The following is a 72,089-nucleotide window of genomic DNA, read 5'->3' as shown; positions in this document are numbered from 1 at the left end:
ACCCCTACCCCACTTGCCATAGGAAAGCTGCTTCCCCCAGCTTCAGTCTGTTGTTATCCTGTCCCTGTTTTACAACCCCGGAGCAGCCCTGCCTGGTAGCTTTCTTCCATCTTGAGACATAAATAACAAAGATTTCTGCCTTTCTTCTATCAGAGTATTATTGTATTGTGTCTCACTGCCGAAAGAATCTTTAAATCTTATAGAACAAGGCGTGAAAGTACAGTATATTTCTGATTATGAAATCATTAAGGAAAAATTATATGCCCTATAGAAAATTCTAATAACCTAGGGGCAAAAATACAGAACTACCTAGAACCTTAGAGTGAAGCATAGTGGAAAGGGCTGGAGACTTGGTAAAATGAGAGTTGCAGTGGTAAGGAGAAATCTTGAGTTGTATTTTATGTATCCCACATTTAAGCTATGTACTGGACATCCTACTAGAGATGTCAAATAAGCAGTTGGATTTTTAAATTTGGCACTCAAACCTATAAATTTGGGAGTCATCAGTAAATAACTGAATGTTAAGGAGCTGAGATTACTTAAAGGTGCCATGTGGAAAAATGAATGGTGGACATTGGGACATGCCAACATTGAAAAGTAGAGGAGGAAGATCTAAGGAGACAAACTCACAGGAAGAGCCCAGGGATGTCAGGGACAGCTGGAGCCAGGTGAAGAATGCATTTAAAGAATGAGAGAGAGGGGTACCTGCATGGCTCAGTCAGTTAAGCATCCTACTTTGGCTCAGGTCATGATCTCAGTTTGTGAGTTCGAGACCCAGCTCAGGCTCTGTGCTGACAGCTTGGAACCTGGAGCCTGCTTTGGATTCTTTGTCTCCCTCTCTCTTTTCCTCCCCTGCTCGTATTCTCTGTCTCTCTCTGTCTCTAAAATAAATAACGATTTAAAAAAATTAAAAAAAAAAAAGAATGAGAGAGATTAATTCAATCCAGTGCTACAGAGAGTTGAGTATGGTGACTAGCAAGAATTAGGCCTTGCATTTGGAAATCTAGAGATCTTTAGCGACTTTGGCAGTAGTTTTGTAGTTTCAGTATGGTGTGAACAAAATCCAATTAGAAGAATTTCTAGAGAGAATGGAAAGTGAAAGACAGTAAACATAATGCTTTCAAAGGGAGAACAGTGAAATCAGGCAGCAGCTGGTTGGAGCCGTAGGATCTAGACAGATGTTTTGTTTAAAGATGAGACATAGTCCCTCTTATTCTGATTTAAATTATCCTAGGTGAGGGAAAACGTTGGGTCAGTGGGGAGGAGGAAAAGAGGGGAAGGAAAGAAAGAGGGTTTTTTAAGTAAAAACGCATTTGAAGAGGAAACAAAGAATGTTGTTGTATACAGATGTGTACTATCCTGTGAATGGTACATAAATGGAGAGATTAATTAGAAGCAGAAACAGTTAATTCTTGGGAAGTCTGGGTGGCTCAGCTGACTGAGTGTCCGATCCTTGATTTCAGTTCAAGTCATGATCCTAGGGTGTGATATTGAGCCACTCATCGGGCTCCCCACTGAGGGTGGAACCTCCTTAAGATTCTCTCTCTCTCTCTCTCTCTCTCTCTCTCTCTCTCTCTCTCTGTCTCTCTCTCTCTCATTCACTCACTCTGCCCCCTCCCCTGTTCATAGGTGTACTCTCTCTCTCTCTCTCTCTCTGAAATGAAATGAAATGAAATGAAATGAAATAGGAAAGGAAAGACAAAGACAAAGACGCAGTTCGTTCTCAAAACCTGTGAAAAGACTATCTGGGTCCAGGTGCAAACAAGTAGGTTTGGTAGAAGAAGGTTAATAACATTTTTTTCTGATTGTTTCATTTTCTTAAATAAAATAAGGATTTCCATTTGCTGAGAGAGAGGCTATGAAGAGGATATTGATGGTTTGAACAGGAGGAGAAGGTCTGAGGGTGGAAAAGTTTACTGACCCGAGAAATAATGCCTGAAGGGCACTGTTGAGGACCAACGGGAGGTCTGATAAACACTAAGGATGAGATAGATAAATAGAACTGCATTTTTCCCTCAGCCACAGGCACCTGTTGGTGGTTCTGCACAGGCTGGATGCGTCAGAGTTGGGTTTGGCCAGGTCAGCACAGTAGTGATTCTGGAAGAGGAGCAGTGAGAGCATTCCTCCATATCCTGTTCTCAGGAACTTTGATCCTTGTATTGATCCTCCCTTCCCTGACTTCTACAAACTCTACCTTATCTGAGTTAGAAAAACTACCAAAATTGTCCATGAAAGGTAGGGAGTAATAGCAAACTCTGACAGGCAAAGCCAGAACCCTTTAAAGCAGGCAGAGTGAGGAGAAAAGTCTTCTGTGATCTATATACCTTAGTCATTGCCCTGGTTTCTTCTTCGTGTTTAAGCTCTGTGATTTCTAGTACACTTTACCAGTGTAGAGATGCCATTAAAATGCTACAGTAGAGGCATGTATGTTAGGTGTTACTGGTAAATATAACTAATCGCCAAGTAGAAGACCACTGTTTCCTAACTTATGGTTTGACACTGTACAGAGTACCTGCCCACTCCATGGTTTCAGAACCCAGAAAGATAGAATGAAATCAGCTCTATTAATCAAGCAGAAGGAGTTGAATGTAAACCATAGATTTGACCATAAAGATGCATATTCATAGGCAAAAAAGTGTTCTGTTGTTGTTGGTGAGTTAGGGTTCACTGTAAAATATGGGCTAGAGGGCCTGTGTACAGACACTCAATGTGCTCAACGTTAACTTTCTAAAATATACATTTACCTCCTATTTGCTGTCAAGTTCAATTTACCATTAGGAGCCTACTGGATAGTCTTAATTATTACTTTCTCAACCTCTAAAACTGGGAAGGATTTTAATAATTACTACTACAGGGCGCTTGGGGAGGTTTTAATAACTGAAAAGATGATTTTTTGAACATAATTTTGCAATGTACTTTATTAGTTTTTTTTCTTTTTTGAAATTTTGCAGCACAAGTTACCAAGAAGAAGTAACAGATTGTATTTAGGTACAAGAAAAGTGAGGAGTGAGGAACCAAAAAACTAGTCAGAACCATTTGTAATAATCAAGCCAGGAATTTAAGAAACCTGGCTCTATATTCAAATAACTAGATCACCTCTTTTATGTGAATTAGCCTATCTTCTCTATGATAGAAAATCTCCTCTGAAAATCTTTATTAATATAGAAAAGTGGACTATTTGGCTATGTCGTGTTTCTATCCATAGATTAACTTGGAGTAATTTGGCCAACCTCATGGCCTGGCAAGGAAGTTTGCACCCTTTTCCATCTCCTGCCAGCATTGTCTAAGAAAACTGAGCTTCCCAGAGAAAGGAGGACAGCTTCTCCTCAACAAGTAGCATAGTAATGTTTTCTTCATTCATAATCTTCCAACACCCCAAAGTAACCAACAAACACAAACGGTGCATCACAGCGCGATGAGATTTAAACGTTGAAAGACTAGTTGCCAGAGAATGCAAGTCAAAATTAAATAATATCAAAATAGAATACTTTTGTAGCAAGAGGGAAAGATGTGTTGAGATATTCTGATTTAGGTTAATTTAAATTGTTCTTGAGAGGAGAAAGGAAAATAAGAACTGTCCAAATCCATTTTTGTGGTCATAAACACAGTATGACAAATGTTCTACCTTCAAGAAAACATCTTGTGCTGAACATTCCACAGAAATAGAAATGAGCCTGCGTGTCTGTGTTTGCACTGAGCTACTGCATTGTGTATCCACAGACAGTATCATACTGGGTTTTGATTGATGCTTCCATTAAAATGGCTTGTGCTGTCATTTTGTATTCCCATTCTTACCTAGATAAACAATTGATTTCTTTTAATGTAGAAAAGCAGAGGGAATGTAGTACATAAATGATATAATCTTTTTTAAACTAAAATATGTATTTTATAGATGTGCTGATACTGTTGTAAAGATCTCCCTAATTTACTAGGCATGGGGAAGGAGAGAAGGAAACAAAGCCTAATAGCGATTGAGTCCTATATAGTAGTCACTGTGTTTTACAAACACATTAAGCAATCTCTTTATTCAGAGCCTTTCCCTGCCTGTGCTTTCTGTTTGGAAACCTCTTTCCCTAGGATTATGCATGGTTCTGTCTTTCCCTTCCCCCCAAGCCTTCCTTAAAACCTCATCCCTTCACACAGGCTGGATCTGATCATCCTGTCGAACATAGATGCCACTTCAATGGTTCTCCATTCCTTGTACTATTCGTCATAGCCGATCATCATTTTGCATATAGCATATTTATTTGCTTCTTTTATTGTCTGTTCCTTTCTGGCTCCCCCTACCCCATTATACTACAAATCCCAGAGGAGTGGGGATCTTGTCGATGTTATTGCCTGCTATTTCTCCAGTGCCTAGAACAGAGCCTGACCCATATTTATTGAATGCATGAATAAATTCTTCATTCTCTTCTATGTCTCAGTAAGTCAAAGATCCTTGCTTGGAGGTTTTCGTAAGCCTTCTGATTAGTCGATTAAATGCTTTGTTGGACTGTGACTTGGGAATGTCTCTCTTATAAAGATGTTCATTCATTCCTTCTTTAATCAATCCATACTCATTTGTGATGCCTATTGGGCATTCAAGCCGAGATATTGACAAGGCAGTAGAATTAAAGGCTGAAGTTCTGGAGAGAGGTCCAGACTGAAAGTAAATATTTGGAAGTCATCCACATTTCAGTGGTATTTAAAATCAAGATCCTGCATGAGATAGTGCAATTGCAGATAGAAAAAAGGGGCCTGAAACTGAGGCCTGAACATTCCAACAGTTAGAGGCTAGGAGGTGAGAAAGAACCAGCAGAAACTGAGCAGCAGTTTCAGAGAGATGAGAGAAAAACCAGGTGAGGATAGTGTATCACGTGTGTGTGTGTTGGGAGAGTGGAGGCGTATCTGAATTCAATGCGGATAGTTCAAGGAACATAGGAACAGGAAATTACCCATTGACTTCTCAATGGAGGACACTTTTGACTCTCATAGGAGCAGTTTGGATGCAGCCATGTGGGCATGTGCGAGAGAGTTGGAAGAGGCAAAGATTATAAATGAATCTTTTGAGTACTTTTTTGTATAAAAGGAAGAAGATAGCAAAAGCTGGAAGGAGAAGAGAAGGTTTTGGCGTTGTTTTAAAGACAAGAGAAATAAGTCTCCTTCCCACAGCCAACGGCAGAAAAGATTTGCCTACTTTGGTTTTATACAATTATGGTACCTGTATAAGTGAAGCATTAATCTATGTACTTTAAATGCCAGAATTCACGTGGTAAGTATTGCTTAACAGGAAGCACACTAACACCTCATGAGGCAATGCATTGTCTTCTACAAGGCAGTACTGGTTTTCCAACATACAGAGAAAGGAGCTTAATAACATTGATGAGAAAGCAATTTATTTGACCTGCTTTATTTTATTGAAATAGAATGAAAATAAGTATATTGAGCCAGATACCTCTTGAGCACTAAGACCTCTCTGTTTTTGTTATAGCTTTTAACTTTGTAACTGTTGTATAACAGAAGTGGATTGCTCCCTGGCACTTGGAATACAGATAATGTCGCTTTGTAAAATATTGGCTGAAGTCTCCAAACACCAAGGTTGGTGGAATTTTTAATGCTAGCCAGTTTTCAAGGCTCCCTCCTTACTTCTTTTATTACATAAAAAAAAAAAAAAAAACAAAAACAAAAACAAAAACAAAAAACCTGGGACCTATATTGCCTTTTTAATATATCCTAAGAAATAGGTCAGGCCCCACTTGCCCGTGTTGGCATCTGTGTTTGTTGCATTTGGCCAACCAATGCCAGCAGCAAAACTGGAATTTTTGTTTCCCCTGGGCCAAGTGTGAATACAAGAGGCTCCTGGCCAAGGCTGCAGAGTACTGAGCTCGTCGTTCGGTACTCACTGGCCACCAAACACATCTCCTTCCAGAATTCACGCTCCTTTAAGCGAACTATGTTTGGGTAGGTACAACTGTCTGTGACACTTGGAAAAACCGTATCCTCTTTCCCAGTTATGAAGGCTCCAATGCCACCCTCTCTGAGTCCTCCCTGCCTCCCCCTCACCCCATCACCAAACTTCCTCTGCCTTTGGCAAGTCCAACTTCGTCCCTGAAATCTAAGTTCTTCATATACAAAAACCTGTTCAGAGGTTTTCTTTAGGGCAAACCGTGTACCTTGAAATTTCTCTTTTCTACCAAAAAATGCGTTAAAAGACTTATCTGTGCCCCTGGAATGTACAGACTTTCAGGATGAAGTGTCCTGGGAAAGGGCAATGCAGTGGAGGTAGGGCTTCCTCAAATGAATCACCCTGCTGCACTAGCATTGTTAAATGTACCTGTAGGATAAAGATGAGGCAGAAAGTGAAAAACTATTGTACCCTTTCCACTTAATTTCCCTTTTTTAAAGCTCTGAACTCTGGGAGGTTGTTCTTCTAACCCACTGCTAGAGCTGGATGTGACTTGCACTGTGCAGAGTCATACTCATGGACCAGCGGGTAGTTACGCTCTCGGAAGCCATGAAGTGGCAGGACGTTAAGGTGATCTGGTGTTACACGTGGTGCAGCGGAATACATCTTCCACTTCAACTCAATGCCACACCTATTCGAAGACCAACTTTGTTCTACGCGACATGAAAGATAACCATTATTCGTTCCATTATTTGTACTTGTCAGTGAGTCACACAGATAAGAAAAGTAAATGAGGTATCATTAAGAAAAGGCTGAGTATGGTAAATACCCTAAGAGAGGCAGAATGTGCTTCTGCACAGGGAGGCAATAAAAGCAGCCTTAGAAGAAGGAGTAAAGGCAGTATTTGACATCAGTCTTGAAGAAGTGAATTTCAAACTCTGGGCTTTGACTCTGGTGGTAGAAAAATAAATTTATGGAATACATGCAGCATTTTAAAGAATCAAATCAAGTTGAAGACAGAATGTCAGAGGGTGCCATTAGTAAGAAGGTTAAATATTCTTCCTCAAATTCTCATTTCAAAGTACGTGTAAATAATGTGCCTCAACAATGATGTAAAAATATATTCCTTGGACTTGGTCTTGGCTAAAAAAAGTGTAAGAAATGTTTATTAATGTTGCATGGAATATAATCAGGTAAAAACAAGAGAGTCTGTTTCAAACAGGGGCACTATCATTACCTAACCATAGATAGAAAAAAGCTGTAGGCCCTGCTGTAGAGGTGATGAGCTGTCTCATCTATTACAACCATTGAGTAACAAATACTTGTGAGAGATAATAATAATAATGGAGGTGACTTAAGAAAATAAAAGTAAGAAAAAAAAAAAAATTAAAAAAAATTAAAAAAAAAAAAAAGAAAATAAAAGTAAGTGTTTTCTCCCTATCTCAAATCTTTTTGTCCCGTGGTCTCACAGTCTTTAATAGTTGGTACCTCCCACTCCATTGCTCAAGCCCAAAAAAGCTAGAAACCATCTTTGGGCTGTCGCTTTCATTCCTCCCCATGCAAATCCATCAAGTGCTGTTTTCACCTTCAAAAATATCTGAAAACTATCCACCTGTCCTCATTGCTGCTACCACTGGGGTCCAAGCTGCCATTATCTTTTGCCATGACTATGTCGATGGTGTCTTAGTTGGCATCTCTCTCCTCACTTTTGTGTCTTCACCTCTGCCCTCAACTTACTCTTCATCCAGAATGATCTTTCTAAAGCTCTGCTGACCAATATGGTAGCAAATAGCTACAGGTACTGATTTAAATTTAAATGAATTAAAATAGAATTGGGGTGCCTGGGTGACTCAGTCGGTTAAGCAGCCGACTTCAGCTCAGGTCACGATCTCGCGGTCCATGAGTTCGAGCCCCGCATTGGGCTCTGGGCTGATGGCTCAGAGCCTGGAGCCTGCTTCCGATTCTGTGTCTCCCTCTCTCTCTGCCCCTCCCCCGTTCATGCTCTGTTCTCTCTCTGTCTCAAAAATAAAATAAAACATTAAAAAAAAATAAAAAAAAAATTAAACAGAATTTAAAGTCACATAACTTAGTCTCACTGGCCACATTTCAGGTGCTCAATAGCTACGTATTTCATCTGATATGGCAACTCTACTGGGCAATGCAGAGAACATTCCCATCCCTCCAGGTGGTGTTATTGGACAGTGCTGTTCCAAAGCATGAGCCAGGTCATGCCATCGCCCTGCTCAAAAATTCCAGTGATCTCTCATTACAGCTAGAGTAAAATCCCAAATTCAGACCATAGACTGCCGGTCCTACACCATATCATTCTTGTGTATCTCACTAAATTAACCATGTACCGTTCTCATTCCTCAGTGGCTCGCTTCCTTTCTCTTGCTTGTTCAAATCAAGGCCTCAACTGAGGCCTTTGCATTTGTTGTTTTCTTTGACTAAAATATTCTCTCTCTACTGCCCTTCCTTCCTACAGCTGGTCTATTTAAATCTCTTAAGTATAACTTCAGGTTCCCTCCTCAGAGAGGACTGTCCTAGTTATTTTATGTAGCATCAGCTTGTTTATACCATTCATCATAGTTACCGTAATTGGATTTATGTAACTTATTAGTATGTTTATTGACCATAGTGTTTACCCATCGTCTTTCTTCCCCCTCTGGAAGACAAACCTGTTTCCTGCCTTGCTCACTACAGTATCTCAAATACCTAGTACATTCTCAAAAAATATTTGATGAATGAATGAACCCCACAAAAAGAGTTAAACCTATAGAAATGGTGGGGAAAGAGTCTTAAAAGCAAAATAGACAATAGCCGATGTAGAGATGTTGAATATTTATAGGAAGTGGCATAATCAGATGCTTTTGGAAGAATACTCTTCTAGCTCTTCATGTTCAGTTCGGAAAGTTGAAATAGAGAAAGACTTAAAATTGTACTGCATTAGGGAAAGCTGGGGAAAGAGTACATGGGACTCTATCCCGTTTTGCAACTTCCCATGAGTCTATAACCACTTCAAAAATAAAAAGCTAAAAAGAAATTGTAGCATTTCTCAGTTGATGCAATAATGACCAAAATTACAAAAATAACGCATTGGAGTTTTAGTTGGAAAAATAATTAAGGGAAAAAAGTGTCTAATATGACTCAATTTAGTATGTTTTGCTTTATACATTTGCATTAATGTGAGCTTTCTGTTTACAGACTTCATTAGTATGCTCAAGTTGAATGCTTTGAATTTCAGTACCCAACAATCCACAGAAACATACAATAGGCCATTCTATGACTTAATCAGGAGAGTCTCCTATAGATAGGAGTTATAGTTGATGGCTTGGTGCCCATGTCACACTCTCTGTGCCCACCTCAAATTCCACCCACAGTTGTCACTATGCACTGATAGCATTTGACCTCAAGAGGGCTGTGTGCCTTTCCACCCTCTCTGAAGCTGCAGGGAAATTGCAAGAGATTCATGTGCCCAGGAGAAGTTGTCAAAGAATATGAGACAAGTACAAAGTCAATTAATGTCCCAGCCTTCTGTCCTTCAGAAGGATAATTCTGGGAGGTTAGCTCTATATTTCTCGGGAGTTCTCCATGGAATCAGCAACCCCCTTCCCCACTCACAGAAGGAGCCCACATAATTCCTTGTTTTACTCTTCCTTTTCCCTCCGTTCTACTTCCTTGGAGTCCCTAACTCCTAAATAAATTACCCTTACCCAAATCCTGGCCTCTGTTTAGGAGGAACTCACACAAGGTCGGGGTCTGAAGTGACCCTAAAAAGTAGAACGTCAGGATGGGATACTGGAAATGGAGCATTCCTCTAGTCAGATGGCAGCAACGAAGGCAGCGCTGGTGAACTGTGAAGTGACATTGGCCTTTGGCATGCTGAGAGCCATGATTCTTTCACCTCACATGGATCTGGATGAAGTACAAGTGGAAGGGACAGCATTGGATTATTCAGTAGCTGTAGTGCAAGAACAAGATAGGAGCAATTGAAATGATAAGGACTGTGTATTATTGGCAAGTTTTTCTTATTTGTCTTGGAATCAGTCATTAAGGAAAACAAGAAAAGATAGGCTCAGATGAGTAAACTATCATGTCAGGGCTTTCTGTTGTTGCTACAACTGTTGTATGGCAGCATTTAAAGAAACTCTCACTTTCACAGCAGTAGATTGTGCCATGTTAGATATCCAGCCCAGGTTTTAATTAAAAGATTAGCAGGAACACAAAGAACACTGAATGTGCAGCTTGACAGACCTCCTCTACTAAACTCAGTGCTTTGCCAGAGAAGAGGTAAGATCCTGAGGCCTGGTATAAGTTTATTTGTGTGGCTGTGCCAGAATACCATGAAGCCTTGTATTCTCTACCCCCACTGGGCTAGCAGAAGCAATCTGCTTTCCCCTACAATTGAGAAGACCAGCCTCCCTGTGTCTGGACACCTTGCAAGAATCTTACCTATAGCATGTGCCTTACAAAACAGTGCATGTCCCTTTCCAGATCTGTTCCACCTTCTCTCATTATAAGCAGGCCAATAGCTGGAGTCATGTCTCATTGTAGGCTAAAAGGGGGAACACTGTTCCTAATCTGGGACTATTTCACCAAAAGAGTTGGGGCCTGGCCAATATGTACCAGTGGGAAACAGGGGAACAGTGTAGGAAGTGGATCTAAGGGTTGTTAGACTGGAAAGGAGGTGGAGTATCAGGTTAGAAGAGAATTTATTGATGTGGAAGACTTTGAACATCTTGGTAACTCAAGATTTTGCCTCCCAGATTGACTGTACCCATTAAGAAAAATCTTTAAGGTTTCTTAGTTTGGACTCTCTCACCCTCTTGCCTGGCTAGGGATTCATATCCCCAAATATCCCATAACTTCTTTCTCTTTCCAGTTGTGTTTGTGTTTAAAACATATTTCTGGAATGCCTAGAAAAAAATCTGACCACTTCAAGAAATGCCTCATCAAGAATCTATGGCATCACCAATCACCTGCATTTCCTTATGGTAACTTTGCTAATAAAGTAGTTTTTTGCCATGGAAAAAGAAAGTGATCATTTTTACTTTAGTATTTTATTTTACTTCCATTAAATTTTAAGATCTGTTTTAACCGTAAAATTCAATAAGGTAAGTATAAGATGATAAATTGTATTTACATATATCAGCAATGATGCCTTTGGCCCTCTCAAATAGGCCCTGAAAATAAGGGAATGTACTGCCTCCAGAACAAAAGGTCTAAAACTGGGGTGACTCCAGGTGAGTTATAATCATTAAGGATGATGTCACCATTACCAGAGAGGTTATTTCCCCTCTCTGCTTTACTATCTTTGGTGTTTGGCCTTTGCTCTCCGGTTGGCTCCTTTCCTTTTGTAAGAGGCCTGCAGGAGTTCTAGATGTTAGATCTAGATCACTAACTACAACACCACGAAACACATGTCCCTAATGCCTCTTTAAGAGCTAGAAAACAGGGGCGCCTGGGTGGCGCAGTCGGTTAAGCGTCCGACTTCAGCCAGGTCACGATCTCGCGGTCTGTGAGTTCGAGCCCCGCGTCAGGCTCTGGGCTGATGGCTCGGAGCCTGGAGCCTGTTTCCGATTCTGTGTCTGCCTCTCTCTCTGCCCCTCCCCCGTTCATGCTCTGTCTCTCTCTGTCCCAAAAATAAATAAAAAACGTTGGAAAAAAAAAAAAAAAAAAAAGAGCTAGAAAACAGATCTTAGAATCCCCTCCAGATGGCTCATCGGCCTCATCTGGGTCACTTGCCCAAACCTGAATGATCAAAGTCATGAACATAACACCACCATGATTACTTAGTCTAATTGAGATTCACCCAAGCCGTGGATGAGGTCATTTCCTTGATCATGTGGTAAATGAGCAAAGTCAAGGTTTTATTAGCAAGGGAGATAAGGGAAGTGAAAGTAGGCCATATAATCCGTTCTATCTGTCCTACACAATTTTCAGTGAGGATCCTGAGGGCAAGGCCATGAATGCATTATCCACGCAGCCTACAGCACAGTCTGCTAGGCCTGAGTGAGGTGCCCTTAGCAATGTGATCTAGTGATTGTTGTCCATTGTTCTGACTGGGCCACAGAAACAGAGTGAATTGGCACTTTATGTCTGCTGATAAAGTGTCACAGAATGACCAGAGCTTATGTAACTTAAACTCAATGTTAATATCTAAACTCACAGTCTTTGAAGGCAACCAAGAACACTACCCAAAGCAGATAATAAATAACATCGGAACAAGCAGCCTCATTTTGTGCTGTTGGCCATAGCAAACGCATTTGATATATGACTTGCACTTGCAACCTTCACCATCAGTCCCACATGATCTAAAAGAATGAGAGATAGAGGCGCCTGGGCGACTCAGTCAGTTAAGCGTCTGACTTCAGCTCACGTCATGATCTCGTGGTCGGGTATGTGAGTTCCAGGCCCCCTTAGGCTCTGTGCTGACAGCTCAGAGCCTGGAGCCTGCTTCATATTCTGTGTCTCCCTCTCTCTCTGCCCCTCCCCAACTAGCATTCTGTCTCTGTCTCTCAAAAAATAAAATAAAAACATTAAAAATGAATAAATGAATGAATGAATGAATGAATTAGAGAGAGGTTCTGCATAGCTGGTTTTCCATAGGCTTGCATCCAAGCCAAATACCTAATACAAACTGAAGCCTTGTAGAGGTGACTACATATGTGTGGGTTTTGGTGTATCTTTCTTTATGCTTGCAAAAGAGATCTGTGAAACTATGTTTTATCCGTCCAAATATGTTCTCAGTGAATTGTTGGTTTAACTGTCTATGGCAAAACTATGAGGAAAAGTAGTGAATTAAGAAAAGCCAAGTTAAAGTAAATAATCCCTTCTTAATTCCTCTGGTGTGCAAATTTAGATTCATGTCCTTTGAAGTTTTTGTTTTGTTTTGTTTTGTATTCAGCTATACTGAATTTATCCTGGACAGCTTCAAGTGTCTATCTCCATGACTGCTCTAAAATTTTTAACAATGTTAGGATAATTTCACATGTTAAAACACCTATTATCAGAAATAGTACTCAAAGTTAAATTCTATAAAACAAAAACATACAAAAACATTCCAAAATTCAATTTAAAAATTTGAAATAAAAAAGTGGTCAAGCCATTTTGGTGAGTTTGCATTTGTTGCTTTGCAACAAAGCATATTCTTGTGAAAAATTAGTACACTTTTTGTCACTTTTCCTACTCGTAAAGCAAAACTATCAAATTGCATACGTAAGGAGGTTAGCCAAAAGTGAAAACGCATTTACATACTCTTCCTTCTCAATTTATTTGAGTCACTGAGTTCAGCCAGTTGGGAAGACATTTCTGTTTAGTATAAAGAATCATATTCCCACAGATTATACCAACCCTAAACCGGCCTTTGATATAAGAATTAGTTTGCAGTTAGTTGCTTTTGTCAACAGTTTCAAGCCAGAATTAAAGAACTGTAAATTAGTTAAGATTTATCAATGACCTCCAGAGCTCCATCTGAATAGTGGACCCCACTCCATCCTGCAATTACCTCATGAAGGTAACTATCAGCCCATGCAACCATGACAGAAAAAAATATGGTAACTGTAAAGGAAGTCAGGAAATAACGTTGTGAGAAAATTACCATGTTTAATTCTTGGTTACATTTCTTTGACGCTGGGGAAGAATTTAAAATATGAGACTTTCTATTCTGCTTTTAAAAAAAAAAAAAAATATATATATATATATATATATATATATATATATATATGTTATTCGCATATGCTTGCATCTAAGAACACCCAAAAGATAACTGTTTGTCAGACCTAATCTGACCTCATGGAAGTGTAGGGCTGAAAGCTAATTGGCAATCTGATTCAAAGTCCTTTATTTTACAGAAGATGGACTCACTAGGCGGTTAGGAACAGAGCCGGAGGCACTTCTCGTTTTTCTCAGTCAGTCCAAGACTTCATTAAGCCCAGTATTCTGGGCAGTCTCGAAAGTGATGTTTCCTAAAACTAAACCGAAGTACAGCTTCCTAAACTATATTCTATAAGGTATAGTTAACCTGCAAATAAGAGCTTCAAAGAGAAGTAAATGGGCATTAATTTTGGTATCCTAGAACTCCGGTTCAGGGAACACAGATTGAGGTAGAAACCCAAAGAGTGTCCCACTTGTAGGGTGAAAGCATAAGAGGAAAAGTAAAGGGGCAATTCCATGAGTTGAAGAAAAGAAAAAGTTTTCTATGGTGTTAACAAGCTATGCTATTCTGGGTTTTGCATTGATTGATTACTGATTGTGACTGCACAAAGTCCACAACTGTTCTTATGATCAGGGTGTCCGTTCTCCTTCTGACTTCTCCAGCAATTGTTTAAAACCATTGCTGTTTTTCCAGGTCCAAAGGCTCTGGCCAGGTTCAGACAAAGGCGAGTAAGGCAGTTTGTCTGCAGTGGTTGCTGAGGCTCTATTTTAAAATGGCTCCTGTGGTGTTACTTATCCACAATATTAACAAGTGTTTCACAAGAAAGGGATCATAGACAAATAATTATCTCTGGGAGGGGCTAGGTCAAAGTTAACCCACTTTCCTGTCTCTGGTAATTTACAGAGCCTTTAATGTGCTCCTATAGACTCCTATAGTCTCTTATATGGAGACCTGTAGGCATTAGATTGACGTTGACATAGAGGCATTACATGTAGGCTTTAGGCTGAAATGTGTTACGAACTTAATTGACCTCCTTGGTTCTTGTTTTATCTTGTTATTGTTTATGGTTGTTTAGTGTTTTGGGGGATTGTTTGTTTATTTACTTTTTGATCAAAACACCTAGAAGAAAAATAGTATTCCATGGAACCGAAAATGTTACTTCTATCACTTAGAACTTGATGTGCTCTACATTACAGAAAAAAACACAAAATATAAAAGGCTTAAACAAAATAAAATTTTACTTTTCTCTCAGGCAAAGGGAATCTGGAGTATTTAGGCAAAATTTTGCAGGTTCCAGAGTCCTCAGGGCTCATGTTCCTTCCATCTTTCTGTTCTACCTCCTAGTTTGTGGCTTCTATCCCCAAGGTCATCTCATAGTCCAAGTTGACTTCCCAAATTTCTGCCACTTTGTTCACAGTCCAGGAAGCAGCTGAGTCAGCTTCTTTTTGGCAGAGAGCGCCCACACAATACTTTTGTCGACAATTGACCAAGAGTACTAGAAAATGAAATACTTTAGGTGACTTCATTACCTCCTCCAATAAAATCTGGATTCTTCACCTAAGGGAGAATAAAAATGTATAGTCATTTAGCAAGAAGTCTTTTCCACACACTTCTAGGGCACAGAAGAGGAAGGAAGAGGAAGAAGACGAAGGAGTGGAGATGAGGCAGGGGAGGAGGTGGAGAGGGAGGAAAAAGAAGGGGCAGAGGGAGGAGGAAAGGAAGAAGTTGTTTTTGAATGCATTTTTTAAATGTTTATTTTGTTCTTAGAGAGGGAGCAGAGGAGGGACAGAGAGGTGACAGGGATGGGGAAGGGGCACAGAGGATCTGAAGTAGGCTCTGTGCTGACAACAGACAGCCTGATGCAGGGCTCGAACTCACGAACTGTGAGATCATGACCTGAGCTGAAATCAGACGATTAACCGATTAACCGACTAAGCCACTCAGGCGTCCCTGAATGCATTTTAAGGTACATTTTATTACACAACAGGTATATGGAGGTAAGGAAGCAATTTATTGACTGTAGAGATGGTAAATGTGTTATCATTCCTGTCAAGATGCCTGCTTAAACAGATCTCAGATTTTGACTGATGTCTTCCAAATGTTCAAATGCATGGCCTATCAAATTGTCTTCCTAACAAGCCCTAACCTGACTTTCTATACTTTGCATACGTTTACCGACTGCATCCATTATCATAATGAATAAAACAAGTAGGTGACAGTTCAATCATGAGATGTAATAGGGCCAAAGAGAGGTAATCACCTTGGTAAGTTTGGTTTTTGACAGTTTATAACATCTTGAACCGAAGTGCTTACTGATTGCCAACTACTTTTCTAACTTAAGCCAGATTTCTCTCAGTAAATAGTAGAGAAAATGAAAATATCAAGAAAGAATTACACTTGGTTATTGCAAAGGTTTTCTGTCAGTTCTTATAGGCATCTAAACAGTGAAGCAAAACTTCACCAATCTCTAGTTTTCTTGAAGATAACACACACGCTGTTCAGAAGTGCTTTAAGTGGATCTCTTTGGAGTAAGTGTTCATATATAAATTTTTTTTTAATATTAGTATATTTCTTCTTTGAAAAAATCAGAGAAATTGAATGTCACGAAAATAACAGGTACACCAAAGGGAATATAGTCAGTGACACTGTAATAGTATGTGGTGACAGATGGTAGCTACAGTTGTGATGAGCATAGCATAATGTATAGACTTGTCCAACCACTATGTTGTACATCTGATACTAATGTGACATTGTGTGTCACCTATGTTTCAATCAAAAAAAGCAGAAAGGAAGAAAGAAAGAAAGAAAGAAAGAAAGAAAGAAAGAAAGAAAGAAGAAAGAAAGAGAGCCACAGAAAGAGGAAGGAAGGAAGGGAGGGAGGGAGGAAAAGATCAGAGCAGTTGATTTAACTGGAGACAGAAATCACAGCAATTTTCACCAGAGTATATTTGGAAGAAGGTGATTAATGTCAATACAAGTATGGTTCCATAGTTTATAATAAGATACAGGGACTTCCCTCTGTCAGTTATGTTAAAGTGTACCTGTACATTTTCTATTTTGAGCTCAACTTAAGTGGTCTGAGTGAGGTAAGGAAGAGGAACAAGAAAGTAAGGGACAAGAAAGTATCATGCATATTTCTATGGGTCAGGCACCATACTGAATGTCTCAGGTATATTTTCATACTTATCTGCCACAGTTAATTTATGAGCATGTTTATTAGTCCCATTTTAGAGATGAGAAAAATGTGGACAGAATACAATTTTTTTAAGAGGCTTAATCAAGAAAAGTAGACTGTGCTGTCCAAGTCAGCCTGGTTCTCAAGATATTTCCTTCTTGCTCTATCATACCTGGCATATTTTCTTAGGTGGTTAGTTCCCCAAGAGTTAAGCATTTATTTATTTCAAGCAACAGCTCTTAAAAACAAGGTAGATACTGCAGGAAGAAAGAGGAAATGCATACCTAAGCAAGGTTTTAGGAACCAAATTTACTTCTTTCTGGAAAGTGAACCGAAAAACCCAGAAGTTGGTAACTTTGAAATTAGTCTGATGAAGACTGACTCCATTGCAGCTTCTGGGCAGGACTATCTGGATTCCAGGGGCTTCCTGGAGAATATTTTTAAAAGAAGATTTCTTTATCCTGAGGAATAAATGAGTAGTGGACTGGAGCAGAACCAGAAAGAACTCTTGGTAGATACGCTGTTGGGGTGGTGATGGTGATATAGAGACTTCAGGAATTCGGACAGTGACAGAAAGCTGAAAGCATACTTGTAGTAACATAAACACCAAAAAGACCTGAGTCCTGTGGGCAAAAGCAGTGAGGAAGAATTTTGTCAGAGTGAACTTACCAGGAAGCCATTGTGAATGAGGCACAAGCGTGGAGCATAGCTTTTCTGGGCAGCACTGAAGCTGTTGTTCCCTTGACTAAATATATATACTTTAGAAGTAGTCTGAGCACTCTGAATATTTATGAGCCTGGAGATATGTGGAATCTGGGGAAAAAAAAAAAAACAGTTGGTGAATCACTCCAGGAATCTCCTCACCTAGTTAAAGTATTTAGATAGGTTTTGATTCTAGCAAATTTAAAGGGGGCCAAACAGGAAACACTCCATCACTGATGAATAGAAATACACACTTCCCCTGCCCCAACACACACTCTACTCTCTTTCTTCCATCTAAAAGGATTTCCCTTTCTATCTTTCATTTTTCTGTGGAAAAAGAAGAATGAATGAATTGAACCAACCTCTGTTGAAAAAAAGCATTGCTCATCTCCATTTTGTCTTTGCTGTCTAACTGGGCTACTTATGAGGAGGTAGGAATACAAAGACTATGGGCCCAAAATGGTCAGGTCACTTTCTTTAGAATGGACTGCCTATTGTTAATGACTTTTTAATTCTAATTCTTTCAGACGCCACTGTATTACTGAATGTGCTAACTTGGTTATTTTGATATTTCCTTACCCAAGCAAGTAGAAACAATCCCATTCCTCAGTATAGCTTTGAAGATTTCACATATTTCCCCTGTCCATCCAGTTTTCATTTGTGACATGAAACTCACAAAGAAATAACTGAAATTTTTATGGAAATACTTACAGGTAATTGTTTCTAGGACTCTGTATAGTCAAATTGTTTTTTAGGCTACAATGAAAGATTAGGGCAGCAACACTGCTTTCTGCACTCGGCACACAATTTCATGTAAGTGAATAACTCCGAACAAAAGGAAGCAGAGAAGAATAAAATCAAAAGCCACATTGACTGCGTGCCTTTTTCTCCCGTTATATTCAACCCAGAAAACACTGTGTGAGGAAGTATAACGCATAATGTAGCCAAGAACTACTGAATGTTACCGTTGAATGTGTTTAATCCATAGAATAAATACTTCATTTGCAGAGTAAGGAAACTGAATTTGATCTTTAAGCAGTTTCTTCAAGACACAATAATTACCTTTATTGTCAGCAGGAAGAAAATTTACTCCCCCAAAATCAAAAAGTCTCACATATGATCTGAGAAAACAAATGACATCGCCATACCTCACAATGTCACCAGCTCCCTCTTGGCTCACCCTCTCAGCAATTCTTTGGTCATCACTCCTTGCAGACTGAAGGATGCCAAGCAAAAGGGAACACAAATTCTGTTTCCATTTCCTTGTAATAATGGAAAGTTGGATGTCTGGTTTGAAAGATACAAATCTTACCAGTGGCTCTATCTAGATTTTGAACTTCATGAATGACTAGAGAGCACTACACATTTCCATCATTCCAATGAGCTTTCTTCAAAGTGTTACAGAGGAAGTGGGCATATGGTTCATTTACTGCACAAATACTGACATTGAACCACAAAGAAGTCCTGGGAAACCACTCAAAGCCTGGTTCACGGGGCGCCTGGGTGGCGCAGTCGGTTAAGCGTCCGACTTCAGCCAGGTCACGATCTCACGGTCCGTGAGTTCGAGCCCCGCGTCAGGCTCTGGGCTGATGGCTCGGAGCCTGGAGCCTGTTTCCGACTCTGTGTCTCCCTCTCTCTCTGCCCCTCCCCCGTTCATGCTCTGTCTCTCTCTGTCCCAAAAATAAATAAAAAAAAAAAAAAAAAAAAAAAAAAAAAAAAAAAGCCTGGTTCACACACCAGGCTTTGGTCCTAAGGCTAAAGTCTGTGGGTTAAGAAAAGGAATTTGCTAAGCATCTACTAGTTTGCCCCTTCTTGCAGCCCTTAGCTCCAGACCCCATTCTTTGAAGTTTAGATTAACTGAGGACATTGGAAAAGGCATTACAGAAGGGAAATCAGCATTTGCAGATAAATTCAGGTATGTGTGGGAAATGGTGGGTATTTCAGTTCGGCTACTGTATGGCATTTATAGGCAGGAATGCTAGACAATGAAGCTAGAGATGCACGTAAGATGTTTGTAAGACCTCAACAGCCATTCCATACACCACAGTGACTGGTCAGTGGGGACAAAGTCGTGATCTTTCCCCAACTGGCCACATGTTGTATCCTCCCCCGTGTTTATTTCATTTCACTTATTCAATACAGTCAAGTTCAGAGTGGATGAGCAGAGATGCACAGTACCTTTGGAGATAAGTATCTTCCTCCTTACAGTGCTAAGGGCATGAGCAAAAGCAGAAGAATTCACGGAAGCTATCTGCGCTATGAATCATTATTTATAAGCAGAACAAATTTAACTGTGGTACCATAAACAGAGTCCAACAGATGAAGGTAAGAGTTTACCTCTTACCTGGATTTTTTACTTCCATTTAGTATGTAGAAACCCACAAAGGAAACCCACTCCCAATCAACTATAAAAGAGAACCATATAAAATACAAATCATAAGTTTCTATGAGCCCATCAGGGAGCTGAGGTCACAAGGAAACTCAGAACCTGAATTGCAAGGAGAGATAAGCCTTTTTAAGCATATGAACTGTATCATCTGTGGTAGATCCTGAGGAAAAGAACTAACCATCATATTCGTGAGTAAGGAGAATCAACGAGATTTTAACAGATCATTAAAGTATAAGCGTATACTAGGATCCCAGTCTAGAATAGCTGGAGGCCCCAGACATAAGGGAAGTTCATGCTAATCCCTGACAGCCACCAATTTGTTCTCTGTTTCTGTGAGTTTGTTTCTTCTAGATTCTACATATGTGTGAGATCATATAGTATTTGTCTTTCTCTGTCTACTTACTTCATTTAGCAAAATGCCCCCAAGTTTCATCCATGTTGTCACAAATGGCAGGATTTTTTATGGCTGAGTAATAGTTCATGCTCTCTCTCTATACCACATTTTCGTTATCCATTCATCTGTCCATGGACACAGGTTGTTTCCATGTCTTGGCCATTGTAAACAATACTCCAGTGAACACAGGGGTGTGGTTATCTTTCCTTCAGATACGTACTCAAAAGTCCAATGGATGGATCATATGGTAGTTCTTTTAACTTTTTGAGGAGCCTCCATACTGTTTTCCACAGTGGCTACACCAATTTACATTCCTATCAACAGTGCACCAGGGTTCCTTTTTCTCCACAATCTTCCCCACACATGTTATCTTTTATCTTCTTGATGACAGCCATTCTAACAGTTGTGAGGTGACACCTTGTTATGGTTTCAATGCACATTTTCTTGATGATTAATGACATTTGCACCTTTTCACAGACTTGTTGGAGATTGGAATACCTTCTTTGGCAAAATGTGTATTCGGGTTCTTTGACCATTTTTAATTGGATTATTATGAGTTTTTCTGTTTTATTTTGTTTTGCTTTTGAGTTGTATGAGTTCCTTATACATTTTAGATATTAACCCTTTTTAAAAATTTTTTTTTAACGTTTATTTATTTTTGACACAGAGAGAGACAGAGCATGAATGGGGGAGGGGCAGAGAGAGAGGGAGACACAGAATCGGAGCAGGCTCCACGCTCTGAGCCATCAGCCCAGAGCCCGACGCGGGGCTCGAACTCACAGACCGCGAGAACGTGACCTGAGCTGAAGTCGGACGCTTAACTAGCTGAGCCACCCAGGCGCCCCATTTTTTTTTTAATTTTTTTTAATGTTTATTTATTTTTGAGACAGAGACAGAGCATGAACGGGGGAGGGGCAGAGAGAGAGTAGGTATTAACCCTTTATTAGATATATGGTTTGCAAATATTTTCTCTGACTCTGTAGGTTGCCTTTTCATTTTGCTTTTTTTTCCTTCTGTGCAGAAACTTTTTAGTTTGGCAAAGTCCCATTTGTTTACTTTTACTTTTGTTGGTTATGTTTCAGGTACCATATCCATAAAATCATTGCCAAAATCAATGTCAAGGAGCCTTTTCCCTATATTTTCCTCTAGTGGTGTTTTGGTTTCATGTCATACATTTAAGTCTTTAATTCATTTCTAGTTAATTCTTATAAGTGGTTTAAGATAGTGGCCCACTTTCATTCTTTTGCATGTCAATATCCAGTTTCCCAGCATCATCTATATTGAAAACACTATCTTTTCCCTTTGAATATTCTTAGTTCCCTTCTCAAATACTAGTTGACCATATATGCAAGGGTTTATTTCTGGGCTTTTGATTCTGTTCCATTTGTGTGCATGTGTATGTGTGTGTGTGTGTGTATATTTATGCCAGTATCATGCTGTTTTCATTACTATAGTTTCGTAATATAGTTTGAAATCAAGAAGTGTGATGTGTCCACTTTGTTCTTTTTTTTCCTTGGGGTTGTTTTGATTCTTAGAGATCTTTTGTGGTTCCATACAATTTTTAGAATTATTTTTTTCCACTTTGGTAAAAAATGCCCTTGGAATCTTGATAGGGATTGCATTGAATCTATATATAGTTTTGGGTAGTATGAACATTTTAATAATATTAATTCTAATCTATGAACACAGGATATCTTTCCATTTATTTGTGTCTTTTATATTATTTTTATATTACTTGTATAAAAGTCTTATAATTTTCAATGCATAGATCTTTCACCTGCATGGTTAAATTTATTCATAAGTATTTTATTGTTTTTGATGCTTTTATAAGTGGTATTATTTTCTTTCTTTCTTGGATCATGTGTTTTAGTGTAAAGAAATGAAACTGGTTTTTGTATATTGACATTGTATCCTGCAACCTTATTTCTTTCTTCTTGCCTGATTGTCTTGGTTAAGACTTTGAGGACTATGTTGAAAAGCAGCTGACAGTGGATACCCTTGTCTTGTCCTTGATATTAGAGGAAAAACTCTCAACCTTTCACTGTTAAGTATGACATTAGCTTTGGGCTTGTCATATGTGGCCTTTATCACGTTGAGACGTGTTCCTTCTATACCCAACCTCTAGAGAGTTTTTATCAAAAATGGGATGTTGAATTTTGTGCAATGCTTTTTCTGCAGCTATTGAGATGATTATATGATTTTTACTATTCATTCTATTAATGTGCTGTATCACATTTACTGCCTTGGGTCTGTCACCATAAACCTTTTTAAAATAAATAAAGTCATCGGAAGATGGTGGCATACGAGGTGAGCTGGGCTCACCTCATCCCGCTGGTCACTTAGATTCCACCCATATCTGCCTAACCCAGAAAACTTCCAGAAGACTAGCAGAACAGGACTCTCCAGAGCCAACCATAGACAAGAGGCCAACAGAAGAGGGTAGGAAGGGCAGAGAGGCGGTGCATGCTACACGGACTGGAGGGAGGGAGCTGGAGCTGTGGAAGGGCAGACCGCCTGGCAAGTCAGAGCCTCTGAGTCTGGCTTGCAAATGCGGAGGGACTGGACTTGGTGAGTTCTGTCAGCCAGCAGGACTTAACATCAAGAATGTTATAAGTCAACAGCTCCACTCAGAGAGCAGGAAGGTGAGAGGTCACCAGGGGGGAGAGGTGTTGAACCCTGGAAGACAGAGCTCAGCTCGGTGGGGAACAAAGGCACTGGCCAGCGCCATCTCCCTCTCCCATCCCCCAGCCGAAATCCCAAAGGGAACCAGTTCCCGTGGCCGACCTTGCTTGCACCGCGCAAACACCCAACGCTGTGCTTCTGTGGATCCATCCCTCCGATGGGTCTGCCTCCCTTCTGGTGCTGCAGGGCCCCTCCTACAGGGGACAACCTATGGCAAAGTGAGCTAAGCCTGCCCCTCCCGCCCCCTGTGCACCTTGCAGATCCCCCCGGCTAATGCGCCAGATCCCATCAAAGCAGCACCACAAGCCTGGCAGTGTGCAAGTAGCCCAGACAAGGGCCACACCACTCCATAGTGAGTTCTGCCCCTGGGAGAGGGGAAGATAAGGTACACACCAGTCTGACTGTGGCCCCAGCGGTGGGCTGGGGACAGACATCGTGTCTGATTGCGGCCCTGCCCACCAACACAAGTTACTCCAGACAGTACAGGGGAAGGGCCCTGCAGTTCTGCGCCACCCAGGGACTATCCAAAATGATGAAATGGAAGAATTCTCCTCCAAACAAACTCCAGGAAGTAGCGACAGCTAACGAATTGATCAAAAACGATTTAAGCAATATAACAGAGCAAGAATTTAGAATAATAGTCATAAAATTAATCGCTGGACTTGAAAAAAGCATAGAGGACAGCAGAGAATCTATTGCTACAGAGACCAAGGGACTAAAAAATAGTCATGAGGAGCTAAAAAAATGCTATAAATGAGGTGAAAATAAAATGGAGGCAACCACAGCTCAGATTGAAGAGGCAGAGGAGAGAATAGGTGAATTAGAAGATAAAATTATGGAAAAAGAGGAAGCTGAGAAAAAGAGAGATTAAAAAATCCAGGAGTATGAAGGGAGAATTAGAGAACTAAGTGATGCAATGAAACAGAATAATATCCGTATCATAGGAATTCCAGAAGAGGAAGAGAGAAAGGGGCTGAAGGTGTACTTGAACAAATCATAGCTGAGAACTTCCCTCATCTGGGGAAGGAAACAGGCATTGAAATCCAAGAGGCACAGAGAACTCCCTTCAGACGTAATTGAATCGATCTTCTGCACGACATACCATAGTGAAACTGGCAAAATACAAGGATAAAGAGAAAATTCTGAAAGCAGCTAGGGATAAACACACCCTAACATATAAAGGGAGACCCATAAGACTAGTGACGGATCTATCTACTGAAACTTGGCAGGCCAGAAAGGAATGGCAGGAAATCTTCAATGTGATGAATAGAAAAAAATATGCAACCGAGAATCCTTTATCCAGTAAGTCTGTCATTCAGAATAGAAAGAGAGATAAAGGTCTTCCCAAACAAACAAAAACTGAAGGAATTCATCACCACTAAACCAGCCGTACAAGAGATCCTAAGGGGGATTCTGTGAGTGAAATGTTGCAAGGACCACAAAATACCAGAGACATCACTACAAGCCTGAAACCTACAGACATCACAATGACTCTAAACCCATATCTTTCAATAATAACACTGAATATAAATGGACTAAATGCTCCAACCAAAAGACATAGGGTATCAGAATGAATAAAAAACAAGACCCATCTATCTTCTGTCTACAAGAGACTCATTTTAGACCTGAGGACACCTTCAGATTGAAAGTGAGGGGATGGAGAACTATCTTTCATGCTACTGGAAGTCAAAAGAAAGCTGGAGTAATGATACTTATATCAGACAAACTAGACTTTACATTAAAGGCTATAACAAGAGATGAAGAAGGGAATTATGTAATAGTTACAGGGTCTATCCATCAGGAATAGCTGACAATTAAAAATGTCTATGCGACAAATATGGGAGCCCTCAAATATATAAAACAATTAATCACAAACATAAGCAACCTTATTGATAAGAATGTGGTAATCGCAGGAGACTTTAATACTCCCCTTATAGCAATGGATAGATCATCTAGACACAGGATCAATAAAGAAACAAGGGCCCTGAATGATACATTGGATCAAATGGACTTGACAGATATATTTAGAACTCCGCATCCCAAAGCAACAGAATATACATTCTTCTCAAGTGCACATGGAACATTCTCCAAGATAGATCACATACTGGGTCGCAAAACAGCCCTTCATAAGTATAAAAGAATTGAGATCATACCATGCACACTTTCAGACCACAATGATATGAAGCTTGAAATCAACCACAGGAAAAAGTCTGGAAAACCTCCAAAAGCATGGAGGTTAAAGAACACCCTACTAAAGAATGAATGGGTCAACCAGGCAATTAAAGAAGAAATTAAAAAATACATGGAAACAAATGAAAATTAAAATCCAACAATCCAAACGCTTTGGGAAGGCAGTCCTGAGAGGAAACTACATTGCAATCCAGGCCTATCTCAAGAAACAAGAAAAACAAGAAAAATCCCAAATACAAAATCTAACAGTACACCTAAAGGAACTAGAAGCAGAACAGCAAAGACACCCCAAACCCAGCAGAAGAAGGGAAATAATAAAGGTCAGAGCATAAATAAACAATACAGAATCTAAAAAAACTGTAGAGCAGGTCAATGAAACCAAGAGCTGGTTTTCTGAAAAAAAAAAAAAAAAAATTGATAAACCTCTAGCCAGTCTTCTCAAAAAGAAAAGGGAGATGACCCAAATAGATAAAATCATGAATGAAAATGGAATTATTACAACCAGCCCCTCAGAAATACAAGCAATTAGGGAATACTATGAAAAATTATATGCCAACAAACTGGACAACCTGGTAGAAATGGACAAATTCCTAAGCACCCACACACTTCCAAAACTCAGGAGGAAATAGAAAGCTTGAACAGACCCATAACCAGTGAAGAAATTGAATCAGTCATCAAAAATCTCCCTACAAATAAGAGTCCAGGACCAGATGGCTTCCCAGGGGAGTTCTACCAGACGTTTAAAGCAGAGATAATACCTATCTTTCTCAAGTGGTTCCAAAAAATAGAAAGGGAAGGAAAACTTCCAGACTCATTCTATGAAGCCAGCATCACTTTGATTCCTAAACCAGACAGACACCCAGCAAAACAAGAGAGCTACAGGCCAATATCCCTGATGAATATGGATGCAAAAATTCTCAATAAGATCCTAGCAAATCGAATTCAACAGCGTATAAAAAGAGTTATTCACCATGATCAAGTGGGATTCATTCCTGGGCTGCAGGGCTGGTTCAACATTCACAAATCAATCAGTGTGATACATCACATTAATAAAAGAAAAGATAAGAACCATATGATCCTGTCAATCGATGCAGGAAAAGCATCTGACAAAATTCAGCATCCTTTCTTAATAAAAACCCTGGAGAAAGTCGGGATAGAAGGAACATACTTAAACATGATAAAAGCCATTTATGAAAAGCCCACAGCTAACATCATCCTCAATGGGGAAAAAACTGAGAGCTTTCCCCCTGAGATCAGGGACATGACAGGCATGTCCACTCTCACCACTGTTGTTTAACATAGTGTTGGAAGTGCTAGCATCAGCAATCAGACAACGAAAGGAAATCAAAGCATCAAAATTGGCAAAGATGAAGTCAAGCTTTCACTTTTTGCAGATGTCTTGGTATTATACATGGAACACCCAAAAGACTCTACCAAAAGTCTGCTAGAACTGATACATGAATTCAGCAAAGTCGCAGGATACAAAATCAATGTACAGAAATCAGTTGCATTCTTATACACTAATAAGGAAGCAACAGAAAGACAAATAAAGAAACTGATCCCATTCACAATTGTACCAAGAAGCATAAAATACCTAGGAATAAATCTAACCAAAGATGTAAAAGATCTGTATGCTGAAAACTATAGAAAGCTTATGAAGGAAATTGAAGAAGATATAAAGAAATGGAAAAACATTCCATGCTCATGGGTTGGAAGAATAAATATTGTTAAAATCTTAATACTACCCAAAGCAATCTACACATTTAATGAAATCCCAAAATGCACCAGCATTCATCTCAAAGCTAGAACAAGCAATCCTAAAATTTGTATGGAACCATGAAAGACCCCAAATAGCCTAAGTAATTTTGAAGAAGACCAAAGCGGGAGGCATCACAATCCCAGACATTAGCCTCTACTACAAAGCTGTAATCATCAAGGCCACATAGTATTGGCACAAAAACAGACACATAGACCAATGGAATAGAATAGAAACCCCAGGATTAGACCCACAAATGTATGGACAAGTAATCTTTGACAAAGCAGGAAAGACTATCCAATGGAAAAAGACAGTTTCTTTAACAAATGGTGCTGGAGAACTGGACAGCAACATGCAGAAGGTTGAAACTAGACCACTTTAGACCACTTTCTTACACCATTCACAAAAATAAACTCAAAATGGATAAAGGACCTGAATGTGAGACAGGAAACCATCAAAACCTTAGAGGAGAAAGCAGGAAAAGACCTCTCTGACCTCAGCCACAGCAATTTCTTACTTGACACATCCCCAAAGGCAAGGGAATTAAAAGCAAAAATGAACTATTGGGACCTCATGAAGATAAAAAGCTTCTGCACTGCAAAGGAAACAATCAACAAAACTAAAAGGCCATGGGAAAAACTAACGGAATGGGAAAAGATATTTTCAAATGACATACTGCTCAAAGGGCTAGTATCCAAAATCTATAAAGAGCTCACCAAACTCCACACCTGGAAAACAAATAATCCAGTGAAGAAATGGACAGAAAACATGAATAGACCTCCAGATGGCCAACAGGTACATGACAAGATGCTCAACGTCACTCCTCATCAGGGAAATACAAATCAAAACCATACTCAGATACCACCTCACGCCAGTCAGAGTGGCTAAAATGAACAAATCAGGAGACTATAGATGCTGGTGAGGATGTGGAGAAATGGGAATCCTCTTGCACTGTTGGTGGGAATGCAAACTGGTGCACTCTGGAAAACAGTGTGGAGGTTCCTCAAAAATTTAAAAATAGACCTACCCTATGACCCAGCAATAGCACTGCTAGGAATTTACCCAAGGGATACAGGAGTGCTGATGCATAGGGGCACTTGTACCCCAATGTTTATAGCAGCACTTTCAACAATAGCCAAATTATGTAAAGAGTCTAAATGTCCATCAACTGATAAATGGATAAAGAAATTGTGGTTTATATACACAATGGAGTACTACGTGGCAATGGGAAAGAATGAAATATGGCCCTTTGTAGCAACGTGGAGGGAACTGGAGAGTGTGATGCTAAGTGAAATAAGCCATACAGAGAAAGACAGATACCAAATGTTTTCACTCTTATGTGGATCCTGAGAAACTTAACAGAAGACCATGGGGGAGGGGAAGGGGGGGGAGAAAGGTTAGAGAGGGAGGGAGCCAAAACATACGAGACTCTTAAAAACTGAGAACAAACTGAGGGTTGATGGGGGGTGGGAGGGAGGAGAGGGTGGGTGATGGGTATTGAAGAGGGCACCTGTTGGGATGAGCACTGGATGTTGTATGGAAACCAATTTGACAATGAATTTCATATTAAAATAAGTAAATAAATAAAATAGAATTCTGATTTAGATGAATCACAAAAAATAAAAACAAATAAAATAAATAAATTAAATTAAAACTTTTTTTTAAAGAACACTTAAATTGATGCAGTGATAGGCTGCACTTCCAGGATAAACTACAATCATATTTTAGACTAACATAAGACAAAATTGTTCTAAAGTTATTCGGAGGAATACATATGTGAGAATACCCATGCCATTTGTGGAATGGTACAACCAGATTTCAACACATTTTGTAAAGAAAGAATTAAAGACTGGGACACTGGTGTGAGAATGAAGAGTTCCTGTAAACAAAACAGGAAGTTTAGGGATATATTTTATTCCATAAAATATTGTAGGTTAACATGCAAGTGACATTTCAAAGACGTTCAGAAGATAAATTATTCAACAAATGCTGTTGAGGTATTTGTTTCTTGGGGGGAAGAAAAGACTATGACCCTATGTGAATTCACAATGTAAAATACAGATAAATTAGATTTAATTCCTATAAAATGAAACCATAACTGAAATATAAGAAAATAAACACCCGATTTCAAGTTGCAGTATATTTGCATGATAAATGTCTAATATTAGAAATATGTTAATTAAAAATATAAATAATAGATGGGGCGCCTGGGTGGCTTGGTCGGTTAAGCATCCGACTTCAGCTCAGGTCAGATCTCACGGTCCATGAGTTCGAGCCCCGCGTCGGGCTCTGTGCTGACAGCTCAAAGCCTGGAGCCTGTTTCAGATTCTGTGTCTCCCTCTCTCTCTGCCCCTCCCCTGTTCATGCTCTGTCTCTCTCTGTCTCAAAAATAAATAAACGTTAAAAAATTAAAAAAAAATATATATATATATAAATAATAGAAAAAATAAGAATAAAGCGACTATCTCAACGTGGAAAAGTTAACTATAACTTGTCTTATTTAGATAAAACAAGAAGAAAAAAAAGCAAAAAGGCAATAAACAAGATATTAAGATAATCAAATTTATTAACATATTCACATTTATTAGATATCAAAATAAAATCAAACTACACCAATACACTAGAAGTTTCCTATTATCAACATAACGTTTTCAAATTATGAACACTCCACTTGTTGAACAAGTGATAGAAAGTACCCTCCTGTATTTTAATGAAAAGGGTATAAATTGGTTCTGCCTTTCAAGAAAGAAAATTAGGAGAATATATCAAAAGAAGTCATGTTCACACCTCTTGACCTTGTAATTCTATGTCTATGGATTTATTCTAATGAAATACAGTCAGAGATGTTTACCATGCTTTACATATGATGGCATTTATCATATCAGTGTCATTTATAACTAATAAGAAAACAACTGAATATTAAAGGATTAAATTAATACTAGTATAGTGGCATGGACTATAGCTTTATAGTAATTAAAGTCTTGCTTTTAGAGAATAATTAATGACTCAGGGGATGTTTATGGTATTGACTCCTTTAATAATATACACACACAAGGAAAATGTATTAAAATAACCATGATTATTTTTAAGTAGAGAGTTGGAGTTTTTAAATACCTTTTTTTGTGGATTTTTGCATATATTTTAACTTTTTGAGTAATTGTCTATATGTAACTCTCCAATTCTACTCCACCCCTTCTAACTTAAATGTACTCCGTTTAGGCTTTTGTTCAAATGAAACTCTGTGAAATGGCTTTTGAGAAGTCCAACAATGATGCCTGATTTGCTAAATCTAATGGCCCATTGGTTCAGTTTTTACCTTATCTTGAACATTATAACGTTCGACCCCATTGATCACACCCTCTTCCTTCATAGACTTTCTTCACTTGGCTTGCAGCCACCATCCCCGCTTAGTTTCCTTCCAAACTCTCTCTCCCCAGCCTTTTTGCTGATCGCTCCTCTGCTCCCTGAGGATCCCACAGCTCAGTTGATCTTTTCCTAGTTCATTCATGCTAACACTTGGCGAACTTAGGTTGTCTTACAACTTTAAATACCATCGTCAAGCCCACAGCACCCAAATGTATACCTCCAGCCTGGATGTCTGCCCTACACGTCACAATCAGATATCCAGCTGTTAAAATCCACACCACTTTAATATCGCATAGGAGACGTCTCTTCACCTGCAACCTCAAGGAATAGATCCAGCTGACTCTATCCTAACATATATGGAAAATCCAACTCTTTCTCACCTAGTCTACGGCCTACCACCATTTTTTTCCCTGAATAACTGTAATAGCCCACTCACTGGTGTCCCTGACTCTTCCACTCCTCAAGAATCTTCTGTCAGCACAGCCACCAGAGTGATCCTTGAAAACGTGAGGTGAATCATCTTACGCTTGTGACCTGCAAAAGCCTATCCGTTTCATTAAGTGAAAGAAATGACCTCACAGTGCCATACAAGTCCCTGTATGATCGTCCCTCACCCTCCCGCTCGACCTCTCTCTGAGCTCATCTCGTTCCTTTCACTTGCTCCGCTCCATTGTACGCCGACCTCTTGCTGTTCATCAGATACACGAGGCATGCTCCTACCTCAGGACCTTTGTACTTGCCTACCATACTCTTCTCCAGAAAACTTATAGTTAACTCTCCCTCTTTTACTAAGGTTTTATTCAAACTTTATCTTCTCAAATGGCTTACCTCAAAAACTGAACTTAAAAGCAGAACCTAAGGAGCAGGGGGTGGGGGAGGGGCAAAATGGGTGAAGGCGACTGGGAGATACAGGCTTCCGGTTACAGAATGAGTAAGTCATAGGGACGAAAGGTAGAGCATAAAGAATATAATCAATGGAATTATAATAGCATTGTATGGTGAGAGGCGGTGAGCAGAGTGTAACGTATGAGGTTGTAGAACCACCATGCTACACATCTGAAATGCATGTAACATATGTCAACTCTACTTCAAGTTTTAAAAACATAAACTAAAAAAATAAAGCAAAACAAAATAAAAACAGAAACTGGCTCCCGACTCTAATTTCCTAATCCTTTATAATCTGTGCTACTTTTCCCCACAACTGGGGTAAACGTTACCATGCTCAGATCCAGGCGAGAGAGGCCCCTGACCTAGGCTCCACATGTTGAAGATAGCGCCCTGGCCCTTCTCCAGCTGAGCCTTCTTCATGGAGTGAGGGAGCCAGTCCACGGGCGCAAGGGGCACACGCACATGGAAGCAAAGGCCCTCCTTTCCTGGACCCTGATCTAAACAACAAGCATTCAAAACTGCCTTACCAAGCATCTTGTGAGAGCCTCTTCCCTGCGCATGTGCCCTCAGGATATCCCAAGACACTCGTATGTGCGGCTGGGTCACAAGTGGCCCAGGAGAAGCTGCTGAGGGAGAGACTTGAATAGAGTCTGGAAAATGTAGGCCAGAGTGTTATGTGGGTGTGCACAAAGCTCTTTCCAAGTGAGCTGAAACAGGGCTGGGCAGGAAAGGGGGCTGAGCCAGGAACCAGCTCTCCATTTGCCTCCACTATCTCGACTTGAAACTCTGAAATGACTGAGAATCATACATTGGCTTTTGGAAAATAGATACGTTGTACAGCAGGTCTGCGATCCATTCATTCCCTTTACAAAGTTGTGGCCACAAAATTCTTGGTGGAAAAAAAAATGTAAAAAAAAAAGGAGGTTTGTTGATTCCACAACTCACGACCGTGACTGGCTTTCATTTAGAGCTTTCTTTTTCCTTCCTGCCAAACTGAGAGCAGGAATCAAATATATACAGACCTGGTTTCGTCATATATGGCTCATGAGAATATAAAACCTTTCTAGAAGTTAATTTGTCAATATGTATCAAAAGTGAAAATGAGTATTTTTTTAATCCTGAAACACCACATCTAGAAATGTACATTTAGTGTAAGTAGACCCCAATGGATCATTCATGTTTGGGTAATATTAAATATTACATTATTTAGTTTTTGATCTACATAGAGGAGTCCCTTTTCTGTTCCCTTATGGGAAAGCAAGTTCACCGTTTTCCAATTATGACTCAGAAACATAGTGTGCTGTTTTCCTGGACCATGCAGATTTCCACTGGCTACAAGCCCTGATACCACTTTAAAGGAATTTCACTATAGCTAGGAATTTAGGCATAGGTTTCACTGCTAAAGTTTGCCCAAAGTGAGAATATTCTCTCTTGGAAAAAGAAGCTAAGTTCTAGTCCTGGCCATGGCTGTATGACTCTGCACAAGTCACCTTAAAATTCAGAACTTTTAAGGCCTTCATCTGTCATCTGAGGGATTAGACTAAATATTCTTTAGGGTTTCTTCTGACTGTAGTTTTTATGAATTTGTTCCACATTACAGGCTATAGCTGAGCACTCCAGAAAGGGGTAAGACATAATGGGTTTTTTTGTTTTTGTTTTTGTTTTTTTTGTGTTTTTTTTTAAATAACTGGAAATTTATACCTCTTAATTCCCTTCACTTATTTCATCCCCACCTACCTCCCCTCTGACAACCACCAGTTTGTTTTCTGTATTTAAGAGTTTGGGTTTTTTGTGTGTTTTTGTGGACCGTGTTTGTATTCTTGAGAGTCTGACCAAGAAAGTCCAGTTGACAAGAGACATGCTCAGTGCTGATCAGAGCAGGGTAGAAAGTATTAACAGTACCTACAAGCCTGAGGTGTTTGACATTCCACTTGACTAAGAAAAGAATTGGTTGCACCTTTAGGATGATTCTAACTGCAGGAGAGGGTGGTCTATAATTCTGGTAGAGGAAAGAGTTTGGCCTTTGAGAAAAGAAGACTATCAGCGTGGGATTCATCCGTTATTATGCTCGTTCTCTTAATCATCATTTGGCTCTGCTTTCAAAATACCTCCCAAATGCGTCCACTCATCTTCGCATGCCTTGCGAATCCCCTACTCTAAGCCACCATCATCTCTCAGGGAGACTTCCAGAAAGGTCTCCTCACTGTCCCTCTACCCAATTGTTGCCCAGCTCTGTTCACTTACCACACAGAAAACAGAAAAAAATTTCTTGCAATCAGATTATAGAACTCTAAAATGGCTTTCTTACCACTCTAAGAATAAAACTCAAACCCTATTAGTGGTGTATAAATTCCAACATGGAGGTCCAGCCCAACTTTCTAAATGTATCTCTTTTCCCTGCAATCTACACACTAGTGTATCCCAGCAGTGACCCAGACTGAATTTTTTTGTGTTCTTCCAACGAACCCAGCTATTTCTTACACTGGGTCCTCTACACTTGGTTTTCCCTCTGTCTGGAACTTTCTTCCACCCCATCGTCTTGTATCAGTTTGATGAAAAGCCATTTTCTCACTTTAGTCTCAGAAGTCAGTGGGAATTTCTTGGCTCTGACCACCTCCACCCTTTCATTTTGCCCCAAGCAGAGAGATATACATATATAATTATAAATATATATTTATACATTATAAAAATATGAATATAATACATAAATATGTAATAACTAATATATAAATATGTACTTGTATGTTATATAAAATATATATCTATTTTTTCCATTCTGTTTTTAACTATTTCAATTTATGAATTAACTTTTTTTAATTCACTGATGTCATCAAAATCTCAGCCATTAAGTCTTGAGTTCCTTGTCTCCCTTACCTAGAATGATTGCCTACTACCACCAGCATTTTCTAATACATGATTCTGCTCTCTTCATAGCATTTAAGGATTCAGAAATCCATAAAAATGCTCTCAAGTCAAAAAATAAATCTACACCATTTATATTCCAGCAGTTATTACCAAAGCACAACTAAAAATGAAGTGATTCGATAGTTAAACATTTAAATGCTATTTAGAAAAAAAGGGGAAAGGTGGAAAAAAATATTCTTGCGTGACAAGTTTCCAACAAGGACTTTTGTAAGGAAAGAATACTCTTTGTTTAGGTAGCTTTATTCTTTAGATATTTCCACTGTAACAGTAAATTTTGCAGAGTAATTTAATAAAGTGCCTCAATTTAAATAGCTGTTTTCTTTTCCCTTGAAGACATTCCTCTTTTGTGATTAGTGCTTGAAGAACAGTAAAACAATTTCTGCACTAATCTAGGAACCAGCAACCAAGAAAGCATGATGCAAATTTTTAAATTAGTCTAAAGTTCAATCCTCTCAGGAACTTTTAGGAAATCAACAGGAGATTCTTATAAAACAAAATCAAGAAAATCTCATAAAGTGTTGTTTTTAAAGATCTATTAATACACTGTGGTGTTAGTTCAACTTTACAACATAGCATATCATATCATTGGATGCAGGGGAACAGTTTCACAGAGCCATGAAATAAAATATTACTGAGTCTTTATTACATGATTATTAGCTCATTAAAGCCACCAATGTCTTATTCTTAAGTAACCGAATTACATTCTTGTTTGCAGAAGTAATAACGCTTGTATCTGAAGTCATGACTTACGCAACCTGGCATGCATTCTTTGCCCACGGAGTTTTTTCTGAACTTGCTTGAGTATAGGGCTACAGTAAAGAAAAGGCAAATTGAGTATACGTTTTCATTGTCTGTGGATAAATGGACACGTTGGATAACTGACCATTTTAGACTTTCTTCTTCTCCTGTCCCTCCTTTTTCCTCTTTAATGGAATATATTTAATGTTCATGAAAGCTCATGGACTGACAGCTCTGGAGATGTATCGGTCCTCATGAATCCACAGGTACTGATCGGTAATTGGCAATATGTACTTTGCCCCGGAGAGGGGTTCAGTACCTGTGCTCGATGAGCTGTGGGTTTGCCAATGAAGTTATTGACGAGGATGGCAATTCGTGTCAGGCACAGAGAGGTCAATACAACAAAATCTGAGAAAAATAACTGACTTTCTGTCGAATGCACATAAATAAAACATCAGGGATATAGATCAAAGTGGAGGATCAAAAGGGAGATAATTCTGTTGTTCAGGTCATACTGTAACAGGGGACACTATGTGTCACATTGTCTTTTTGATCTTTAGCATCCGTTTTTGTATTGGTTGGTAGAGAAAAAAGTTCAGGAAAAAATAAAACAATACATATTTTATTATTCTGATTAAATCAGAAGTTACCTTTTGCATATCCTTTTTCCGGGTTCCTAACTACCACTGGAGTATCTTTTTTAGAGACTCAAAATATTACAAAGAAGAATAAGAGACACCAAGCAATCAGAACCCACAGGCACTATAATCAAACTGAAAAGATGCAAACTGTAAAAAACCAATATGATATTCTACAAAGTCTTCACATCAGTCTATGCTTTTTTTTCTGTAGGCTCACATTTCACTGATTCATTTGTGTGAACTCTTCTACTTTTGCAAATGTCAAGTTATTAGACTTCGTGAGACCAGTTGTGGAAAGTTAGGAAACTGTTGTCAGTGTAGTGTATTGAAAACAGCACCTACTGAAATCAGTAAGACATGAGTTTGCTAGGACAAATCTACTCATCCTAAATAAATGAATTTGGGCAATGTATATCACCTCCATGAGCATCCCTCTTCCTAGACATAAAATTTTAAAAATATAGAGTTATTTAAAAATAAGACAGTGGCTGTAAAATCATAGTCATCAAGAGTGATATATAAATGTTAAAAATATGTGCACTCTAGTCAAAGCCTTCTGTAGATAGCATATACTAATACTAATGAATTAAATATTTGTATCTAATCAAGTAGTGATTTTCTTTTTTTTTAATTTTTTTTTAACGTTTATTTATTTTTGAGACAGAGAGAGACAGAGCATGAACGGGGGAGGGGCAGAGAGAGAGGGAGACACAGAATCGGAAGCAGGCTCCAGGCTCTGAGCCATCAGCCCAGAGCCCGACGCGGGGCTCAAACTCACGGACCGGACCGTGAGATCGTGACCTGAGCTGAAGTCGGACGCTTAACCGACTGAGCCACCCAGGCGCCCCTCAAATAGTGATTTTCAATTTGACAACATCAAAACAAGGAGAAGAGGAGTAGTAAGACTTGATAAAGAAAAATTACAGTGCAGTGCAGTTCTTCAAAAACACGATCTTTCACCCTTATTCCAAAGACCTGTAATCATTATGACATCTTGGTGAATTTTCTTTAGGAAATTTTGAGTTATCACCAGAAAATGTACGACATTAGTGAGCTAACTATAAGAGAGTCAATGATAGATATATATCAAATTTAAAAGTGTTCTTTTCAGCAGCTTCAGCTTTACTCTCAGGATCCATTTAATGAAATGATAAATAATCCCTCACTAGATTCACCTCCAAACTTGTGCAAAGCCTTTAACTTTGCCCAGAGGACCAACTCTCTTCTCTCCCACTTGATCTTGTTGAATGGTATTGCTGCAGTCAAGGTATGAGCTCATGGTGATTAGCAGAAATGGCTCATTGGCTCAGATGATGACACATGGGTGGCATAGGAATAGTGCTATAGAAACATTCTTGAGAAATGCTACAGTGGTGAAAGTTTTATTACGTAGGATTTGTACTGGGGCTGTATATCTAATAGTAGTATTTAATTTTTATGTTTATACTGGGATTTCAGAAATTAAATGAAATTGAATGATAGAAGAGAGAAGTCCTTTGCGATGACTCTAAAATACTGGTAGGAAACCTGAGTTCCGATGCTCCATCATGTTATCCTAGCTAGTTAGGCCCACTTCATAACATTGTACCCTCATTATACTGAAATTAACTATCCTCCCTTTCAGCTCTTTGGGCAACATTGAAAGCAATTTGGTAGGCTGATCCTGAGCCTTAAAAATATTCATGATCATTGACACATTATTATACTTCTGAACACCTATACAATGGAAATAATCTAAAATATAGAAAGAAAGAATCTAGATGCCAAAATATTCCACAGACGTTTATATTTCTAAAAATGTTGGAAACAACATATGTGGCCACTAGAAGGTAAACAGTAATATAAAATCAGTTTTATTCTTAATATGGGGAATTATACAGCTAATGTTTATAAAATTATCTAGCCAAGTGTGTGCTAGTATTGCAATATTAAGTGAAAAAGTCACAATAAAAATTTTTATATGCACCATGATGTGAAAAACATTCTGAGACAAAAGGTTGAAAGAAATAGAACAACATATTAATGTTGATTTCTTGTATAAAGAGAATTTTTTTCCACTTCTTCTTTTAACTCTAATGTACTTATTACTATGTATATATTCCCTTCCTAGTCAAAAAACAACTTATAAAAGATTAATATGGGCATCATTTAGCTTTAGAAGCATTGGCAGTTTAGGGAAATTTCTCCAACGTACAGTCGTTTAAAGATTAGATCTCAGAGGAAATTGAACCTCCTAAATAATAATGAAGGTAGAGTCTTAGTAAAAAAATGTATTTGATTCATTACTGAGTTATTCCTCTGGTATACTGGTAGATCTGATAATAAGACTCTGAAAGTCTTTGAAACTTCTCTATCCAAAGCATCTTTTTGCTTCCTAAATCAACCTGAAATTTGGAGAAAAACATGTTGGTGATTTTTTAAAATGTACCAGTCTCTGGACCACCTTGAGAATGCTGGCTATGGGTATCTGACATTCCAGTAATATATCACTGTGATGTGACATCCAGGGAAGACATCCTGATGAGAAATCACTTGCAAGACATTGAGTACCTCCTCTGATAATACGCTGCTTGAATATACCCTTGATAGAACTGATAGCTAGAGGAGGAATATTCTAAAAGAGCCTCCAAGAATCTCATGACAAAAAAAAAAAAAGTACATGGTTTAATTTTCAATTCTAGATTATCTCAACAGGGAGAAACATTGGCATGAATGTGTGTACAGCATATAGGGGAGAACTGATAGTACAGACATACCTTATTTGAACGTGTTTCACTTTATTGTGCTTCACAGATACTGTTTTTTTGTTGTTGTTTGTTTTTTTTGTTTTTTTTTTTTGTTTTTTTGTTTTTTTTTTTTACAAATTGAAGGTTTGTGGCAACATGGCTTCAAGCAAGTCTCTGGGTACCATTTGCCACCGATGTTTGCCCATTTTGGGTCTCTCTGTCACATTTTGGTAACTCTCACAGTATTTCGAGGTTTTTCATTATTATCACTGTATTTGTTATGGCGATCTGCCGTTGGTGGTTGTGTCTCCCTGAAAGCTCAGATGATGGTTAGGATTTTTTAGCAGTAACAGATTTCTTAATTAAGGTATGTACATTTTTTTTTTCTGTTGCACACTTAAGAAACCACAGGATAGCATCAACATAAATTGTAGATGCACTGGGGAACCCAGAAATATGGGTGACTCGCTTTATTGCGATATTGGCTTTATCGCCATGATTTGGAACCAAATCCATAGTACCTCCGAGGTATGCTTGTATAAAGAAAGTCTACCCGTGGAAGCATGCTTGGAAAGGAAACCTAGGTATGGCTATCAACCTGAGTAGAAAGTATCCCAAATAGGGGAGAAACAATTATGAATACAAAGGATTTCCATTGTATTGTTACCTAGCTCATTTCACTCTGAATACATCCTTTTGACAGAAAGTTGATCCTTAAATAAAGGCAATGGGTTTTGCATGTTGATTTATACCATCTCTCATGCAGGACAGTAAAGATACCTTTAGTGTTTGAGAAATAAGATTTTCTTCTAAGTAGGTAAAATGTGGGGAAAATAGCTTCCAAAGTTGACATGGGTAATATTTATAAGACCATATGTCATAAGTGAGGAAACAACTTGCTACAGAAATTATGTTTAGAAAGAGCAAACAAATGAGTGTAGTTTTTAATGAGACCTGATTCATATATATGTACACATACATAAAATAGAGAGACATATGTGTATAAAATATATATATATATATATATAAATATATACATATACATACAAGTTATATATATTATATATATATTTTTTTCTTTCCCCAAAATTCAGGTCACAAGAAGTGACAAGTTAGCACAATTCAAGAATTTATGTGACCGTTCATAGTTCCATTAATGGCTACACATCCACAAGAACACACTGAGAGGGAGCCAAGGTCTTTTCCTTTTCTAGAGAGAAGTGGGAAAGAAAGTCAATCATTGCCAAGATTCTTGCTCTGACTTTTGTCTCTGTTTCTCTCTGCCTGCTGGTTTCTTTCTCTCTTACTGCAGACTGGCTTCCTCACATAGTGGGCACTTGGGCTCCTATCATCTCCAAGCCTCCTTTCCAAAGGTTCCACCACCAGGCTACCTCTCCTCTCTTAGTTCTAATATTCAAATTCACAGGAAGGAGTCTAACTGGCCCAAATCTTGTCAGATATTCCTGTGTAGATTCCTCCTCTATGGCATTTGGGCAAATTGTGAGCTCTGAAATATTTGTCAGTAGAACCATATTAAGTCTTGAAAACGCCAAAGGAAATAATAGCAAATGCTACTACTGTTGAAACTTCCTGCCCATCCCATTCAAGAATTATGATTTTTACAAGGTTGTGTATACTTCGTAATAGCCTCTTCACCTCTGACACCTAGACCACAAAAGTAAGTAACTACCCAAGTAGAGTGTGAATCTCTCTAAAAATTCCCTTGTATTCCTGTTGAATATTTTATAAATAAACTTTTCATTTTGACATTATTATAGATTCATAAGCATCTGTAAGAAATAATTGGGAAAGATCACATGTACTCTTTATTCAGTTACCCCCTGCAAAATCTTTTAACAGTGCAGTACAGTATCAGAACCAGGACACCTGCCATTGACACGGTCAAGAAACAGAACAGGTGTGTCACCTCAGACACCCTACATGCTGCCCTTTCGGAGCCACATCCTCCCTCCGACACACCTTGGCAATTACTGACCTGTTCATCATTTCTGTATCCTTGTCATTTCAATAACGTTACATAAGTGAAATCATACACTGTGTAACTTTGGGGATTGGCTTTTTTCACTCACCATAATTTTCTTGAGATTCATCCAAGTGGTTACATATATCAATAGTTTTCTCCTTTTTACTGTTGAGTAGTGTTCCATGGTAAGTAAGGATGCGCCACAGATTCTTTAACAATTTATGCAGGGAAGGACCCATTGGCTTGTTTCCAGACTGTGTGTATTGCAAATAAAGCTGCTATGAACCATTTGTATAGAGGATTTTATGGGAACACAAGTTTTCTCTGGCATAAATGCCCAAGTGTGCAAAAGTAGGATTTATATCGTACCTGCCTATTTACTTTCTATAAGAAACTGCAGAGCTACTTTCCAAAGTGGCTGTAGCATTTTATATTCTCACCAACGATGGATGTGATCCAGTTTTTCTGCATCTCTAGCAGCATTTGGAGTTATCATTATTATTTTTTAAATTATAGTCATTATGATAGGTAGTCAGAAATAATGAGAAGTAATTCATTGTCTTTGCAGTTTGTATTTCCGTGATGACTAATGATGTTGCACATCTTTCCATGTGATTGTTTGCCATCTGACTATCCTCTTTGCTGAAATGTCTCTTCATGCCTTATGCCCAGTTGCTATTTTTTTTTTTTTTACTATTGAATTTGGAGAGCTCTCTCTATATTCTATGTTCTAGTCCTTTTGCCAGATGTGTGGTTTGCAAATATCTTCTTCCAGTCTGTTACTCATGTTTTTATCCTACCATCATCATTCACAAAATAAGTGTTTTTGGTTTTGATGAAGTCCAAATAATCAATTTTCACCCCCAATTGTCAGGCTTTTGGTGTCAAGTCTAAGAACTGTTTGACTTGACCCAAAAGTTTTTCCTCTTTTTTTTTTTTTTTCTAACTGGTTCAGAGCTCTACACTTTAGATTTAAGTCCATAATTTTTCTTGAGTTGATTTTTGTATATGGTGTGAGGTTTAGGTTGGGATTTGTGTTTTGCCCACGGGTCCAGTTATTCTAATGGCACTTGTTGCGCAGGCTGTCCTTTCTCCGTCAAATTGCTTTCACTCCTTTGTCAAAAATCAACTGAACATATTTGTGTGGATCTCTTTCGAGATTCTTTATTCTTTTCCATTTATCTAATTCCATCCCTCTGCCAGTATTTCACTGTCTTGGTTATAGTACTGGCATTATAGGCCTTAATAGTGGGTAGAGTGATTCCTCCTATTTTTTTCTTCCTGTTCGAGATAGTTTTATCTGTTCTGTGCCTTATTCCTTTCTATATAAATTTCAGAATAAGCTTGTCTGTGTGTATAAAAAGACTTGCTGGGATTTTGTTCATGTTAAATTTTCAACCACCCTTAGAAAAATAAACTTAGAATCTTTCCAAAAGAAGCAAAAATAGAATACAAAAATTTTTAATGGAAATTCATTAAAATTCTGTCAATCCAAAGCTCAGTATTAGAATTCCTTGTGTAGGTTGAATGTTTCTTGCCTGAATCCCTAAGTTGATGTTCTATAGCAGAAGCTGGCAAACTTTGGCCCATGCCACCTCTGTTTAATAAGGCCTGTGAGCTAAGGATGTTTTTTACATTTTTTAAGGGTTGAAAAAACAAACACAGAAGAATATGTGACAGAAGCCATATGTTGGCCACAATGCCTAAAATGTATCTGTCTCTTTAAAGAGAAAGCTTGCTGACCCCTGTTCTATAGTGTCACACATTTGCATTTTGGAACATAAAAGGAAATAAATTGTTACCATCTAAAAAATGTAAAAATTCCTCACTGATAACTGCATTTACAAATATATACACTTCTTTTCAGCCAAGTTAAGATCACCAAGTAAATGAATCTCTAAGCTTTTGAATAGATTGTATTAAAATTATGAAACAGGGGTGCCTGATTGGCTCGGTCAGTTAAGCTTCTGACTTCGGCTCAGGTCATGATCTCACGGTTTGTGGGTTCAAGCCCCACATCAGGCTCTGTGCTGACAGCTCAGAGCCTGGAGCCTGCTTCAGATTCTGTGCCTCCCTCTGTCTCTGCCCCTCCCCCACTCATGCTCTGTCTCTCTCTAAAAAAAATGAATCAATGTTAAAAAAAATTTTTTTAAATAAGGAAAAAATAAAATTCTGTAACAGACAATATACGTTTCTAATTTAATGTAGTTTTGCAAACTGAAAAGCACAATACTTTTCAAATGGAAGGTATTATTATTATTATTCACATTATTAAAGCAAGATAATTTTATGGAGGCAGCAAAGAATACTGCTTATTAAGAACATGGATTTCTGATGGGGCGCCTAGGTGGCTCAGTCAGTTGAGTGTCTGACTTTGATTTTGGTTTAGGTCATGATCTCACAGTTTGTGGGTTCGAGTCCCAGTTTGGGCTCTGTGCTGGCAGTGCAGGGCCTGCTTGGAATTCTCTCTCCCTCTCTCTGTGCCTCCCCTGCTCGTACTCTCTCTCTTTCTCAAAATAAGTAAATAAACTTTAAAAAAAAGTTTTTAAAAGGAACAGATTTCTGAGCTAACTGCTGTGAGTTGAATCCTTGCTTTGTGACTAGCTAGTTGTGTTATTGGCCAAGTATCTTAACCTCTGTGAGTTTTAGTTTTGTCATCTGTAAAAAAAAAAAAAAAGAAAAAAAAAGAAAACAGTGCTCATATCAGAGTGTCATAGTGATGATTAAATGTGTTAATACATGTAAAGAGTATTGCAGTGGCTGAAATAATGATCTGTGTAACATGCATTTACTAGTAATATTATTACTTATATGTGATTCACAGTATTCTTTGTTAACATAGTCCAAAAACTAACAACTTATCCACATCACCGAAATCTTAAGGAGATGATTCTTCTCATGGTAGTTGTATTTATAACTTTTAAAGGAAATAATTTGACATCATTATTCATTCAAGAGATATGGATTCTTTAGCTAGCACAGTGCCAGGCACTGCGATGGTAAAAAGATACAGGCTCTCCCCCCACAAGGACGTTACAAGGTGTATCCTTGAAACTGATGCAGTGACAGACCTGTATATTTTACTCAGTGTAAATATAAGTAAATAGCATTCTGTGAAATTTAAATGCCAGCCTGTAAGCTGCAATATACTTAAGTAAACATATCAACATAATGGATTTTTATTACCTGGAAAGCAGAAATCATGAAAATAGACACAGAAAACTAAAACGTGAACATTACCCCAAGCTCCGTGCTTCAGAGATAAATCATGAACCTTTCTAATTCTGGCACAAAGTTATCGTGTATAATTTTTATCTCACAATAATAAAGCGGACAAGCAAAAGAATGCCTTGCCATCAAGTTATCCAAGTTGCATTTGTATAGAAAAAAACAATTCATGACTATTAGAGGCACAGTTACACTGAGCTGTAAATCAGAGCAGGAAGGCAAGCTAAATTTCTTCGATACAAGTTTGATTCTCAAGGGTTACCTAACTGCAGGCTAAAATGTAGTTGAACACATGAATAAGCTTTTCACTTTGTTGTCATGTTTTTTAGTATAGTTGGTTTCCTCTCACTCTCAGACTTGATAACTGCTTTAAGTGTAGGGTCATTATTTTAAAGAGATGAAATGCTATGTCTGCTTTGTGTGACAGAAAAGGAAACTTTCTCCCTCGATTTCCTTCCTTAACCTGCATTGTGCCTGTTATCCAATTATCCATCATGGCCAGTATCTTTATACTAAACAGCTAAAACCTTTCCAGAAAAAAAAAAAATCATTTCTAAAACGCAGGAAACATAAACATATACAAAAAATTTCAAGTGAATTTCTCTAAAATTTCCTACAAAAGATTAACCTGTTTGTAAGCCAATGAGTGAAAGGACATACCAGCTTGTGATTCAGTAAAATTTCTTCCATTCCAAAGAGGGTAACCCGTAAGAAATATCTGGAAGTTTTTAAATAAGTTTTCCGAAATGTTATTTCTTGTTCGTCACTTTGTCACTAAAATCTTTAACCTGCGGTGTAACTTTTGTGGTTTGAAGACATGAGTCCGCTGACATCAGCATGCAGTCAGAGACGAACCAGATGGAGAGAGTATTGAGATTTCTGAATATATTAAGCAGTAATACTCCACTTGAGATAACCTTTGCCTTAGTGCTTCATAAATACTTCCTTACGCTGGAACGGGAATCCCATTCTTTGTATGATCGAAATTACCTACTAACCTACTAAATCTCTAGACAAAAGTCATCCAATCTGGCCTTCGCTTAAGTACAATATATTTAATCCTATACCAGACACATGTTCCCTTTTGAGACCTCAAGAAGAATAATACATTGAGGGATACTAACAGTTTCCCAATTTAAATAGGCCTCAAATTTTCACTTTGCTCTTAAAACAGCCCTTCTAGTTTCTGAACTTGTAGAATGATTTTCATGGCCCGTGTCTCAAATGATTTTAAAAAGTGATGAAATATCTTCATTAAACATACAATCGTGATTGAGCTGAGTTTTCCTGGTTTGTCAGACATTTAATGATCAAAGTTCATTTGACCTTAAGTGAACTGATGATGTGTATACAATAGCTAAATTCTGAAGCTATCTTTTTATTTGTAGAGGCATCCTCTTAAGCCCAGAATCCCTAAAATATATGTTCGGTCCTCAGATCGGAGGTGTAATAGCTAAATGATTTGTTTGCTGGAACATCTGAATATATTCAGCACCACAAATGCAGAGAAGCCTAACAGAAAGTAATTATAGGCCCGTGTTTACACCCACTTATTAGTAAGACAGAGCATATTGTGCAAGCAAGGGGTATCCACACGCTCTACGTTTAACAAGTTATCTCTCAGGCAGCTGTCATTCTGGTGAAGATAAGAGAGCCACACATCAAATGTAAATTACTTTTCACCTCATCGATCAGAGTCAGAAAAGAGCGCTTAAAAGTAAACAAAACCACCAGGCTGCTCAGCTCTCCCTGTGATTTAAGTCAACAGTTGGCATGAATGCTGAAGGGGAGTAAAGAATTAAGAGCACACGCAGCTCATTCTTCCTGGCTAGACAAATAACTTTCAGAAATTTAATTCAATTAACCAAATATTTATGAAGTGTCCACCGTGGAGAACGCAGAACAGGCTTCTCTCCTTTCAAAAGCCTACCATCTCTTAAATGGGGGTTGGGATGGGCTGGCGAGTGGCCAAAGGGCAGAAAGAGAGCTGCTAGGAGAATACAAATAACTAGATGGTAAAATAAATATGCACACTGCCGTGAAAATTCAAGGGAAGAGATCTCATCTCACACACAAAGTGTAGCTGCCAAGTGTACATACTTCAATCAGACCCCTGGTCTAACTTTTAAGAAAATAGAGGCACTGTGGTATACAAGACTTAACCTTTCATGAGAAGCTCTGACCTTGCAACAGTATCAACGAGGAGTCCCCAGCAAGTCGGTTGACTACTGAGTTAACAATTCTGAATTAACGAATCTGCACAGGAAAACCTAACCCCAAAGAAGAGGTCCCTGCCAAATGACTTAACATTCCTTCAAGCATTATGGCTTTGTGAAATTTGACCTTTGTGAAGGTCAGAGCTTCTCATGAAAGGTTAAGTCTTGTATACCACAGTGCCTCTATTTTCTTAAAAGTTAGACCAGGGGTCTGATTGAAGTATGTACACTTGGCAGCTACACTTTGTGTGTGAGATGAGATCTCTTCCCTTGAATTTTCACGGCAGTGTGCATATTTATTTTACCATCTAGTTATTTGTATTCTCCTAGAATTACTTTGTGAAATTGTTGACTAAAATAGAGTTGTTGGCTAAATATAATCAATGAGGCATGTATGTAGGGGTCTAGCATCCACCTTTATAAACACTTATTTAATGAAGGCAAGTTTTCATGGGGATGGAATTAAATTCCACAACCGCATCTCTGTTTAATAATATTAATTTCAGGGGCGCCTGGGTGGCTCAGTCGGTTGAGCATTCGACTTTGGCTCAGGTCAGGATCTTAAGGCTCGTGAGGTCCTGCCCTGCATCGGGCTGTCTGCTGTCAGCACAGAGCCGGTTTCAGATCTTCTGTCCCCACCTCTCTCTCTCTCTCTCTCTCTCTCTCTCTCTCCCTGCGCCCCTCCCCTACTTGCTTTCTCTCTAAAAAATAAAGATTTAAAAAGTAATAATAATTTCAGAATCATCAGAGCAATCTCGTTTTACTGAAATCAGGTCTGCATTTTTTATCCAGGCCTGGAAAGGCAGGGGCTGTCCAGAGGTCCACGGTCTCTCCATTTCTTCCCTGTACGGCACATCCTTGTCCTTATGCTGGGGAGCAATGACAATGGCCTGTCATCACATCCATTCTAGCAAGCTCATAGGAGAAAGGAGTAAGGAGGCAAAGGCAAAGCGTGCCCACAAATTATCTTCCACAAACATTCCTAGAAGCTGCCGCACAATGAATTTGCATCTTGTTCTATCTTCTTTAGCAGAGTGGAGTCACGTGGCCACACAAGTTGGAAGAGAGCCTAAGTAATGTAGTTTTTCTTCTGCATGGCCCTGTGCCAACTGAAATTGAAGGTTGCTCTGAGAATAAAGGAAAGAATAGATTTTGGCCTCTTCCACATTGGCTGAAAAAGTATGCATTCGTCAGCTCGTCGTTAGTCCATAACCAGCCGAAGTATACTTTGCTAAGATGAGAAAGTATTTGGGAATTTTTATCCAGGAATTTCACTCCTGGGAATTTATTCTGAGCAAAATCAAAAAGGAAAAAGTACTAAATGCACAAAGATGCCTTTCACAATGTTATGAACGAAGAAGGAGGGAAGTTCAACGACCTACAATAGGCAAATAGTTATATAAATATTGATAATTTCACAATGAAATAATATGCAGCAATAAAACATACTTATGAATTACACAGACTCCAGGAATATATTAAGTGAGGAAGTATATAAAATGCCTATATACTACTATTATAATAATTTAATAAGAACAAATACGCATGAAAAAACTTGGAAAGATATATATCAAAATAATACTAATGTCTATCTTGGAATAGTAGGATTAAGAGACACTTTTTCCTTTTTCTTCCAGTTTTTCATTTATAATGCAATTTAATATCAGAATATAATACAATTCAAATAATGATTAAGGATTTCCTCATTTTTCACACTTTTCAATCCATAATATGCTACTTTTATTTGTATTTCATGATTCTCTCTAGTCTTATCTTTTATGTGTAACTCCCCAGTTATATCTGAAGGTGTCCATTTTTTAAAGTATGAAAAATTTTGTCACTTTAGGTGACTTGAATTTATAAATAAATAGAACTTAGATATTCACGTTGTATTTAGTACACCAGCCAACTATTATTTAACAAATTCTATTTAGAAACTGATTGCTTTTGTTAATAAGTTTGAGTTTCCATGATTAAAGTTTTAAGTTTTTAGTGAAACCTATATTTTCTGTTTTAAGTTTGATAAGTATACCTTGTAAACATGCTAAACAATAAATTTTGCTAAATGATAACAACCAACTATTTAAAATTCATGCAAACCACTCATGGGAATATTATTACTTATTTGTCACTTACCATGTATTATTCAGTATTAGTGCCCATCTTTTCTTGGGTTTATATGGAGAAGATGTCTGTAGCCAAAGTAAATCCAGGAAGTGATGGGAACTATTTAAAGTTCCAAAAGACCAAAATGACCACTTTCTGTGTTGTCTAGACTCTGGACAGCTCTTCCATGAGATGTATGGATGTCTTAATGTGTCCTCCAGAAACAATAAAGGAAACAAAATGACTCATCCAAATGAGCACCCAGTAAGGGTACTGAAAGTAACGTGATATGAGAGATCAGATGGTATTTAACTTAACTATTTCATGTAGGAGTGTTTTTTCATGTGGGAATAATAGGATACAAAAATCAAATTTTATATGGAAGTGGCTGGGTGGCTCAGTCAGTTAAACATACACCTCGATTTCAGCTCAGGTCATGATCTCAGGATTTGGGAGATAAAGCCCCACGCCAGGCTCTGACCCTGGCAGCGTGGAGCCTGCTTGGAATTCTCTTTCTCTGTCCCTCCCCTATTTATTCTCTCTCTCTCTCTCTCTCTCAAATAGATAAACTTAAAAAATGAAAGAGAAAAATCAAATTCTGTATGAATTAGAAGAAGAATAAAATCAAAACAAAAATAGTTCAGCTCCATGTTGAACTTTTTGTAAAACAAGGTGGGCAAATTTGTATGATTTTAGGAATTCACATATAGGTGCCTTGTCTCCTCTGAAATAATTCAGGCACCCTGGAAGACAATCTACAATGTTCCTAACTACCCACGAAGTCTGACCACAGATCTTTCAATTGAGAGAGACAGGTTTGTTAGAGGAACAGAAAGTTACAAGGGAAGCAAATGTGTCAAAAAAAAAAAAAAAAAAAAAAGGATACGTGCTCACATATAATACTATATGCTTCTGGCACGGACTCAAATACAGATAATTTACCTCAATTACATAAATGACTTCAAAAATACCACAAGTTTAAGAAAAGCTTCTCCGTAGTAAAAGTCATTGAACTGAAATGTATTCATATAACAACTGTGTAAGGAAATGTCTGCAAGAGCATTTTTATATGCTCTTGTTAAAACTGAGAGAAAGTCCTATAGCATTGGCACAGACATCGTTACAGTTTCTTGAGTAAACACAATGTCCTCTGCCAGTTCACAGGGGATTTCCTGTCCAATTAGTTAGTCACCCACCTCATAGCAAGAAGAGTGTCATATGTGGGACACGTCTTGACATTATTAATGCACCTCATCACTGTTCCAATTTCCATGCAGTTCATTTTACAGTCACTCAAATTTTCCACCATGCATTTTATTACCAGACTACTTAAAAGATTCAAGCAGGTTTATAAATGAAAGGTAAGATTGTTTTGGATTGACATTCTTGCCAAAGGAAGAAAATCTGTAACTATCAGGGAAATATGTTCAAAATTGATACAGCAGGTAAATTAAAAAGACAGGCTGCTATACGCAGATATGTGATTATTAGGACTATATTTAATGGGCAGGGAGGAAATGTAGGAAACATAATGTATCAGAAAAGTAGGAGAACTCGCTTGTTAGTATTTAATGAGGAAAACGGTTATGTTCCCCCAAAGTCCTATTATGCCACCTTTCAGTGACCCTAATTGATTGGCTGAGTTAGTTAATGAGGTACTGTGTGCTAGTAATGCTAAGCAAAGACCTCTGTTCTTATTTTTTATGATAGCACGGATTGATTGCAGAGTATTCACCGGAGACTGGCAGATGTTTCTGGATGTTTCGTACATTTCATTTTCTATCTGCAGTGCTGAGATATTGTTCTTTGCCTGGAAAATTGACATTGAATACTACTTTTAATAGCAAACATAGTGATGTCTTTAAAATTCTAACTTTATGATAGCACTGTTCTACATTTAGTCTAAGAGAAGAACTTTTGGGAAAACATGCATTTGGTAGAAATCAGAAACGTGTGCTAGGTGAGACTAAGAAAACACGGCACAGAGTCTTTAAGAAAAACTGGCATAAGCCACTTCTGCCTCAAAGATTATAAAACCATAAATGCTATATTTCTTAGGCAAAGGAAAAATAAAATAAAAGTGTGATTCGAAGCCTCGTCAAGAATTGGCAGCTTGTTCAAAAGTAAAATCTAGTCGCTTGTTTGTTGATTAGGATACCCTCACAAAATGTCCTAATGGCAAATAAGCCCCTCAGTCTCTGTTGAATATTTTCTCATTTTTAATTCATTTGACATTCCCATTAAATCCCTATGTCTTAGTCCAAGCTGCTATAACAAAATACCATAGACTGGGTGCTTCAATAACAGAAGTTCTCGTAGTTCTGGAGGCTGGGAAGTACAACATCAAGGTGTAGGCCAATGTGTTTCCTGGAAAGTTCTTTTTTCCTGGCTTGCAGATGGCCACCTTCTCTCTGTTGTCTCACATGGCTTTTTGGGTCCATGAATCAGGTGGTGGGTTGGGGGTGAGGGGTGGAGAGAGGAAGCAAGCCCTGTGATGATTCCTCTTGTAATGGCATGAATCCCATCATAAGGGCCCCACCCTCATGACCTCATCTAACCTAATTATCTCCCAAAGGCTCTATTCTCCCAATACCATCATACAGGAGTTGGTGCTTCAGACATAGGAGTTTGGAGGGAATATACACATTTCATTCATAAGGTCATATATTTACAGAAAGGTGATTTTGTGGTAACTAAACAGAATACTTGACTTTTTTTAGATAAAAATTTTTTAACTTTATTTTTGAGAGAGAGAGAGAGAGAGAGAGAGAGGGAGAGGGAGAGAGAGAAAGAGAGAGGGGGTAGGGGTAGAGAGATAGAAAGAGACACAGAATCCAAAGCAGGCTCCAGGTTATGAGCTGTCGGCATGGAATGTGACGTGGGGCTCAAACTCATGAACTATGAGATCATGACCTGAGCCAAAGTCAGACGCTTAACCGAATGTACCTGACTTTGAATTCCAACTATATGGTTTGTTCTTGGTACAGTGCTTGGCATGTATAAGGTATTCAAAGTATGTGTGCTATTTTACATATATTATTAATACAAACTGTACATTTGGAAAAGAGGGAAGTAGAAAGCTATTCGTGCTGGACGTTGAGAAGGCAGGGACCCTACCAAATGTAAAGACTGGGCAAAGTCTTCATTCAACCTCAGTGCAAACAAGCAACTTGCTTTAATGGAGGCAAGGTACAGGGTGGATAATAGTTACTAGATTCAGATTTTTTTTTCATACTCAAATCGAAGGGCTAACTTTCCAACAATTCATCATGCCAAAGTATAATATATATAGATTTGTGCACAATGTCATGTAGCCCTGCAATAGATATAATAATAATTTTGTTCCCCTTCATAACTACTTCAAAGAATTGTGTTATTAATCTACCTCTTTCTTCATTTCTTGAAGTCATTTACTCTGTTTATTCTTGGCCTTATAAGTCTGCTTATGGTGAAATGTTATATTATAGCATTTAAATGTAGGTATTACCCACCATTGCAGGATTTCAAAAATACATGGGGAGATTGCTTTATTCCTTTATTATTCCTTTATTTCTAAAAGTTTCAAAATAAATCATAAAATGTCACGTTATCTAATCACCTGATGGAACAGAGCATTCCCAAGTAGGTAAGGCAGGTATAGAAATAGCCAGACAGCCCAGGAGCTCATGTGCTCAGGTCCCAGTGTTGTTACCACCTGGTGAAACCTGCTTGGAGGACTGATATAAAGTCCTGCTTGCTTTGATGAGGTGAGGCAGGACAGCATATGTGGGGCTTCACTCTGTTCCATGCTTTTGGGGAGGGATACAACTCAATAGTTTATCATCAGTCAGTCCCTAAGAGACCAATGTCCTCCCTTTCTCTAAAGCACCGTTCTATGTAGAAATTTCTGCCAAATCATTAAAATCTATTCCTTCGAAGTCCAGCAGATGAGAGGCTGTCTCGTTCTTCAGGTTCCCTTGGAGACTGATTCTGAGAGATTTCCATGTACGGCTTTTATTGGTGAGTGCTCTTAGAAACACCCTTCAGTGCTGAGGGCAGCAAGATTCAGCAGAGAGAGAAGCAGTGAGGGGCAGCTGCCATAGGAGTCAAAGCCAATTTTTGGGAGCCTCTGAGTCTCCCAGAATCTTCTACACTGAAGCAAAGGGATGCCACTACCCTGGGGAAAAACAGGAAGTAAAACTGGGTTAGAGGTAAGGGGTAGGGCTGACTTTGAGGTAATTGTAAGATGTCAGAGGGGAAATTTCCAGAAAGCACCTGTAAAGATAGGTTGGGAGTTCTAGGAAAAAGTCAGAACTGAAGATCCTAATTTGAGAGAAGGTGAAGGGAATTTTCAGGGAGAGCTTAAGGAAAAATAAAGTCAAGGAGTGTTTTAGCAACCAAAGAGAATGAGTAGGGGTCATCGGAAATGGACAAGGAGACTCAAGAGAGAATGAGGCTGGAGACTCTGGGGACGTTCTATAACAGGAGTGGTAAATAAGATAAAATGTTGTAGTCTGGTAAATAGGCTTAGGGTTCTAAACCTATTTCTTTGAATTGATGATTAAAAAGAAATTGTGACCTCCTTGAAAGCATTTTGATATTGTCATGGTGAATGGAATTAGCATTATTTGGGATACAAAATGAAGTCATTGGGTAGCAAATATTTGACTGCAAGGAATTTAGTGCCCAACAGGAAAAAAAAAATACAGCACATAGCATGTAGGCAATGAGTATTTGTTGAAGAAAATAAAAGAATACATAGGCAAAAAAAAAAAAAAAAAAAAAAAAATATATATATATATATATATATATATATATATATATATGTATATATATAAAAAATAAAAAAGAAAAGACCTTTCTGAAGTTGGGAAAAAACATATATTCCCTTTAGTTTTGTATGATCTATATTTTGTTTTTTCTCTTTCTCAGGAAGCTGAGAAACTAGATTGCATTTGGTTGTATTTCATTTTTTGGCTATCTGGGCCATTCAGTTACTGCTCAAGGGGCAAAGGTAGAAAAGCATCATTTCAAAAAGCTCTCATTGGAAAAAACCAGTATCATTTTTTAATAATAAGATATGCTGAGAGGGACACATTATGTGGTATTTTTGCCCAAAATGTCACACCTGAATCTCATCATGAGGAAACACCAGACAAACCCAAATTAAAAGACATTTATAAAGTACCTGGCTTGTTCTCTTTAAAAATGTCAAGGTCAAGGAAGGTTGACCCAGATTAAGAGGAAACTGATTCAGATTAAGGGAAATTAAAGCAATATGGCAAGTATACACAATATGTGATGTAAGATTGCATTCTTCCTAGGGAATAAATATCTACAAAAGACATTTATGAGACAACGGATGACCGTGAATTCAATAATACTGTTGTACCAATGTTGAAATTTCTTATTTTGAGAATGGTAGTACAGTTATGTGAAAGAAAGTCTTTGTTTTTAAGAAACAAACAGTTATTTCAGGGTGAATAAGTACAACATCTCCAATTTAGTCTCCATTCATTCAGAAAAAATTACAGATAAATGATTGATAGATGATAAATTAGATAGAAGGATAGAGAGAGAGAGAGAGAGAGAGAGAAATAGATGATAGGAAAATTGATGATAGATAATAGATGGATACAGTAAAAGAATGATAAAGTAAGTTGGGGAAAATGTAAACAATTGGTGAATCTCAGTAAAGCATATAAGAGAGTTTCTTAACTTTTCCTGCAATTTTTCTGTAATTTTGAATTTACATTAAAAAGTCATGAAAAAATAGTCTTGGAAACTAAAACAACACTTTGTTTCCAAAGTTAAGTCTCCATGTTGGGAATTTTTATTAAATCCAAAGGTACCAATGCACTACAATAAGGGTACTGTGAAGCAGATGCAAAAGCAATCCTGCGGAGAATGGAAAAGGGTTATTTTAGGTGGTAATGGGCACAAGGAGTTTTGAAATGAGTACATTTCAGGCGAACACTGCCTGTGCAGTCTACTGAAACTGTCAAAAAGTAAGTTCATGAAACACGTTGTCAGGAAATTCATCCACATAAAAACTGCTCAAACTAACAAAAAGATGAGACAGGAGCAGCTCACTGAGCTTTATGAACCTTTACATTTATACTGATGCTATTTTCAAAGGAGGAACAGTCAGGCATGTTTTGTTTTCCTTGACTTTGTGGGTTTAGAAATTGACACGATTCAACAGTACATGAATGTATCCTAATGGTTTGAAAAGAGCTAGCGTAAGAAAAGACATTGAGAGAAATATAAGAAAATGGTGTTGAAAAGGATGGAAATCTCTGTCCAAAAATGAGAAATGGAAAACTTTCCCCAAAACAGTGTGGAAGGTCACACTGACAGCACAAGGCATTCATCAGGCATTGCCGATGGTCTCTGGTCTTTGTGGAAGGCCCTTCTTTCCCGTCTATGATGTATTTTTATTCTCAAAGACTACGAAGAGACTCACTTCACTTGTGAACTAGTATCCACAGGTAACAAGTTTATTAATTTTTAAACAATCAGCTCCCTCTTAAGGATCTAAGGTTTGCATGGCTATTTGACAAAAGGCGAAGCTTTTGTGAAAACATGACTAAGCAAAATGCAGCAAAAGTAGGCCCTGGAACAGCATTGCCGATACTATCACCTTACTTTTTGTGAAACAAACATATAAACACACACACACACACACACACACACACACACACACACACACACACCTTTCTAGTCACCATCTAATATCCTATAGTCCTCCCTCTCTTGTTTTCCAGAACACCCGGGCACAGGCAGTAAAATCTGACTTATGGATGGCATCACATTGACCGTGTTCACATTAAGCCAAACCAATGAGTGTGATTTTAGTTTTCCTGGGAACTAGTGTGAGTGTAGGAAAAGCAGACTCAGTGAGAAGTAAACTTTAACAATATACCAACTTTGAGTTCATTCTTTGAGAAGATGGAATCAATACTAATGACAGACAATAGTATGTGGTATATCAAGATATTCAATTCAGTAAATGAGGAAAATGTGGGAGACATCAGTCTTCTTTGCTTGCATGCTTTAAGAAAATATAAAGGCAAGGATCTAATTATTTGGTAGGTTAATATTTGGATTTTAAATTCCTTACCTAAAACATTTATATTTACTTACATGAAAAAAATTGAAATGTTGTATTTAAACATTTCTAAATCTTCTCCTTTCTAAAAATTCCTTGATTTTCTGATTCATTTAATATCCTCACTGTCTTGATAAACTTAAAAGATTTTTCCAAAACTCCCAGCTGTGGGAAGTGTTGCTTTATGCATCATAAAATTAGGTTGCACATTTCAAATGTGTTCTCTGGCTCTCAATTCTTCATGTCTAAACAAAAGACATTATGAATCTAAGTAATAATAACTATCACTCAGATTAAGAATATTTCAAAATAGTATGCGTTCACATAGATTGTAATGAAAGTACTATTTTTACATTTTATTTATTTGAAACCATTGTAGAAATTTCTTATCTAAAACTATGGGCTCCCAGGTAATTCAGCCTTCACTGTGATTTTGTGACACAAGGAAAAGAAATGTATGTAGAGGCGCCTTAGGCTTGTTCCTTACTAGCTCTTTCTATTACTTTCTCTAGGGAAGGCTGGCAGAATAAAATAGACTTTTTTTTTCCCTTGCCGAATGTATGCTGTTGAATCACCCTTGTTTTTCAAAGGCTTTCTCTACCCTTAGTTTTTGGAGAAAGAAGTAACTATGTCTTGTTATGAAAAGAATTTTACTTTTCGTAACATTGAAAAAATGAAATCACTGAATAACAATTCGCGGTTCTACCTAACATTCACACTTTGCGTTGATTATATATTTTGCATCCAAATTTCAATCTATTATCACTGATTTTCCTGTTGATAGAAAACAGTGAAAGAGTGAAGATGTGCATATCATTTAGAGGGGGCATAGTCAAAAAGACATTTAATTCTCTTTCAATAGCTGCTTCTATTGACCTAATAGAAAACTTAGTTGTGGGGTAAGAAAGGATGTTGCCCTGTAATGCTATCACAACACACAGCTATTATTTTTGGATATCAATTTTACTAACTCTGAAAATCAGTAGCAAGTTATGTATTCCTATTGTTACATTACGTTTTCATGAAATGGCCAGATTACTGACTTCAGAAATTACTGCTTTTTACTCATAGAGCATGTAGACAGTAAGATATATTCAATCACGGACTAAAATATTCATCATTTTGGAAGATTTTTTTTTGCAAGAATCAGAACATAAATCACTTGCTGCGAACTGGGGACAGTTGGCTTTGTTTTGTTTTGTGTGCTTGCTTGTTTCTGAGACTGTCACCGACTTTACTGCCATGAATTTGAGTGCTCGGCATTGGATGATGCTCTCCAATACATTTTTCAGAGGCCATTGAAAAGAATTACTAACCCCACCTTTACCATCTTGTGTTCTCTGATTTTATGCCAGTTTGCTTGCATTGATATTTCATTTCTGACCTGAATTGACATGCTGTATCATAGTCTTCTATGGGGAAAAGGTGATATTTTATGAAGGTATTGGATGAGGATTGAAAATTCAGAAATAATGATGAGTGCCCGGGGCAATATTCTGAAGCCGCTGAGGTTCATTTTTAGCAGCCACCCCCTCCTCTTTTTAATACCTCCTTCATATTTTTTGGTTTCTTCTGCCCCAGATTCGATCACCCCATATTCTCTTTCTGTAGCTAAGTGAGACTCATGTCAAATAAACATACCTCCAAAGTGCCCTATTCTCCCTTTTTTCCCTAACACCAAAACATCTCTTTTCCAAATGCCATTATTCCTTAGCCAGCTGTCTTCTGGAGAGCACTCAGAAAAAAATCATCTTTCAAAATCATCTAAAAATATTAAGGACTAGCAACACTTTTGTCTTCCAGTGGTATTTGCATTTTGCATCTAATTTCTCTTGGAAAATGTAAGTCTGAATCCAAAGAAATTAATCATCAATGATGTGATTTCATCCAGACCTAAGGGCTACTCCACCTGGGTCAGAAAATTTTTTGTTGCTGTTGTCTCAAGTTACATGACCCTAAACATGCCTGAGCAAGGCCTACATTATTGTTTGCAATCGGTTTCTTATCAGCTGGACCTTCAGTTGGTTAGAGGATTGCTGGACTTTGGGAATGCTACAACATCACATACACATACAGAAAGATGGGCCTGGACCGTATTAATTCAAACATATTTTATTAAGCACAGTTCCATGCCAGAGACAGTGCTAGAATTTTTAAAATAAGGGTATAAAGAAAGCAAACACCAAATGCTAAAAGGCTCCTGTGCTAATGGAATTCACAGTCTAGAGAGGAGTGAGGGGTAAAAATAAGCAAGCTCAGTGCATCATACTAAGGTGTATCAAGGAGAGAAAAGAACATTGATGTTGCTTGGAGAGAACTGGTATTTGAATTATAATTAGAGAACACCAGACGAGTAATGTTTTAGTTATTTGGATTATGACAAAGTGCTACAAGAAAAAATAAATATGAGCAATTTGAAGGAGTCGGTGTCTTAGTCAACTGGGGCCGCTGGAACAAACATTACATTAAGAGCATACATTTATTTCTCACACTGTGGGAGGCTGGAGTCCAAGATCAAGGTGACAGCATGGTCAGGTTCTGGTAAGGTTTCTTCCTGGTTTGTAGATGGCCGTCTTCTCGTTGTATCCTCACTTGCCAAAGAGAGCAGAAAGGAAGCAAGCTTCCTAGTCTCTCCTTGTAAGAGCACTAATTCCATTCATGAGGCCTCTACCCCTATGACCTAATTACCTCCCCAAGGCCTCACCTCCTAACACCATCCAAATGGGGGTTAGAATTTCAGTGTGTGAATTTGCGGGAGACATACACTTTCAGTCGGTAACAGTACTTGCCTTTAGAGGATGCTGTAATGTGTTGCCCAGATTCCCCTCCAGGAATAAAGAATTTACTGCCCAGGTGCTGGGAGTACTATAACAGTTAGCCTTCAGCTAAAGATGCATGTTATGTCACAAATGATATTGGCACGTGCCATGTTCGTGGTTTAAATCCTCTTATGTATGGTTTTTACTTTGTAAGGAAACTTAAAAAGGAAGAAACCAAAGAAAAATACTTTATGGGATAACTAAAGTGAATTTCTTATAGGAGAATAAAATGTGGGAGTTTTATTACACAGAAAGAAAATGTTTTTTTTTTAATGCGCCAGCAGCAAAAATAATCATTTTCCGCAAATTCATACATTGATGCCGTAACCCCGAATACCTCAAAATGTGACTTTTTGAAGATAGAGCCTTTAAAGAAATAATGAAGATTCAGTGAGTTTGTATGGGTGGGCCCTAATCCAACGTGACTGGAGTCCTTATGAGAGGAAATTGGAACACCCACAGAGATACAGGAATGCACATGCTCCAGGGAAAGGCCACGTGAAGACACAGCAAGAAGGTGGCTATCTGCAAGCCAAGGCGAGAGGGAGCATCAGGAGGAACCAAATGGCCAACATCTTGACCTTGGACTTGTAGCCTCCCAGAACTGTGACAGAATAAATTTCTTTTCTTTCGTCCTCTTAATCTGTTGTATTTTGCATAGCAGCCCTCTCACAATACTACATCACCCAGAGCACAACCCCTCCTCGTGACAGCCTCCATCCAGTGTGGGTGACATGGGGTTCATCCCAGGCTCAGAGCTTCCCTTGGGGTGTGCTAAGGTCTTCATCAAGACTGCATTGTAGGCCTACATCCCCCTCTTCCCAAACCAGCTTCCTCTCCTTCCTTTCTGTGAGTACTGACCGAGAGCACTCCCACATAAACTTCTGAGAAACTGATCTCTACGCTGTAATTTGCTTTCTAATGACCCCATCCTGTGAGAGCAAAACAATTGTTCAAGGGTCTGGGGAAGGAAGGATTAAAAGACCGAGTACAAGGATTGTGTGATACAGCATGAGGACGGACACATGGGAGCGCAAAAATTTCCATATCACATGTTGACATCCACCAAAAAGCATCATCGTGGAAGAGGCACAAGACAACGAGATGAGTCCAAAAGTTACATGACCAGCTTACGGCAGCCATCTGCTATCATTCTCCAGAAGGCAGTGTACATTTTAATCAATAACCATCACGTGATGATGTGTCCACATTAGGTAGAATTCATGCGTCTAGAAACTAAGGGGAAGCAGTGGCTTGGCCTTGCTTACCACCAATCTCGGTGAACCGTTTGAGAAATTTGTGCTTCTCATTCCCCCAAACCTGAGTTTTTTGGTATTGGAGGCCCTGATTTGGGGGGACATAGCAAGAGGCCCACTGAACTCTTCTCTCTGGTTGCTCATAGTTCATGGCACTTTATATTCTTCATTCTAAGAGATTTGCTGGCAAAATAGAGAGTTGCCACTTTGGTGAGGTAATTAAACAGATCATCAGAAGGAAATAGGGATGCTCTTATAAAGGGGGGCAGGGAGAATTATATTTAGCATCCAGCTGATTACCTTGGATGCCTATCAGTACACCCTTGAGTAATTTTGACAATAAATAGACAAATGCAGAAGCTATTGCCTGAGAAAGGCTTGAAACCAGGGGCTTGTGTGCCTCACAGGTAAAGGGGTAGGTCTTGCCTGCAGGCAAGCCACTGGAACAGGTGAAGGAGGTAGGTGAAGGTAGGAATCTAGAGTGGTTGGTGGTAAAGAGATGGTGAATATCTGTTGCTTCTTCAAGACTATTGGTAGCCTTTGGGGCAGTATGTCGTCCTATTCTCCTTTCTCTTCTAACTTTGCCACAAAAAGAGACTTCCAATTCTTGGAGGAGTTGCTCCCACGACTTACCTAAAGAAATAGGTCTGAGTGGTAAAAGGAATGGGCAGTGTGGGCACCCTGATGTGACACAGATTCCTCTTGAGGACCGAAAGATTTATTTCCTTGGCCACTGAGAGTGTTATCAGCAAGAAAGCCCTCAGTTCTCAGCCTTCTTCAGGAAATGCCTCAGCTACAGGTTGTCATCCCCTTTTGGGGCAGTCTCTATTCAATAACTGGTTGATTCAGGGGCTACCCCAGCTTCTCTCCCTTTCCAAACCACCCGAGCAAGTGTATGTACTCACCACGCCTTTTTCATATGATCCCCAATATTCTTCAGTGGAGATTTCCTACTTAAAGTGTGAAAACATTGGCTTAGTGGGTAAATGTTGATCAAAACTTCCAAAGGTGGCTCCTAATAAAGTTCCTGCACCCTAATCTCTCTCTTGGAGTCGGCTTCTCAGAATCAGAATGTGTGACTCTGCCCTTTAGTGTTCATATCCGACTCCGCCAGTTCTGTAAACACTTTCTCCTTGAGTCCTCTGGAAAAGCTAATCATGAACATTTGCACATAAACCCAGAAGTTCGGGTTGACAAAAATTCTAAACACCCGTCTCCTTCTCATTCATTCACATTATCGTAATTCCTGCCCTCCTCCCCAAACCCTGGCAAGTCTGCTCGGGCTTCTGTGCCAAGTATTCAAATTTGTTTCTACCTTTGTTACATGAGCTAAGCTTTGATCAGCCTCAGTATCAGGGAGAAGAGAGCTACAGAAACACCCTCAATGCTTTCAGACATAATTGGCTAGGGGAGTCAAATAGTTCCCTGACTTCCCCAAGGATGTTCTTTGACAAAACTTGAGGACGAAACACACCCAAGCAACTGTATGATCTCGGATATCTTTTATTATCCGATATATCCGGATATCCCTATATCTCGGATATTCTTTTATTTTTCAGTAGAGATTTCTACGTAAAGCATGAAAAACATTGCGTTTGTGAGTGAACGAGATCAAATCTGTAGATTCGTCTATGTCTGCTTATGCCGAGTTCTGCGAATAGTTGCAAACTCTACCAAGTTTCTTACAGCCTATGCTGGCAGAGCGTTTGATGGCGTGACTGCCTTTTTGTCCTTTTTTATTTCTGTTCCCTTTGTTCTTGTTTAGTAAACATAAATTACCTACTAAACTAATAGCAATTTGAAGATTTTTTTAAAGCAGTACTAAAGGCAAAAAATATACCTATTTGGCAATGACCTAAGAAAAATGACAGAGAAAGATGAAGGCACAATGAAAAGGTTAGCCAAAAGAAATCACTAGATAAAAATTTCACTTCTTGGAAGTTATTGTTTCTAGGTGATGGTGTTCCAAGCCAACAAACAGCATAAATGTGGGATGCCTCGGGTGTCAATAAAACAGGAACATAAAAGAGGGTATTTAAGTATATAGCACACATAGTGTTTGTGTAAATAATGTAAGCTCAGTAAAGATAAACAGCAGAGAACGAACACTGCAGCTTTTCAAAATGTCTCTTTTAAACCATTTCTGCCAGGGCTGACAAGGACCAGACACAATGTGTGCTTGGAAACAAAGGAATTGTGAAGTATCTGACCCATCTCATTACCTGTGCTACATCAAAATAACCCAATAGACATGTAGGACTGTGACTGCAATTTTGAGAAATAGTATTTGGGATGACTTTATAAAATTGGGGAAGTGCAACCTGAAATACTGAAGTCTAGATGTCACAATAGATGAGAGGCTCACATCTTAATGCTTCTTTTGATTCTTATCAACAACTCCCTTCTTGAAAGGAAAAGGACTACCAGTCCTGTGGCTGTGAACCCCCAGCCAATAACTAAAGAAATTGTGTGTAATTAAGAAAGAGAGACTGCATCATGCTGGGGTTCCCTGTGTCGGCTCTACGGTGGTGACACGGACTACACGTGGGGCACAGATCGCAAGACTTGTCACACGCAAGATGCATGACCCTCTCCTGCCCTTCGTCTTACTTTTCTGGGAACTTACTTTGAGCTTCTTTCAGAGCTCTTCGCCGGCTCACCCTTTAAGTATTTGAGGACACCTCTTGGTGTGTATGTTCTCGCTGGGTAATCACATCTTATCTCATAGTTTCAAATTCCACGTGCCCTAATCTCTGTCTTTTAGCTGACCTCTCTTCTTAGCACAACATTCAGATATTTAACTGCCTGCTGAAGATACATCGAATGGAACGTCCCAAGGGCAATTCAAATGCAGCATGTTTAAAATCAAACTCAGGACTTCTGATTTTTCGTACAACTTGTCTCTAAACTGGCTCACACGTGGCCTATTTCCATAGCACTGCTAAACCCCCAAGTTAGATCCCTGCCATTTTTCTCCAGCCTTTCTCTTCTTCCTATTCTGCTGTATCTCTCTTCTGTCGATCCCTCCGCAGCTCTCCTTCGGACCATCGCGGGACACTTGGAACGTGTTACCCTGTTGGCAAGTCTCTTCCCTGTCTACTCTGTCCTGAGCCTGCTAATACACATGTCCCTCAAAAACATCCTTGATGCTTTGACATCACTACAGAGTGAAGTCCGAAGCGTAAGCTGTGTCTGTCAAGGCCCGTTAAGCCTGGGTCCCGCTGCGCATCTGATTGTCCATCACCATCTTTGTCAGTCCTCTACATGAGTCCATGGCTTCAGTACCTGACTAGGAGTTTTCCCTCTGATTTCTGTTCTTCTTCTACACTTGATGAGCTCCTTAATTACAGGTTAGACCCTAAGTTACCTTAACCATGTTTATGACTTTCTCAGCGACTTATTAGAAGGACGAAGATCATGTCTTACCTATTCAGTCACCCCAAAAGACTATTTTTTTCCCAATTTTTAAAATTGAAAATCTATTTCAGGGCACCTGGCTCAGTCGGTTGGGTGTCCTACTTTGGCTCAGGTCATGATCTCATGGCTAATGAATTTGAGCTCTGTGTCGGGCTCTGTGCTGACAGCTCAGAGCCTGGAGCCTGCTTCGGATTCTGTGTCTCCCTCTCTCTCTGCCCCTTCCCCATTTATGCTCTTTCTCTCTCCTTCAAAACTAAAGCAACATTAACATTTTTTTAATTGAAAATCTATTTTGAATACTCTAGCAGACCCTTGCTCTAAAGTCTTCTAGGTGACCCAGACTTTTCCACTGTAGTATTATCAGCTAATGTTATTTATCTCCTTTCCATGCTCCCTCAGCTGCTTTCTATAACATATTCAGTTCCCATCCCCCATTACATACCACTTCCAAATTCATCCAAATACAATCTACTCTTTGTGGCGCTTAATTCCAGATGAAAAAAAATTTAATTTCATTATAATTACATTCATCACACTCATTCTTTGGTAAATATGCCAATGGTAAGATGTATTTATTGAAAATTTACCACCTGAAAAACATATTAACTTATGTGCATGCAATAGAAAATGATAATAGAATTCAACATTTGTATTTTCTAAACTTTATGAAGTAAAACATGTTGGACACAGTGTTCCCCTCTTCATGATAGGCCTATTCTAAAAACTTATGTTCGTGGATACCGATCACATCATTTTCTGGGTAGAGCTAGATGTTTATGTTCAGTGTTGTTTTTACCTTCTCAAAAGAGCAACTTTTCCTTGTTTTCTAACCATCGAAGATTTCTTTTTTTTTTTTTTAGATGTTTATTTATTTTTGAGAGAGAAAGGACAGAGCATGAACAGGGGAGGGGCAGAGAGAGAGAGGGAGACACCGAATCTGAAACAGGCTCCAGGCTCTGAGCTGTCAGCACAGAGCCTGACATGGGGCTGGAACTCATGAACAGTGAGATCATGATGTGAGCCAAAGTTGGAAGCCTAACAGACTGAACCCCCCCACCATCCAAGTTTTCTGCAATGAAATTGTTTTGTTTCATTGCTCTCTTTAAAGTGTAGCTTTAGCCACCTCCATGTGATTTATATGTCACAATTAAGGAAATTAAACTTCCTGTCGACTAATAATTCAAAATAGAGTCAGTACTATTTTAACTTCGTAAATTATGGATATCTGAAAGCACTTCACAATTCAATTTTCTGTTTAGTGATGAGTGCAGAAGTACATTCATGTTTGCTAGTGTTTTTATATACACCTCTTAACTACAAAAATTTCTAAATATGCTTGTCTAGGAACAACACCAAAGTTTAATGTAAACTTTATAACAGCTTCTGAAGAAAGTATTATTTCAAATAATGCATAAAATACCAGATGATTACAAGAATGCTGAAATAGTACATATGTGACTCAGAATTATAGCCACTCCCATATAAAAAGATTATGATGAATTAATAACATTAAGATTACCAAGCCAAAAGTCTCATCTTACAGCATAATGATTCAAACGTAAATAAATATAAAACATTAACTTTTATAAAATATGCAAGCATTTCTAACTAGGACCAATGAATGTCTCAAAGCACTCACTTCATTTTCGATCATTATGCAATCATGTATGAATCCATGCATAATTTGAGCTTTATAATTATCTTTTAATGGGAATAGTATCTTCATATTTAATTTCTTTTTCAATCTGCATATGCCCAAGGATAGCAGAATGCATATGAAGAAATTCCACCTCAGGGAGTAGAGCTTCAACTTTATAACAACATAGGAAAAGGTTAATGTGGTACTCTGTGGTTAATTAAAGCAGGGTCCCCAGTAGCCTACTTCTTAATTAAAGGATTGTTCTAAATAGGACTTTCATTTTATCTTCTTTTTAGTTATACCCAATGGCCCTGGTTTGCCGGCCTAAGAGTTGGAGGGTAGAGTCTCATCCCTATACTCCATGTGCCTTCACGGTCAAGGAGAATGTATTCTTCATCTGCATTCATTGCCCTTCATCTACAAGCAAATGCTCATCCATCCCTGCCGACACACGTGGACCTAGAGCACATCTGGGAATCAAGGTGGACATTTATAAACACATCTATGGAAAACCAGCTGGAAGCTTCTTGAAGGCACAGCTGAGTTCTTACTCATCTCTTTAACACCCCATTGTCCATCCTCTGGCCTACAGAAGGCACTATTAAAATATTTATTTTGACTTCGTTGATTAGACAATAGCTTGATAATACAGCTCAACTCATTTTACTCCAGCATACAAATAACCGCCACCCCCCCCCCCCACACACACACACTTACATCTTATTTTAAACCCTGTTCTTAACTCTCAGCGTCATAAATCGGGTGAAAATGTATCCTGGTTTATTCCTGTTATTGTGGCGTACTTCTTAATAGTGCTCTCTTCGCAAGGATGACCTTGTATGAACATTGTGATCAGCAAATAATGTCCCCCAACAATGCCCATGCTCTAATTCCTGCTATTTGTGAATATGTTTTCTTACATAGCAAAGGGATTTTGCAAATGTGATTAGGAGCATGGACCTTGAGATGCAGATATTATCCTGGATTAGCTGGGTGGGCCAAACTAACGAATCCTTTAAAACAATCTTTCCTGAGTGAGTAAAATCTATGGCAGAAAAGAAAAGAGAAAAGATTCTAAGGACAAGAGGGATTTGACCTACCTTTGCAGGCTTTGAAGCTGGAGGACAGAAACAAGAGCCAAGGAATATGCGTGGCCTTGAGAAACTGGAAACAGTCTTCTGTTCACAGCCAACAAAGAAAGGGGAGCTTCAAACTTAACAACCGTAAGTAGCTGAATCCTGCCAATAACCAGATGAAGAAGGAAATGGATCCTCCCCTCAAACCTCCAAATACACAGCCCAATGACACATCTGATTTCAGCCTGATGAGACTTACACTGTATTTCCGATCTATAGAACTGTCAGGTAATAGATTTTTTTAAGTGTACTAATTTTTCAGGGTACTGTATTGCTCGGGCTGGCATAAAAAATACCATACATTAGGTGTCTTAAACAACAGACATGTGTTTCTCAAAGTTTTAGAGGCTGGGCAGTCCAAGATCAAGGTACCAGCGGATTCAGTTCCTTGTGAGAGTTCTCTGCTGGCTCATAGAAGGCCACCCTCTCACTGCATCCTCACATGGAAGAGAAAGCAAGTTCTGATGTTTCTTTCTCTTCTTATAGGAACAGTAATCCCATCATGGGGACCCCACCCTCACGATCTCATCCAAACCTCATTACCTCCCAAAGCCCCCATCTCCAAATACTATCATATTAGGGCTTAGGGCTTCAACATATAAATGGTGAGGGGGTGAGGAGAGACGACAAACAGGCAGCAGTAGAAAACTAATACATATTTTAATTACGTTGTCACCCTAGTTAGGAAGCTAGGTCTGAGCAGTGACTAAGGAGCCTGCCTAGGAGGAGCCCAAATTATAAACCCACTTCAGTTCAAGAATCAGACTATGGGGCCACCTGGGTGGCTCAGTCAGCTGAGCATCCGACTTCGGCTCAGGTCATGATCTTGTGGTCTGTGAGTTCAAGCCCTGAGTCTGGCTCTGTGCTGACAGCTTGGAGCCTGCTTCGCATTCTGTGTCTCCCTCTCTCGCTGCCCCTCCCCTACTCACTCACTCTCTCTCTCTCTCTCTCTCTCTCTCTCAAAATTAAATAAACATTAAAAAAAAGAATCAGATTGTGTGCAGACAGGGCAGAGAAAGACTGGACCCCCATCTCTTCAGTACCTGTCACCACACTGTCCAGGTCTTGAAGAAGAGAAGGAGGCATATGTTTTACAGCAAGCTATCAGGAGTTGCTGGTTGCATGTTATTAGAAGTTGAAATTTAATTTCATCTCTCCAGAAGAACCAGTTTGCGGATGTGTACAGAATGACAATGCTGCATTTCTGAGTCTCCTAATGCAGGGGAATGAATGAGTTATATGAAAGAAGCAAGCAGTTAAGTGTGTGAAAAAAGCTGCTTCAGCTGCTTTAGACTTCCACTGATGGAGCGCTGACTTCTGCCAGTGCCTTGGCTGCTCTTTCAGACCCGAGTGCTACTTTGTCTTTTAATTTGACATTCTAGAAATTAGTCACTTTAGTTTTAACCAGCTCACTTACCGTTGAGCAATAAAATTCATCTCTTCGGGAAATAATTTTTTCTCCTTAGGAGAAGTACAGGAGTAATAGAAACCTACAAAGTTGGAAACCGAGTGGCAAATTCTCTTTGAGTGGTAAAGCTGACATGGTTCCGAAGAAAGCTGCTTAGTTGCCGTGAGAAGTGGATCCTGTGCAGATGACTGTGGGGATAGATGGGGGTAGAGGTGAGGGAAATTCTGTAGACGGAGTGAATGTGTCCGAGAGTGAGGAAGCCTGGGTACCCCCATCCAGCACCAGCCTTGCCACCGTCTGGACTAGACCAGCAGCGTCAGCAGTTCCGATGACCTCAATAGAAATGCACATTCCCGGGCCCTACCCCAGATCAGTGGAATCTAAAACTCTGGAGGTGGGGTTCAAAAGTCCATACTTTCACAAGCCCTTCTGGTGATTCTGCTGTGTGCTAATGTTTGAGAAAGCATCCTAACAAAACACAGCAACCCCCAACCAATCACTTTCTAGAATATTCTCTTCTGAAGTTATCTTGTGAGGTGCCTTCAAGGATATGAACAGAAGATCCACTTAGTAGGTCGCTGCAGCTGGGGACACCTGGGTGGCTCACATGGTTAAGAATCATCAGACTCTTGGGGCGCCTGGGTGGCTCAGTTAAGCGTCTGACTTTGGCTCAGGTCACGATCTCACAGTTTGTGAGTTCAAGCCCCTTGTCAGGCTCTGTGCTGACAGGTCAGAGCCTGGAGCCTGCTTCAGATTCTGTGTCTCCCTCTCTCTCTGCCCCTCTCCTGCTCATGCTTGCTCTCTCTCTCTCTCTCTCTCTCTCTCTCTCTCAAAAATAAATGAACATTAATAACTTAAAAAAAAGAATTATCAGACTCTTGATTTCAGCTCACTTCCTGATCTCACAGTTTCATAAGTTTGAGTGCCACATAGGGGCTGCTTGGGATTGTCTCTTTCTCTCCCCACCCCCCACCCCCAATAAATAAATAAACTTAAAAAAAAGAGGTAGCTGCAGCTGGAAGATTGTACTTTTTGAGAACTGGGTACTAATGGTAGAGTTCTTCCTATGTGTCAAATGAGGTTCTTAACACAATGGGTGCTTAATAAATTAAAAGTAATAATGAAAATTGATAATATAGTAGCGTTTTTAGTGGGCAAGAATCCAAAAGAGACAAATTAATTATGTCAGTTTGGTCTCAAATTCATGCAGCTTGTTCTTACATTTGCATTTCAGACTCTAATTCATTTACTTGTATAGTAAGAAAATATTGTAGTGAAAAATGGTTTGGAAATGTGGAGACACACAGATTCATATGCCTGTTGCCTTCCCTGCCGGTTAGCATATTTAAACACAGCAGAAACAAGGGGCTCCTGGGTGGCTCAGTCGGTTAAGCTGCCGACTTCGGCTCAGGTCACAATCTCGTGGTCCGTGAGTTCGAGCCCCGCGTCGGGCTCTGTGCTGACAGCTCAGAGCCTGGAGCCTGTTTCAGATTCTGTGTCTCCCTCTCTCTCTGCCCCTCCCCTGTTCATGCTCTGTCTCTCTCTGTCTCAAAAATAAATAAACGTTAAAAAAAAATTAAAAAAAAAATAAACACAGCAGAAACTGATTTATCTATCTCTCATAAGTTTATTTACTTTTCTTTCTTTCTTTCTTTCTTTCTTTCTTTCTTTCTTTCTTTCATGTTTATTTTTTGAGAGTCAGAGAGCAACAGAGACAGAGCATGAGCTGGGGAGGGACATAGAGAGAAGGAGACACAGACTCCGAAGCAGGCTCCAGGCTCTGAGCTGTCAACACAGAGCCCGACGTGGGGCTCGAACTCATGAACTGCGAGATCGTGACAGTAGCCGAAGTTGGGCGCTTAACTGACTGAGCCACCCAGGCACCCTAAGTTTATTTACTCTTCTGATAAAAGTTTGACCTTTACCACTTTTTCCTAGAACTGCAATCATCTGAATAGCTACAAAAGTACATTGAAGATAAAAACCCAAATAATGGAAGGCTAATGATGATCGGACCTAAGAAATTTAGCACTTGAAAATGACCAACCATGGTTACAGCCTTCTAGCAAAAAAGGGTGTGAAGTTTATCAGAAAATGCTAATGAGGAAAATAATAATTCAGACAGCATAGACTATTTAAAGCTTGTGTATAATAAAAGATTTTTAGAAAGAATTGCAGCAAAGAAGATCTATACAACTGTAGATTTGTTTTAAGTTTATTTATTTATTTTGAGAGAGAGAGAGAGAGAGAGAGAGAGAGCACAAATAGGGAAGGGCAGAGAGAAGGAGAGAGAAAATCGTAAGCAGGTTCCATGCTGTCAGCAAAGATCCCAACACAGGGCTCGATCCCAAGAACTGTGAGAGCATGACCTGAGCTGAAATCAAGAGTTGGAAGCTTAACAGACTCAGCCACCCAGGTGCCCTGACAGTTGTAGATTTTAAATAGAGCTTGCATTGTTTGTTGGTTTGAACGTACTTTAGACTGAGATGTTAATATAATCTAATGCCATTGTAAGGCACTAAGTCTAATTTCACTGTATGCCTCAAAGGATTACTGCCAATTCTCTTCACTGTGTGCACTTTGATAGATTTGACTAATTTAATCCTTGTATCTAAGCAGTGTTCCCAGCAAATCCTGGAAATATTCTGTGTGACTAAAAGCAACGCCTGTGGCAAGTGAAAAACTTACAGAATGCTCTGGTTTCTGAAGACCACAGCCAGACTCCTACAAGTTGGAAAAGATAGGGAAAAGTGTTTCTTAGCGTATTAATGAGAAGCTGGTTAATTTGGCCTTCTCCCATACACCACGACATTATAATACCCAGATTGGTATGGGACAGCATTCTCCATCATAAAAATCATTAAAGGCTCAAATGCCAACTCCTGGGAAACCCCCCATGAAATCAAGTCAATGTACTCGCTCTCATAGCTCTCTCTGTTGTGTTATATAACACGGTATACAATAACACACCTTATTATAAATGCAAGGTGGCTTCTCCACTTTTACTCTTAGAGCACAAGTTTCCATGATCAATGTGTCTTTTTTTTTCCCTAGTATCCAACAAAGTAATTAATATGTTGTATATCCTGAATAAATTTGGAATGGGTAAATGAGCAAATGCTTGTATCTAACGTTTGCATTTATGATTAACAGTTAAAAGCAAATATGGGTGATAAGCCGATGGTTGTCTCAACCTTATACTAGTTGTATTTGAAATTTCTGTTGAGGCTTTGTAAAAACTTTGTGGTTTGATGGAGTAGAAAAAGCTAATGTAATACTCTTGCTATTATCATCAAACAGTGGGTTTATTTCTAATTATATCGAATTATATTGAATTATATCTAATTATATTGAATTAGTGAAACAAGAATTATAGATGGATGTATAAAAGTAAACGTGTATCTCTACCTGCAACACATCTTTGTTTTCTCTTCTCAGTTTTTCTCCAAGTCTCATTTTACCCAAAGGTAATTCTGTACTCTTTAAATAACTAACTTACTCTTTTATGTAATTTATAATAACAAATCTTGAAGAACTGAGGTACTGTTTCTAATACTGAAAGACTGATTAGGGCAATGACAGAAAAGCATAGCGTATTGTTGACTTCTGTTGTACTTTTGTCTCAAACGTTCCTACATATTGTCTGTCATTTTATAATAGCATTAGTCATTGGAATACTTTCTTAATTAGACTTTTCTTCTCTCCTTGGTTCATAGTTATATCTGTCTAAAAGAAAATGTGCATGTGGATATGAAAATAATTCATGTTCATTCAGTGCTGGGATTATTCATCTGTAAAGACTTTTTGCTGCTTTTCAACTAGTGAAGAGAAACCAGCTTTTCTCTTTAATTCTCTAAGATGCTGGATAGTCATTAACTTGTGAAAGGGGGTAAAAGTAACATCTGACCCCTAACTCACCGTGTGATCCAAGGTCAAATAAACTTAATCCGGCTGAGCTTCTGTTCCACGCCTGAAAATTAAGAAATCCGCCCTTAGACTATGTTGAACTTCCATTCCAGCTATGTGCCTATATCTCTGACCCCTTACCACGTGCCTACACCATGCTCCCTGACACGTGGAGTTTTCTGAGGTGGTGCTACCCCAGGTCACACACACCCTCCCAGGGTGTGTAATGGCATCTACCAGTTTGTCACCGTGCCAATGAGGGGGCTCTTGAATGACTTGACATTGATATATTGCTGACTCCTGGCTATAGTACCAAAACAACTTCTTCATTTTCATTTTCAAAAGCTTCCTTGGAGAGTATTTTCAAAAAGAATTCTAACATTGCTTCCTTGGGAGCTGGGACTGCAGGTATGTCTATGAAATATGGCAAGATTTTCAATACATGAAATTTGCAAGAGCCACCTCGCACAGAAACTGAATGGAGGAGAAATTTTTGTCAGAATGGTTTTGATGTACGTCAGCCATAGGTCTGGATGCATTTGATCTGAGCCTTTATTTACATTTGCTGTTTACAGAACCAAATACGTTTCTCCAAAACTGAGAAAAAAATCAAGATAAATTTCCCTTTTAAAATACACATATTGACAAAATCTAGGAAGATTTTTCTCTCATTAAGTGTCCTTTAAGTTATAAACAAAGAAACTTGAAGTAAATCCAGACCACACCTTCTCTGAGGACAAAAGTTTCTTAGAATGGCTTTTAACAATTTTAAATTAGATATACATGAACAGCTCTGTTAGCCCCCTTAGGGAGTTTAAGATCTGTTCTTTTCCCAAGGCTTTTAAAAAGTCTTAACTTCTCTTTGGCTCTTTGCCTCTGCTTCTCACCAGAAACTACCTAACAACTCTTTTTTCCTGGACAAAATGCAGTCTTTAGACCCATCCTTAAGTCTCCATCAATATGCTTATTTTGGTCGCTACACAGAAATAGAAAGAAAATGAGATCAGGAAATATATGTGTTACAGCCACTATTTTCATAAAAGCTGCCTCCGTCCATTAAAAAAAAAAATTGCCTTCATGTTGGGGAACAAAATAGCAAGAACACAGGTTTACCGTCAGAGGTAGATTCAAATCCTATTTCTGTCACCAACAAGCTATGTAATCTCTGGCAAAATCTTTAATCTTTCTCAATCTTCATGTGCTCAGTTATACAAGTGATATCATAACGCCTCCATTTCCAGGTTGATGGGACTTAAACACAATCATGTGTGGTCTCCCTCTGGGGATGTGCCTGGAGTTGAAGATATTGACCATTCCTTCCAACGCTATTCAGCGTATGGTTTTAAGGGAATTACAAAGGGGATAAAGCCTTACAGAAATAACCTGAGAGTGGCTGGCAGAATATTATTTTAAAAAGGACGTAGTTTATTCCCCAAACTTAATTCTGTTTGTGGAGTAGGCAAAGAGTGCAGACTTGGAAGTCACGACACATGAACGAGGGGCCAAATGAAAGGGTCTAAGTGTGTCAAAACTGATATTTACCATATGTGGTACTAATAACTTCTGATGCACAAAATAACATCGTGTCAGTGTATAATATTTAACTGCTGTTCTCTCAGTCTTCCTCTTCTGTCTCTTGAATCCAGATCCCTTTTCAGATGATATCTCCTTACATGATGTGCCTTCCTGGCACTGGTAATGATATTCTGCCAATGGATATACTAAAGGTTAACCCTCATTTAAAAAAAAAAATATATGGTGCTTTGGAGAA

The 72,089-nt window shown here is 38.7% G+C and overlaps 1 long non-coding RNA gene across 1 annotated transcript; it reads right to left on the bottom strand.

Annotated features, from left to right (window-relative positions):
* Positions 1-13,622: 13,622 nt before the first annotated feature.
* Positions 13,623-47,848, bottom strand: LOC125923422 (uncharacterized). The gene is made up of 3 exons (XR_007458037.1): positions 47,678-47,848; positions 17,386-17,529; positions 13,623-15,098 (listed from the first exon to the last, which is right to left on the bottom strand). It is a non-coding gene; the product is annotated as an uncharacterized LOC125923422 (long non-coding RNA).
* Positions 47,849-72,089: the final 24,241 nt, after the last annotated feature.

The sequence above is a fragment of the Panthera uncia genome, chromosome B1, assembly GCF_023721935.1.
Source record: "Panthera uncia isolate 11264 chromosome B1, Puncia_PCG_1.0, whole genome shotgun sequence".
NCBI lineage: Eukaryota > Metazoa > Chordata > Mammalia > Carnivora > Felidae > Panthera > Panthera uncia.
Note: the sequence above shows the minus strand (reverse complement) of the source record. Positions and strands in the feature narration are given on the sequence as shown.